This window comes from Dunckerocampus dactyliophorus, chromosome 21 (assembly GCF_027744805.1).
Source record: "Dunckerocampus dactyliophorus isolate RoL2022-P2 chromosome 21, RoL_Ddac_1.1, whole genome shotgun sequence".
NCBI classification, from domain to species: domain Eukaryota; kingdom Metazoa; phylum Chordata; class Actinopteri; order Syngnathiformes; family Syngnathidae; genus Dunckerocampus; species Dunckerocampus dactyliophorus.
This window is the reverse complement of record NC_072839.1, coordinates 3,329,844-3,396,052: the sequence shown is the minus strand read 5'-3', so window position 1 is coordinate 3,396,052 and position 66,209 is coordinate 3,329,844. Positions and strand designations below refer to the sequence as shown.

Genomic DNA, 66,209 nt, shown 5'->3' with positions numbered 1-66,209 from the left:
ACTGAATAAGCTAGCTAACAACTATTTTACATTTACTATTACACATTTGTATCCTTTTTTCACTGTTTGAAAAGGATCACGGGGAACCTGTTAAACACAGGACCTTAACATACTATCAACTATCATACTATCTACTGGTGGTGGTGGTATGATTTACTAAGCTCTGCTTCTTCCTACTCTTTCAGACATGTAGAACTGCAAGCACACACGTGATGTACTTTGATGAAACAAGGTACAGGTACTGTACAGCAGTACCTCGTTTTTATTAATGTGTTCCAAAACGTCAACTGAAAATCAAAAGGTATGAAAACTGAGGCAATTTTTTTTCCATCGGAAAAAGATAATTCTAATTCTAGTTTTACAAGTAAAAACTAAAAACTAATTAGAAATGAGGAATGGATAAAACCCATTATTGATGCAGACTTTCCGTTCATCTTGGCAAGATGGAATTCAATCACGTTTCTCACCATCTTCTATCAAAGTGCTGGCCTATGCAGCTTTCTTTGGCCCCATGGTGGGCTATTTAGCAGACGCACTCGGTAAGTCAACAATGCGTAGGGTGCTTTGTTTGGGGACTAATTTTCATGGAATGATACAGCAACATTTTACGAAAACCGAGCAAAATCTGTGTGAAAATGTCTACTGAAAGCCGAGGAGATGACTGTATGATGCCATTTTGGTAGCTCTTGTATTGGATTTCATTGACCTGATGTTCCTAAACAAAAAGTCCAGTGAATGTCGCAGATTTTACAGTAATTTCACTTTCCACGCGGCTGCTAAATGACGTTAATTACGGCTTGTTCCTTGCGCCAGAGGTTGACTAAGAATGGCACGGCTCCTTCCATTCTGTCAAATGTAATCACAATTCCGTGATGATTTTTTTTGTCTCATACCTGATTAAAAGGCCCCATTATTCTATTTCTCAAGCACTGCCGGGTGACTTGATAGACGTGAGGACAGGCGCCCCGCAGCGCCCTCTGAGGTGAACCTATTCATAAGCTGATTAAACGTTCTCCGCTATTCTGAGGCTTGTACGTCTTTCACGCTGTGGGACTTCACTTGAAATACTCCTACATTCCCACTCCAGCCACTGTCTGAGCCGCATCACGCCTCTCTACACTCTTGCTGACGTTTGGGATCTTCTAGCGCGCACAAAGGGATGAAAGGAGCAGCTTTCGTGCGCCATTACTATCAAACAGGAGAGCAAACGTCGCATGTGTTTCTACAAATGATGAAAAACGATGAGACGACCTCCAGTGGCGAGCTAAACTTTTGATCTGGCTCATTAAGCATTCATTATGCCAACTAAGGTCATCCTCTGGAGTAAAACGTCGTCATGTAGCAAATTAGTTGGAAGCTATTTGACGGTGAAAGGGGTTTATAAAGGTCGAGCATCATCACAACTAAAAGTGTCAGCGCAACTACGACCTGTGCACCTTGATCATAAAGCTGCACATAAATAAAACGCGCTGCAGGTAAGGCACAGGTTGTAAAATAAAAAAAAATCCAACCTTGACAGACACTAATAAAAAGGGTAGGTACTATTTTAATAAAATCAGGGCATATTAGGTACTTTTTTTGTTATTTGTTTTTTTAACTACAAAAAAGGCCAGCTTCCCAAAACTCCCAAAAGTGTAAAAATAATGTTACATTAATATTTTTTTGTACCATAAACCAGTACATTTTCTAAACTACTTCAGCTTGATATATACTGTACATTAAATATGAATTACTATCACACTTTATTGGTTATTTTTTTACCCTTTAAATGCCATTATATTTACATAACTACCCATTTTATTATTGAAAATCCATCATCTAACTTCTACCACTTATCCGAAGTTGGGTCGCGGGGGCAGCAGCCTAAGCAGGGAAGCCCTCTCACCGGCCACTTTGTCCGGCTCCTCCCGGCGGCTCCCGAGGCGTTCTCAGGCCTGGGTCTTCCGAGGCCTGCTCCTGGTCGGATGTGCTCTGAACACATCGCCAGTGAGGCGTCTGCGAGGCATCCCGACCAATGGCCGAGCCACCTCATTTGGCTCCTCTCAATGCAAAGGTGCAGCGGTTCTCCTCCAAGTTCTTCCCTGATGACAGTGCTTCACACCTTATCGCTAAGGAAGAACCCAGCCACCCCACGGAGAAAACTCATTTCGGCCGGTTGGTCACTACCCAAAGCTCATTGCCATAGATGAGGATCGGAACATACTGTAATTGAGAGGTTTGCCTTTCGCCTAAGATCCCTCTTCACCACAACGGACCGATGCAGAGTCCACATCACTGCAGATACCGCACAAATTCGCCCATCGATCTCGCGTTCCATCTTTCCCCCACTCGCGAACATGGTGCCGAGGTCCTTAAACTCCTCCACTTGGGGCAGGACCTCATCCTGCCCTAAATGCATTATAATAATATAGTAATGACATTTCAAAGAGTACAGTCGCCCCCCGTAATTCATGCTTCAACTTCACAGCTTCACTCTAGCACCGTCATACACACGTCTCACTCCACGTCTTACTTTTGCATATTGTAGCTCTACTTAAAACCTCATCAAGATCCAAATGTGCAAAATGCAAATTCTAGCAATTTTTCATACATATATATATATATATATATATACACACACATACATATATAACACACACACACATATTGCAGTTTTTGACTATTTTGCGGTTGACTATTATTAGTCAAAAAATATGCATGTTAAGCAAATTTTTTGCCTAAATTAAGCATTTTAAAGCATAAAAATGGCCAAACAAACTAAAATACAAATGATATTGTACAAGTATGTAATTATGATGACTATATAAGCGTGTTATGTTTTGCTATGATTTGTTGTAGCGCTACCCCAGGATGCCAAGACACGTCAGCTGGTGAAGTCAAAAAAAGGTCTTAATTGTTCAAAACTGAGCTGATGAAGAACGGCACGGTTCACCAAGGCTGACACAACAAAATCTAAAAATACAAAAGTCCAAAGCAATGTAGAAGTAGAGAATGGCATAAACTCACCATTGAAATCACTTCCAATAATCCCACGCAAACGTAAATGGTGCAGCACTGTCCCAGTGACAATGCTGGGCTTAAGAAGCCTGCTGCTTGCGAACGAGGAACAGCTGAGACCAGTAGCTGCCTCAGGACAAGGTCAAGAGAACTCAAAACTGTGCCAAACAGGAAATGGATATACAAAAATAAGAGCACAATAAAAAGGAAATGTCAGTGAACAAAAAAAAAACCAAAACCATAAGTCTAACCTGTCATATGGAAGAAGACAGTAAGCATATCAAATCCAACAAATATGTTTGTGAGTCTATTATGTCTTTATGTGTTATTTTCTGTTATTGTGTCTGCTATATTGGGTAATAGGAGTGTAAAGGTGACTATAGGGGTGTTATTTCATGACTGGAGGGCTCTAATAATGTTTAGACCAGGTTTAGAAAGCCGGAAACAGATTTTCATTGCTCTACCTACAAAAATGTTCCATTTATAAAGAATCCTACATTGCAGATATTCACTTCTCCCAGTCAGGCCTGGAACCGATTAACCGGGATAAACAATTACTATTTGGCTCTGAGGTGGGTCAGCGATTGGCAGCAACACTGATTTTGAAGCATTGTTTCCTACACGGTCAGTTTAAAAAGCAAAACACTCAAGGCGCTAATGATGAAAAATGTCTTATTTGATATACCTATGAAATAAAACATCAGTGGGTCGGACATGCACTCATTTCAGTAGCAAGGCACGCTTGCAGAAAACAAAAAGTGTAACATTTTGCTCCAAGCTTTGAATAAGGAAGAATGAGGAGTCCTAATAGAAATATGAAGATAAAGGATTGCATTAGTTTACATTCAGATAAATGCCGGCTCAAAAAGTCATCCTGCACGTAATTTTTCCTCATTAAGAACAAATGTGTCCCGTTTTTGAATCGCTTTGCCACTTCGGCCAATTTAAGGAATAGAGATGACATTTCTATATTGTTGTAAAAATAAACATGTCATGTAACAACACAAATAGTTTGAAAATGAATAAAAAAAACGAAAATGCCTCGGACCTCTTAAGCTAATTAGAGTCAAGCTTAACAAACTGCAACAAGGACTTTGCTCGATGTGATACAGTGGAATAGCTCAGTGCACTGTCAGTCTAATAACTCATTGGGGCCGTCAGTACACACACTCACCTAGCAGAGTTGTGCAACACTTAGATATGACTCACTGGGACACACAATAGATGCATTGTTATCACTCTCACCAGCTTAACTCTGACTTCTACACAAACTTAACTTTCACACAAGCCCACGTTTTCACTTACTAGAGAACTTCTATACATACTGTGTACTTTCATTCTGGCCTCTTTCCTCCATCTTCCTCGTTGATGCCAAGAGTCCAGCGCTGTACCACTAGGGGTGTCACAAGATCTTGCGAGATTAAAACCTGACAAGATTTTGCATTCAGGAAAAAAAACTGTCTCGTGGCCACTACTAGGCCTGGGGCGGTAATAAACTATAAATAAATTAATCATGCAATAAATTAAAATGAACTCGATAATTTTGCCGGACTGAATATATTACCAAGTGCATGCGTGTCGGCTTTCCTCGTCTCTCGCCTCCAAACAGGCAGGAGGAGGGTTCATAGTTCATAGAATGTAACACAGTAGAAATTAAATTAGTAGCAATATATTGTAATAGATTTTTTTATATTGTTAGATTGTACATTTCTTGAAAGTAGTGTTTAAATCTCATCTCATATCGTCGCGTCTTGTGATGTGAGTGTCTGGTGACACCTCTACTGTACATAGTTATTGCTTCTTAGTTATTGCATTCAGTAACTAAAAATATTGCCTATTTATTTTTCGCATGTCTTCAGTCAGGGGTGTCCAAAGTTTGGCCCAGTGCGCCGATTTTATTGGCCTCTGGCACATTTAAAAAATATAATTTAAGTAAAACAAAAAAAACCCCAGCAAAAACTAAAAAATCAGCAGCAAGATTAAAGTCAAAATATTTGAAAAGTCTAATCTATTGGGAAAAAGTCAATCAGTAATATAAGGAAAAATAATGTAATTTTAGTAGCATCAAGTTTAAAGAAATAAAGAAAAAATAACTTTAAGTCATGAGAAACAAAACTAAACGTGATTTTTGGAAAATTTGGTTGAGAATATTTGGTAATTATGTGACACCTCTCGTAACCACATATATCGCTCTTATTTTTTAATACAATTTAAAGGCCTTTGAAAATGTGTGATCAGTGGCTACTTTTCTACCCACACAACCAAAGACTAAAAGAAGAAATAGTCTTTACAACTTCCTGCTTGTCAAACAGTGAACCCAAATTTGCACTCTTGCTTTGCCTTTATTAATATATAAATATAGTATGTATATTTAGAAATATAAATATAGTACGTATCTTGTACTTATATTATACATTTATATACTTTATTTAATATAGTACATATAAAATATAAATCCTATCTCCTTTTTATGTTAGCCCCATTTAAATTGTAGTAGCTCAAAAAGGTTGCTAGTCTTTAAGTGATTTACAAAAAGTTTATAATCAGTTTAGAGCGCCTATATTTGACGGGAAAGTGGTATTAAAAGTTCAGATCTGCGATGCTGCTCTCAGTTTAACTTAAATGACATTTTCTGCATAACCAAACCATAAATAGCCAACTTGAAAGACTATGAGTTGGTCGTACGGAACGTCAGGCATTACGAGGAGCCATCTAATGAGCATCGATTCCATCGGGGATTTAGAGAACTGTTGGTGCTTTCTTTCTGTTATTGCTACAGGAGATCTTGCCGTGCTTGTGCCTCTCGACCGTGCTTTCACATTAGGCTTAAATCATCCGTTTAATTGCAGTAGACATGATTGGAAATGATTCCAGTAATGTGCTTCCAAGCAGGCAGCAAAGCAAAGCAGAGAGAAAATGATGAGTACAAGAACAAGAAGGGGTTTGGTGTGGTGGAGTGTTGGCAGAGGAGGAGGGGGAGAAGGGTGGGGGGGGTCTTTTCACTGGGCCAGCCAAGCAGCAATTGCTGTGCACAGTTGAGCAGTGGAGATAAGCCACAAAGCAGATGCCTGCATATCAAGTGCTTCGCCTTCGTTGCCACATTTCCAATAGCTGACTCACAGCCCTGATTTGCCCACAGGAGACGTGTGCATGTTTGTGACAGTGGACTGTGTGTGTGTGCAGGTAGGATGAGTGTGTGAGAGACAAAAAACAAAGCGTCTTTGAAAGGGGTCACAAAGTGGTTATTACCTGTGACGGGAAGGGTGCAGGCGGCATCGATCATGAGCGGATCAGCAACCGCAGAAGCCGTTTGTGAGATGCTGGGAGAAGACAAGCCAAGGCTTGGACTGCTAACTTGGTGATCAAGTGCTGATGGAGAACAGAAACAGAGCAAATCCTCCTGGAACAGAAGATGATGGCGACACCGAAACACAGGAAGTGAAGCAACTTTTGCAAATGTAAACACGTCTAATACAAGGCCTAAGCGATGTCATGAATTGACATGGAGCAGAGGTGGGATTAAAGTGTGGAAAGCAGAGCATTGCCACATGTGTGCGACTGATGTCGCACCTGCTGAGTAAGCACATGCAAATGCCGGATGGATGCTGTGCGGTTATCGATCTGAGGACGCCACTCCAATCAATTCTTGGTCCAAGGAGTCATTGCAGGATTTGTGCACGATGTCCAGCCTATTTTCCTGCAATTTTTGTACACTTTTTTTCTGGAGGAATTTTCAAGATGGGTATTTTTCTTTTCAAATGTTTACAAGCGTTTGCCAAGTTGTCCAAGTTGTCTGTTGCTTGTTTGAGTCCAATTTCTAATTTGGTTGACGCCTTCTGTCGTAATAGCTTAACAACTCTCGAGGATATTTTTAGTCATTTGTTGAAAATTTCAATTTCAAGCCATTTTGGAGGTGTTGAAATATAGGTAAAAAAAAAAAAAGTTGCTAATCAAAAACTAGTATGACAAAAAATGTCCCATTAGAAACCATCAAAAATAAAATTTTGAGCAGCTAGCTTACCACTGGTGTTCAATTATATATTTTGTATATTTGTCCACCAAATTTCACACCTTCCTGCGATGTCAAGTCAAAAGTTTATACACTTTCTCATACAACAACCTGAAAATGTGTCTCCAAACTTTTGACTGGTAATGTATGTTGGATAATGGTGTATGTTAAAAACAATTAAGAAAAGTGTTAATATACGTATTTTCTTTCTATGAAAACATATCGGTCTTTCCAAAAGGTTAAAATCCTCAAAACAGCCTTCATATTGTGCATTTCAGGCAGTAGTCATTTTAAATACAAGTACTTGATTTAAATGATTAAAACATTCACTTACTCCATTTCCATGCGGCATAGAAAATGGATGGATGGAATCTAAAGGACTTAAAAAAAAATTAAAACCGTTAAAGCAGTTTTTGGGGTATTGATAGTGTTAATTATGGAAAGAAATGTGTCTTTTTATCTCATCAAAAAATGGATTAGACATGAAAAAAAAGAATTAGAAAATTTAATGGAAACTATAAAATTGTTTTCATTAAACTTTTCATTTTGTTTGCATTTCCTCAAGTTTTATTTGTGTTTTAGTTTTCTGTTTGCATTTCAACTTTTCTTGTGGGCGGGTCCAGCTCTGAAAGCTGTTAAGACGCCTTTTTATTAATTTCCCTCCATAGTTAGTGTTTTATTATGAAATGCTAATTGTTTTTGTGTGTTTTGCACTCACATGAATGCATCTGAAACATATCCACAGATGCACTTTATTTATGTATGCATCAGCACATACAGGCCCATTGAAATAAATTATAAGAATATAAAATAATAAAATATTGTGCAAAAGTTGTTGGATTTCAGGATTTCAGTTAAAACTAAGAGCAATTAAATGCTCAGGCCATTTTGTCATCAATTATTTTTACAATTTTTCACATTTTATAAAACACTGAATTTGAGCTTGTTATCTATAATTATCTAAATGGTGAAGAAATTGAGAGATTGATTAATTAGACAGCCAGACAGCATTAGAGAAACTTGTGAATGATGTGTTCCTTGTGAGTGATGTGTTCCATGCTCATTTTTCTGGCTTTAAGGTGCACTGTGAGTAAATGGGTACAGTTAAAAAGGTGCACTGTGAGTAAATGGGTACAGTTCAACGTCTCTTTCTGCCTTTCAAGGTGGAATCCAACATTGTGGCTTGTCCACGATCAGGTGTTGGAAGTCAAGCTTCAAGGGTACAGAAGCACTACAACCCAAGTGACGATCCATTGGATCTCATTATGAAATAAGAGGTGAGTGTCCTCTTAATGGACAAGCAAAGAAGAGTAATAGTCCAATCCCTTTGAATAATACAGGTAATGCCTGTCCAGCAGCGTCGTAGCGTTTGTCATCACTCATAGAAATATGAAGCATGTTCAGCGAAGGAGCAGCTTTGGATTGTTGATGTTGTCCTGAGAGAAAGTAGTTGATTGTTATTGAAAAGGAAAGAGTTTATATTTGAAGGTATAAGTTGTCCCTCGGGGAAGACCCAGGACATGTTAGAGAGATTATGACTAAACCGGGCTGGGAACACCTCAGGAGCCAAGCTGGATGAAGCAGATGGGGAGAGGGAAGTCTGGGCTTCTTGTCTTAGGCTGCAGTCTGCGCAACACAACCCCAGATAAGCAGAAGACTGATGGGTGGATGGATGAAAGACCCAGGAAACAGAGACTATGTCTCTCCTGGCATTTCCTGTCTTAGGCTTCTGCCCTTGCGACCCAACCTCGGATAAGCTGAACCTCGGATCCAACCTCGGATAAGCAGAAGATGATGGATGGATGGATGGATGGATGGATGGATGGTATGTGTTTTTCGCTCCATAATGTTTTTGCAGCAGGACAACACGTCTTCATGGAATGGATGATTATTAGCAGAGGTGATGTATCAGAAGCTCTTTATGACGCAGCATGACGGTTGAGATCATTCCCTACTCCTTGGACCACCTCAACAAAGGCCATTATTGCATCTTGCTCTGCGTTCAACTGATCCTCCAAAGCTTTCAGGCTGTTTTGGTCCTTACAGGCCTCGTGCGTCAAATTGTGGCGCTGGGACGTCTCACCATTCTTTGTCACTAGACAGGAGACTTCATTCTGCAGTTTTGCGATCAGGCAGTTCTTTTCCTGGACGACCCGCCGCATGTGCTGATGGAGACGCTCCATTTCAATTTTGAAGTAGGCAATAATTTCAAAATTGTGCCTCTGCATGCCCTCCAGCTCCATTTGAAACTGGGTGGCCATGTCGTTCATGTGCCACTGCATGCTCTCCCACTGTGTCTGGAACTGGTCGGCGGTCTCCTGCTCCCTAAAGGCCCACCACTGCTGCCACTCTGCGTTTATGGCTGTCACCAAGTTGTTGGAGTCGTCCTCCCAGGCCTTTTTCAGCTGGTCGTACGCTTCCATCCAGGACTTGTTGACAAACACGGTGACCATCTCAGCGTCAGCTACAGCATTTACGAGGAAGGTCACCTCTTCCTCTTTTTCTTTTAGCTTTTTTTCCATCTCCCGTATACTCTCCCTGGTTGGAGCATCTCCCACAGCTTTGGGGTGGCTGTGGTCGCCTCCATTCGCCTGAGCAGAGTTTTCACTAAAGAGCAAGGCACCTTTAAGGCCATTTTCTTGAGGTGTGTTGCAAACGTCCTCTGTGGCCTGTCCCTGATGACATTGCTGAGGCTGGAAGGCAAAGATATATGCAACAGGTTAAACTGCATCTCAGCTTTGTGATATAGGTGAAATAGCATATTCTTTTTAATTATTGCGTTTTAAATTTCCATAACAATATTAATATTTCGATATTCAATATATTAAAATAATATCAATATGAAAATTTTAATTCTTAATATTCATATTTGGACTTTATTCCCTTTATATTATAACGTTTCCCAAATATAATTTTCCAAAAATTACAACTTTAATGTTTTTTTTCCTCATAATATTACAAACTATTACAAATTACTACTTTTCTTTAGTTTTTAATCTCTATGGTACTAAAATGATATTTTTCTTCATAATACTAGTTTATTCTTGTTAAATTGCGACTTTTTTTCTTGTTAGAAAATGTTTTTTTCTCTCAATATATTGACTTTATTCTTTATTCTTGCATAATATTGCCACTTAAAAAAAAGCCTTTAATATTTCAACTTTATGCTACTAAAATGTCATGATTTTTCCTCATATTACGTTATTCTTTTAAAATTACAACTTCTTCTCATGAGATTACAACTTTTTTTTCCATTCTAATAAATTCAACTTTAACACTGTAAGTACATAACTATAAATTATCAATAAGTAAAAAGGAACTCACCAATAGCTCCACATTTTTCAAGTTCTCTGTGTTTGCAGGGCTTATTATTTCCTCCATTGCCGTTTCCCGTCTTTTATCGTTGCAGAAAACTCTTGCAAGTTGACGCACTTTTTTAGCAAATGGTGATGGATGGCATGCTTGTGTTTCGGAGTGCCTTCCCTGTGAAACCTCCTCCTCCTCGCAACTAATAGACATTTCAACTAAAGCTGACGATGGAAGACACTGAAGTCATAAAAGCGCAAAGTCGCAGTCACAAAGGACTAAAGACAGAAAAAGATGAAAGGCGCCATGGCACGTTCCGAATATTTGAACATCCTGTGCTGACACTTCTATGACTCAGCAAATCAAAACCAAGCATTATTATCTTTCAAAAGCACAACAGTACTGTGCATAATGCTGTGTCTGTATTTGTGCGATGCAGTAATTCCTTGTTCATCGCGGATAAATGTGACCGTGACAAGTGAATTTCCATGACGTAGTGTTCCTTATTTATAAATGGAATATTTCTGCAGTTAGAGAATAGAAATATTTGAAAAACCGTGAGAGCAAAGCCACAGAATTCAGTGGCAAGGGATTACTGTATAGTAACATTGAACTATACAGGTACGCAATCCATTCATGAAATATTGTGTACGTGGTGTTTTCATCTACCACACAAAGAACAGGGACACTCATCTTTTCTCCTTATGAAGATTCCAAAGCAGCTTGGGAATTCAAGTATGTCCAAGGAAATGCAGATGACCCCTCTTCCCAAAAACATGAGAAAAATGGAGACATATATGGTTATTTACCACTATCATGCTGAACACCGCTCCCCGAATTCACCCTTTCCCCTCTTGGCCTTTCCTCTCCTTCCTGGAAGCACACAGCAACATTTTGTCTTTCAACTTCCACCAAGTTTTCTTCATCCTATCAGATCATGAGTCGACGGTTCAACGGTGCCGAGCGGTGTCATTTCACAGTGTGACACGGCCTGTGTGAGTGACAGTGGCAGGATTTCGGAGATTAGCTCTCTTTAATGTCTTCACCCTTCATGCAGAGGAGATGCTTGTCAGATGTCTTGCATCCCTTAAAACTTGCATTGTGATATATATTAGTTAAAAATATGTATATAACATTTAAGCAAATGTAACATATTTCTTGTCTAAATTAAGCATTCTCAAGCATAAAAATGGCTAAATGAACTAAAATACAAATATAAGACATTCAGACGATGCATTCCAAGATCTTGTGATATGTAGTATTCCACACTGGTCACTAGGTCTCAGTAATGTTACATTGATGAGACAATAGCCACTGCAGGAAATACTGTACAGAACAGGAAGTAAAAAAAAAAAAAAAGAACAATGAACTCTCCCATTGCTGATGTGTGACTCTATATTATGTCTTATTTTCTCTCATTATGTCTCCTAAATTTGGTAATAGGAGTGTAAAGGTTACTGTTAGTTCATGTCTAGAGAGCGCCGATAATGTTAAAAACTGTAATTAGAAGGTCTTAAACAGGTTTTCTGTGCTCTAACTACCAAAATATTCCATTTGTACAGAAGGAATCCTACTTTATTTACTACTTATTAAAAAGTCTCGAGATGCAAACCAACCAACCCAGGTGGCGCCTCACGATTTGTCCCCGAGCACGTCAGAGCTTTTCATCTGCTTTTTTTTGAAAATGTCATCTACTTACCTTCACTTCCAACCTCTGCCTCACATTGGTTTCCAAGGAAACGCTGCACAGCTACTCACAGCGTCCTCATGTAGACTTCTCATCCACATCCAAATCAAATGAAATCCTGATGAATAGCATTCACTGGAATGATCAGTAGGAATAATATTTGGGCAAGGCAATGGTTAAAATCTTGTAATAATTGCTTATCAGTGATGCAAAGGCCGTGTCTTGATGAACCATGTCAAGGCAGCGAGGTCACATGATTAAACAAGGAGCCTAGTGATCAATACCAGTTGCACCAGGAGGAGAGAACAGATTAATTCTGCAAAGGCTGCTAATGTTTTAAACTGCAAACCCCCTCCCCAGGTGTTCAAGGCTATGGCTTAGTCCGTCAGGCAGCAAAAGTGGCAAATTTGTCAGAATGTTTGTGTGTTTTGTTATCTAAAGTCCTGACGTGCAGGACGACACTGCATTAAACATCTGTCAAATCTAGTACGCCTCCTGAGATAGCGCGGGACTCTTTCGCACATCTGCACACTGTAACGCCTCGGGGGGGATTGGCTGACAGTAATTTTCACACGTTTACCAGTCACGGTAAAAGGTGTCTGCAAAACATTGACATTTTATTCACAAGTGTTCAATTCTCTGCAGACGTATAGAGTCGCATTGTTGTTTCGGGAAACATTTTTATTGCAATTTATCTCCTCTAGGAACCTGGCTATACTTTAGGGTAGTCAGTGTACAGCTTGTATGGCAGTACTATCCATCAGCCGTTACTGTCTAAAACAGTCAGCAACGCAAATGTGTAACAAGATTACTTAATCTTGCCAACAAGCAGGGGTTGCATTCAAAGACACCACGTAACTAAGTTTAATTCACATGTTTTGAGTTAATTTTCTGGGATATCCGAGCATACTACTGTAAATGCAACAAATTGTACTTCCGCATTGAGAGTTGTAAAAGGAGCGATAAGATTATCCACTTATTGTTTTTCTTTGTCTTTCTGTTTATTTAGACCACACATACACACATAATAAAGATGTTACTGTGATGTTCGGAGTGTCCGTGAATGCATCTCGTGGTAGAAGAGTGACAATGAGGAAGTGCCATTCCGGACTAGAGAAGTGTTTGTGATACTGCTGTTCATGTGTTCAGGCAGCCTCTGTGTGACTCTGTGGGGAGCTACAATGTGCCGCCGTCTGTCGTCGTAACAGAGAGGCGTGGCTTGCCATGATGCGTGTGCATTGATTACGCACGTTTACGCACTATTTTTGACAGCCCTAGTGTGCTGCCTTGCTTACCTGTGAGTTGTTTTCCCCATGTGTGGGATGTTGTATGACCTTATTTTACTTTTTTTCCCCCACATTTTTCTGTGCCTTCTATTGCTATCCCCTGGCCTACCTCAGTCTACGCCATTTTTGTGCCTGTTGGCTTTTCCCTGTTGCACTCAATATTAAAGTGTCTCTGCATCTGGGATACACTCCTGATTAGATGTCACAACATCCAAGTTTCATTTTTACAACATTGTCCCTTGAGAAGATCTAATCATGCTTTATGGCCCATTATTGTTTTTACATATATTTGTGCCCAAATGAAGTATTTTAACCAACATAAATGGCAAAAAGTGTAAATATAAGGCATTCATAAGACACATTCAAAGATGCTTTGGTGATAGATAGTATTCTAGACTGGTCACTAGGTGTCAGTGATGCATCAGGCTTGAATGCTGTTATTGCAGGTATGAATGATCTCACAACAGGCACAGCAAGCTCTAACAAGGCTACTGTTGCTAAGATAAAAGTCAAATCTGAACCCCTGACATTACTTCCGGTCCGCCGCCACTAATCTCCCCTAGCACCGGAACACAGTTACAGCAACACACATGAGTATGAGACTTAGTTATGTCTCAAATATCTTATTTTCTCCTATTATGTCTACTATATTGGGTAATGGGAGTGTAAAGGTGACTATCGGGGTGTTATTTCATGTGTAGAGGGCTCTGATGATGTTAAAAACTGCATTTAGAAGGTCGTAAACAGGATTTCGATGCTCTATGAAAATATTACATTTTTAAATAAGAAATCCTACTTTCACATTGGGTTCAGGAACCAATCAACCGCAATAAACAAAGGATTACTGTACTAAATATTGTGTGATAGTGTTTTTATGTTTTTTTTTAATGGTTTCAATACACAGTATGGACAAATATCTAAATAGACACACCCCTTTATTCAATTAGGGAACCAATGATGGATAAACCTGGACCTGTCGCTCTGCCTGACTCTTACAAATTTTGGATGCAACAGTTTTTTCTCTTGTGGCATGACATAAGGCGTGCTTGGATGAGTTTGGTGTGGAACAATTGGACTAGACAGCCCCATCAAACACCTTTTGGGCGCTTTCGTCCAACATCAGGGCCCTCCAATGTGCTTGAGGAACACTACAAAATATGCAGTAAAGCAGCAAAGCTTTAAAAAAGATGACTCCTCAGTACAGTATTTCTTTTTTTCCAAGTCATCTAATCACCAGCAAGCTATCGTGAGGCACGCTCATTATCAGAACTCAGATACAGGTTAGCCTGAAGGTTAAACAAGGAATGAAAAAGAAGTAAAAGAGATTGTATTGTGAGTTTGAAACCAAATGACCTGCGTGTCCTCTGTGTCTTGATGGAACTGCAGTGAAGTACTTAAAAAAAAAAGACATTTATTTACCAACGTAGCAGTTTTTTTTTTTTTTTTTTTGCTTTACTTCCTCAGGGAGATTAACTAAAGGTTCAAGTGTAGGACGCTTGCTAAAGCTATGGAGGAACACTTGAACAGCTGCTTGTCATCCTGCCAGAAACAACCAGCACACAGCAGTTTCTCCTTTACTTTCTACCACCTTTACTTGTGCACTTCATTTTCATATTCATGTCATGTCTTGTCCTCCTGTGTGTGTGTGTGTGTTTTTTAAGAGGCGCCTACGGTTTTGTGGCGATCCAGTGTAAATCTCTGATGAGATCCCATGATCCTCGCTGGCTTCCTTCCCTTGTTAAGACTTATAAGATCAGATGTGAGACTTCCAAACAAATCCCATGAGACATGTTGAAGCTGCTGTTAATCATTTCATGTAAAAACCTCGGCCCGTGTGCCATTTTTTTCGTTACTGACGGCACCAACCAATCACTGATTAGCAGTGAGGGATATATTGTATATTGTGCAATATGTCCTTGGTCCCCACAAAATCACTAGGGTTCTTGCTGTGACCGTCCTGAACCAATCTTCCTTAAAAAAAATGTACAGTAACCCCTCGTTTATCGGGGTTAATTGGTTCCAGACCCGACTGTGATAAGTGAATTTACTTCTAAATCACATATTTTCATAGTTAGAGCATAGAAAGCCTGTTTATGACCTTATAAATACAGTTTTTAACATAATTAGAACCCTCTAGACATGAAATAACACCCCTATAGTCACCTTTACACTTGTATTACCCAATATAATGGACATAATAAGGCATAAATAAGACTTGTACTCGCATGTGTTGTTTTAAATGTGTTCCGGTGCTAAGGGACCTGAGTGGGGGTGGACAAGAAGTAACATCGGGGGTTCAGAGTTGAGTTTTAGCTTGGTGTGCGTTACAGCCACAAGAGTATGAGAGATGACTTCAGTATCGGCAAATGTTAAAGGCGCAGTGGCCTGCAGGGGGTGCCACAAATTGTAAAAATTACTCTCCTTCAATTGAATTATATTCAAACTAGCTAATATTATTCACTTAAAGCAATGTCCATTACTCACAATGATAATAACAAATTAAGTCGCCCCGTGGCCATTTCTTTTGTAAGCATATGTAAATTGTCAATGGAGGGGGGTGTCATATAAAACATTGGGTAGGGCCACTCCTGCTGAACATGCACACCATTTGTGTTCATGCAGAATTCAAAATCAACAAAGTTCTTGCATTATCACACGGCAAATCTTCTATGAGTTCTGATGGAAGCTGGAGGAAGCGCCTCCAGAACAGCGGCTAAAATAAAATACCTTGAATAAAGTGTATTAATAATTCAACCGTGGAGGAAAGCTGAGTCCCAATCAGCTCCACAATTCAAAGTGAGAAACTTTAAAGGATTCAATTAACGGGTTGCAATGAAGAGGCTTTGTAACGGCGGGAGATAAGGCGCTGCATTTGTAATATTTCGTGTAAAATGACAAAGTGAGCACTGCTGATAGAAGAGGCAGTTTGTCAAGTTTTTGTCATCCTTTCTGTTTTTTTTTCTTCCTGTGCATTCACTGGGAACCAAGGTGCTGACAGAGGAGAATAAATGCTACGCGGATGCCAACTTCAGAGAGGTGATACAAGCCTGGGAAGGAAATGCTTTAAAATAGGGCTCTCAAACTCGCAGCGAGCTTGGCACACAATGTAATGAACAGGGAGGGGTCACTAGACGGAACACTAACTACAATCACGACATGTAACAGGTAAGTAAACACACATAAGGCAACTACTACTACTATGAGGAATAATAAACAACAATTATGTTCACTCTAAACACGTAACTTTAGCAACATTCTACAAAACAAGTACCGCAAAGCATGCTGGGACGTCAGAAGCAATCCCAGCGTTGGGAATGTGACATGGGGCACCACTACCACAAATGGAAACAACAAACAACAACTTACACCACAATAAACACATACTCTTAGTAGCTATGAACAAAAATGTCACAATGCATGCTGGGAAGCCCTCAATGCTACAATACAAACATAGTAGAAACTAAATGCGTAGATTGCAATATACTGTCATATATTTTTTCATTGTACTTTTCTTAAAAGTCATGTTAAAATCTCGCCTTGTCCTGTACACCGATCTCGTGTCTCTCGTGACACCGCTACAATATACTAGTACGGTGTATACAGTATATTGTTAGTGATGCTTTGTGTTTCATGTCCATTCACAGCTCCCCTCCCTCCTAGTAGTGTTTTACATTTTCCCATTTTCGTATTTTCAACAGTGGTCAACGTCTTTTTACACTTGTATGACAGTTAAGAATGTTAAAATTCTCTCTGACCAGTTAAAGGTTTTTTGAAGCAACCAAAGCGGGAAAAGAACACTGAATTAATCGACTGCTGTGTCTGTTTACATATTATTATGCAGAAAACAAACTTTCTCTGCTGATCAATCAAGCGTCCTCAGGTCCCTTGGCGCTACATACTGTACCAGTCAAAGGTTTGGACAAAATTTCTCATTGGACACACTTTCAATGCTGCTCTATACTGCATTTATAATTGGTGCTGTATAAATTCAAGTGATTATTATTATTAGAATGAATATTTCCGTAACATGGATGTAGCTGAACTTCCCATGTGCTGATGTCACGTTGTGCCTTGTTTAGAATGAAGTAACAGCACCCCAATATCAGCAATTAATCAATCCACTGTGTCATTATGCCCACTATTTCCTACCAAAATAACTGTTTCGAACCAGCATCCAGTACATTCTAACCTTCAGGGGGGGAAAAAAAAAGATAGAATATCCAACCGCATACTGTACATTGCATTTGTCTTGACAAAACTTCATGCTGATTATTATTATTTTTTCAGAGTAAGTGTTGCATGTCACGCTAGTTATGAAGTGTTTACTGAATCTTCTTGAAGGGGGCCTGGACAGGTTGGTACACTGTGACCATCCAAGGCTTTGCAAAGTGCCCCCGGGAGCGACTGCATACCATTGATTTCTTTAATCACTTTAAGGTAATTATGCAGGAATACGCTGAATGAGCTCCTGTGGGGTGGAACGCTTTCTGTCGTTAAGACCGCAGCTCCCCCGCGATACCATCCGCGCTCTGCGGGAACATTCTGTTAGAGAAAGCTTCCACTAGACACATTAGAGATGGGCACTGAGGGTTGGGTTTTAATGCAACAGAACAGAGAACCTGCATACATTAGCACAAGCTTTTATATTCTACGTTTTTGCTCCTCTTCAAACCTTATTCTTTCAAGTTTGGAGGCTATTTCAGTGCAGATAGGATACGGTCCAACTGGGATCTAGGGAAGTGATGCCCAACACTTCCAAAGTTGATCTCAATGATATTGAAACATGCAAACTGTATCTACTGTATATTTACCAACAGAGTGAGCATCATTGGAATGTAATACTGGTCATGTGTCCCTCAATGAACCGCGTCTCCCCGGTGCCAGAAGCACACATGCAGCCAAGCAGCTACACATCATCATGGTCAAGGACAAAGGTCCCAATTTATGCAGGCAAGACACAATTACCTCTGTACTCACTAGTGTTGCCAAACGGAGGCCGTCTCTAGTAAATCTATACTGTTATGCAAGATGTACACTGACTATTCTAAAAGCACTGTAAACTGTTAGAAAAAATGACAGCTGACATGTTAGAGGTCCAACTAATAGCAGGGAAATCTGCAAGCAATAATACGTATTATTATCATTATTAATAATTTATATTATCAGGGTTAATACGTATGAAATCATTTTTTACAGCCTGGTCAGATAATAATAATAATAATAATAATAATAATAATAATAATAATAATAATAATAATAAAAATAATAACACATGCACTCATATTTTTATATTAATCATAATGTAAAAAAATGCAAAAATATAAATTATTACAATATTTATATATTTAATATTTTTATACAAAATAATATGTTTCTTTTTATCTTTATTTTAATTTAGTTGCATGTTATTATTAACAACATTATAGAATAGTGTAATGATTACGCAAATATGTAATAATAATAATAATAATAATAATAATAATAATAATAATAATAAAATCAGTAATATTATTAATAGTAATAACAAAAATATATAACACATCAATTATTACATTATTCATCATCATAAAAATATGAACAGTTATATATAAAATGGTAATTTATTATTATTATTAAATAACTTGTGTTAACTCATATTTAATAATTGTAATATTACATAACACATGCAATATTAATAATAATAATAAGAATTAATAATAGTAATGACAATAATAATAATATTGTTTAACATACATTATTCCATTATTAATTGAATGTAAATATTAAGTATACTGTATGTAAATATAAAAGTAATATATAATATAGTCATTTATTTCTATTATTACTTTTATTAAATAATAAGAATATGATGATGAGAATGCTGCATTTCCAACATAAGCGGCTCCACTCAGTAGGCAAAAGGTGATTTAGAAATGAGGCTGCTCCACTCCAACTGTCACAAGAGGCGAGCAGCATCACTTCCACTGACACATCTGAAATTGGTTTCAGACTGCCCGTGTGTACACAAAGGTCCAGGCTGACATTTTGCTGAGCGCACGCCACAAAGAAGGGCAACAAGACGTAAAGGACACACACAAGGAGATGATGAGCGCTGGCGGATAAATAAAACAACAAACTTGGTCTTTTTGAGTTTGAGAGGGAGCAACCAGGAGTTACGTCACATGCTAACATGTGGCAAGTAAGACTGGACACCCAGGATTTACAGCTATGGATCATGATGGTCAAGGACAAAGCTCCCAATTTATGTTTGAGACAACAAGTGAGATGGCATCATTTGCATATGATGCACATCTATTTTGGTAGGACGTACGTGTTTGTGCTTCGTAAGCTTTTCTTGAAGATTTATTTGCTTTTCCTACGTTGGTGTTGACTGGGGCTCCAAATGACCCATGAGAGTCTTGTAGCTTGTCCATTAAAAATCTCCAAAAAATGTGGAATGAAAGTAATGCATAACATGTGAGTGGCAGGAGTGCAAGCCTGGCCTATGCTTACATCGTTGATATGGAAATGTTTTCATGAGGTATACGCATGCACGCACTCAAACAACACCCACAGTCAGGAAAAAAAGCATCCATGCTATTGGTCTAAACTATCGTGAAAGACTGTTATAGATGGTCTAAAGCACAGCTTCTCAACTGGTGGGTCGGGACCCGAAAGAGGGGCATGGATCCATTCTGGATGGGTCGCAGACAGCAAGTCAAAAATGACATTAAAATATGTAATATACAAGTATAAAAAGGTAAAGGATTAATAATAATCACTGAACTAAAAGTGTAAAACAATAAAAATAAAAATCACTTCAATCAAAGTGGGTCATGACTGAATGAGCATTGGAAAATGTGGGTCTGAGGTTGAGACCATTTGAGAATCCCTGGTTTAAACGTTGTATTTTGTACCTAACATTTTATTTAAGAATATTCTTTTTTTCTCAACAAAAATGATGGATCACCTTGCACGCCTAATTACAATTTTAAGACCAGTTGAAAAATTGCAAAAATTATATTTTGCACTGTTGGATCTTAAGGAGGTTTTGAGTAGAGCTCCAAAATGCAAAAAGAAGAAATGGGAGCAGAACAATTTTTATAGATTCTTTTGAGTAAGTGCTGGAAGAAGCCCTTTGTCAGGCGGGCATTGTGAATTGCAACGTTGTCCTGTTACAAAAGCCAGTCATTACCACACAGATGAGCACCTTCAGTCATGTGGGATGCGCCCTGCAACATCTCCATATAGCCGGCTACCGTTTGACGCCCCTGCACAACCTGAAGCTCCATTGTTCCACTGAAGAACCATGACGGCGCCTCCTTCACTGTGCCGTGTGGAAAACATCTCAGGTGGGATCTCCTTGTCATGCCAGGAACGTTGGAAGCCATCAGGACCATCAAGGGAGAATAAAACTTTCTTCCATCTTTAAGTAACCCACGTTTGGTGCTCTCCTGCAAATTCCCCCTTCTCCGGCAGATGCCGTGAAGAAGTTTCAACAGCAATGGCGCGCTGCGAGAGACCTTGCTTATGCAGTTCAACAATCCCGCCGCGTTCAAAGAGTGAAAGCTCTTTTGCCTTTGCCGTCAAGAGCTCATGACAGTGTGGATACCTGACAGAAAATGAGGTTCAATCCACATTTTTGCTTTTAAAGGCTGTGCTCTTCAATTTTTGATCAGCTGATGAACAGCCTGTTTCTTTCATTCCAACAGTGCAATTCTTGCAATTTTTCAACTGGTCTTTAAAGTTGTCATCAGGAGTGTTTTAATAAACCAGTCCAAAGTGTGGCGTGGAGGCCATTTGGCGCCTGCTGCTCGTTTTCTATGAGCCCAAGGAACATAAATGTAAATAAAGAATATAATTCCACCAAAAAATATTAAAAGGAAAAAAAGAAAAAGCTGAAATGTTAATACTTATAACAAATAAATAAACATTTAATCATAAAATGTCAAAAATAGGTCAAACAGGTTTGTGTGCTTGTGTGTGTGTCATTTATATAAATGCAGTAAAAACGGCCCATGCATCTTTTGACTTTTCAGTATTCGGCCCTCGGTGGACAAAGTTTGGACACCCTTGTATTAAACCAACAGACGACGGCAAATAACTTCTCTTCCTGTCACGCTCACACACAACAGGGAACTGGAGGGATGCAGTGCACACCATAGAGACCAGCTTGAAAAAAAAAAAAAAAAAAGAGTTTCAAAAATGTCTCGAAAACAGATCTTGAGAAAGAGATGTGGTATATTTGGATCAATTCGGTAATATCCACGTATACATATTAGCACTTTAGATGTGTTTTGGGTGTAAATGTAAACGCAATAACAGCAGATGTAGCTCACTTAAAAAGCTGCGTAAATAGACCTGTCCAAAAATCAATACAGGCATTAAACACTGCAGCGTTCTATCCAAACACTTTACTTTACAGAGCTCTAGAAAGCGCTTATTTCTTTCCTTGTGAGCAAACAAAACAGGCGGCTTCAGCAAATTGATTGGTTTAGGTTTAACAAACACCAGATTTCGTCCCTTGACACTTTCTGGGAAATTATTTTGTATAGTTGTGTTGAAAACGGCCCCATAAAGACTTGCTCGGTTTACAAAGTCAAAGCTAACAAGGACATTGGCATGTAACAGAAAATAGCGTGTCTTACGCATGTTCTATAGTAGCATCTTCACGAGTCACTGAAGACCCCTGACCGAGTATAGCGTGCTCTGCTGAGGTGGCAAAGGTCACGCAGGGTGGAATGGGTATACGGTGCCCAACGAAAGACAGAAAAATGCACCACTGGCAAAAACGCGGTGACGTTGATGAATGCTGTCCTCTACGTGTTAGCTAAAATGATCTGATGAGACGCAGTGCGCGTTCCGTTTCACAAGGTTGATGTGACGACGGTGGGAGGGACACGCATGAGGATATGGTAGACATGACATTGGAAGCTTTACAGATAACAAAGCCTGGATCATCTTGCAACCAGGCCAACACAGCATCGCTTTTTCACTCTTCCTCACAAGCACAGGACAAAAAAAAAAAAAACACAAAAAGAGCTCAAATTAACCACGTATGTTTTTAAAGAATTAAATAAATATATGATGGCTGTGATTAAAATAAAACACTAAGTACAATTTGCTTGAAGCGTTTCAAAAGGGGTGCTCCCTAGAAGGCGCTTCGCTGCCCTCTTGTGGCCATTTCTCGCCTCTACCGCTACAAAAGTCACTGTCAAAACATATGCAATATCAATCATGTGTTTTTTTCTCTACCGTGTCTGTAATTTACTGTGATGGACGATCAAGCTTCTTTCTCAGTGAGTGATCATGTACGTTTTACAGGGTGACAAATCATCCTTGGCACTTGCAGCAATTACTACCCGTCGTTATTATTCACGTTTGGCTTTTATTTGATTTCCTATGTTCTTCCTGAGACCGCTTTCACAAGCGCAGGACAAACAATTTCTCAAGGAAAGAAGGATTATTTGTCGCACTAATAGCAGAAATGAGTGATTGGGTGGAAATTCAAGTTAAAAAAAAAGGGGGTGGTGATGATATCCATCAACACTGCAAATGGAGACATCCTATTACACACGCTTTCAATGACAAATGTTATTGAAAATAAATAAATTGAAATGAACCAATTAAAAATAAATAAATTCAAATAAGAGCATTAAACAGTGCTAACATATCTGGGGTGCAAAATGACAAAAATGAAATAATGAAAGTGACTGCGCTGCATTCAACACAGTGCAACCCTGAGCACTACATTGAATGAAAGGATGAATGCATGAAAAGCAGCTGCCAAGAGCAGCACATGCGGTGCTTTCAAGGTTTTTGAATAGTTAATACGCAGCTATTGATTTTTGGAAGATGCACGCTGTTTATTTATGAGTCTGAAGCAAAGGCTTGCACACATTTTGTGTTTGGTTCTTGGCAGATGCATCACTATCCCAGTGTCCTTGGTCGCGTGCTTTTCTAATAAAATGAGCATGAAGAGCGGCGGTGTGCAGGAATTGATGTGACGGGAAATCTAAAATATGAAAGGTAGTGTGATGGAAAGGAGCTGAATTGGCAATAGAATTTTTATAGTGTATGGCGTTCCAGATGAATATTCTGATGCAGGACGTGGGCAGTTTCTCACAAAAGTCAATACACCCCAAACACCGACGTTCTCCAGAGACAATACTATAGAAATGAAACTTGAATGCACCTTTTTGAGTAGTCAGTGTGCAGCTCGTAGAGCAGAATAGATTGATAATCCACCGAAAATGACTGACCACATAGCCAATATTGTCTCAATAGCTGGAAATGCAACAGGCTAGACTTGTCATGTTCTGAGGACAGTTAATCTATAATCTATACTGCTATACAAGCTGCACACGGCTACTCTCGCTACTCCAGGGGTGTCCAAACTTTTTCCAGCTGCGGGGGCCACAAAGTGAAAAATGAAAGGACGCAAGGGCCACTTTGATGTTTTGTAAAGCAACACATGTATAGTACGACGTTGTATGCAACGCCGCTCTTTGCGACGCTCTTCGCTCTTTCTTCCCCATTTTTGCTGGCTTTTTTTTAAACTTTCCAAATATTTGAACTTTCTTCTCAAATAACCTTTGTAAATTTTTGTCTCTTAATATTATGACTTTATTCCCATCATGTTTTGACTTTATTCCTGTAACATAATCTTTTCCACAACCTAATTTTGTTTTTTCTTTAGTTTCTCATAATATTACGACTTTTTAAAACATCTTTTGAAAAGTCTTTTTTCTTTCATATTTCCTCTTTATGCTACTAAAATGTAAATGTAAATTATTTTTGTCATATTATTATGAGTTTACTGTTGTAAAACTGTTTTTTCCATTTCTGCTGTTTTTTGTTTTTAAAATTTCCACCTGATTCAGTTTGCCTTTTTTTCAATTTTCTTCTTGTAATTCTGACTTTATTCTCATATTACAAGTTTATTCTCATAAAATTGCAACTTTTTTTACTGTATTCTTTTAATATTGTGACTTTATTCTGGTGATATTACAGATGCCTTTTTCCATTTCTGCTGTTTTTTTTTTTTCTTTTTCAACGGTTTAAGTGACCTAAAGTTAGATTTTTGCAGAAAATCCACTAAAATGGTGGCTGCTATGTTGAGTATTCTTTCCTGAAGTACTTACTGACTTTGCCAGTGGTCACATAGACTGCCAGGTTGACAATGAATAATTGCTTTTGCTGCTCTACCTGCACAATGTTCATCATGACTTGACCGTCGAGGTCCTGATAGTGAATGACGAACTGCTCGGCGGCGTAGAAAAGCGAACACGGCCTCTCCTGGTACTTCATGGAGACTGGAGAGCTGATACACCAAAAGGGTTTGTTGAACTCGTCAAGAAGCGTGAGAGTCATGAAACAGCGGCCCTGAAGAAAAGTAGAAATAAGCTACATGTTCAGGTTCAAGTCAACTCAAAAACCCCTGCACAAGATGTGTGTGGCACCTGTGCAAACTTCTTTTACGTATTTTTCTACAAATATATAACTGATTGAGAAGGATGGCAAGATACATTTTTTTCAGCTTTGCTGGAGGGTTTTGCACACGAGTGAAGATCTAGTAAGACTCAACACCAGTGGTCCCCAGTAGGTGGTATGAGGTACGTGGCCATTTGGCCCCACCCAACGTCACATAAATAATGTACATTATTCAGTCTAACTCAGGGGTGTCCAAACTTTGACAACCGAGGGCCGAATACTGAAAAGTCAAAGGATGCAGGGGTCATTTTGACATGGATGTACAATCGACCCTCGTTTATCGACGTTAATTGGTTCCAGACCCGACTGCGATAAGTGCATTGCGTACGCGTTAATTAGGCAACAAAAAAAAGTAATTAATTAAATAAATGAGGTAACACACTATTTTTGACAGCCCTACTATTTACCAATAATGCAGTGGGGAAGCTGATGTGTTTACTTTGTAACAAAGTAAAAGCTATTTTGAACAAGTATACATTTTAATTGAGGGCCCCTGCTCTAGTCTAGACCTTAGACTGTAAATCATCAAGGTGGACCTCCATCAAGCCTTTTTGACCTACCATATAATTCATAGTGAATGTCTTTCTGGCATCTTGTATTTGTAGCAGTGGACATGCAAGTGTTACAGCAGGTAGTAAGTGGTACCTTGACTTCACCCTGCAGGGCCTCACATCTCCAGGGCAGAGCGACATCGCCTGACAGAGACGTGTGCTGCGAAAAGGAGGTCTCATCAATAGCAGTAAGCTTGACAAGGCCATCGCGGATCTGATCTGGAGGGAGATGTTTTGCATCAGATACATTTGTAGCTGCGATGATTCCGATATAAGCTCATATTTTAAGACGTATCAAGACACATGTACTACCTCTCCGGCAAAATAGCTGCAAGAAACTTCCCGACATGAGCTCACATTGACTGCTGTGGAGAACTATGTGAAGCTGGTAACCATGGAGACCATAATCAGGGTCAATGTCATCAAATGGGGCTTTGGCCACCGGCTCCATGTAGGGGCTTTTGAAAGGCAATGAAGAAAAAATAAGGAAAAAGACGTGATCTTACATGTGACCAGTAGAGGGTGCTATGTGCACACTATGTTGATTTAGTAGACATGCTACAAGGACTGTAATGACACCTCTTACATTCTCTTTAACAAGCCATTGGATCACATCTAAATACAAAATACATTCTGACCTGTGCCTTTAAATTACAGATTGAAACGTATTGTCTTCTCAAAACCTTATCCAAACACAATGCCGAGCTGTAGCAGATGCTGATGACAAAAGGGGAAAAAAAATGTCAGAATGTTGACAATATAACAAGCACCGCTGTAGCGGAAGTGCTTGTGACACATCAGCAAGCAGTGCATCAGAGATAGGTCACCTCGGGAATGAGTGCTGTCACTTCAATCTGCCGCTGACACACTTTATGCCGCTTAAACGCGTGAATAAGAGGTACATCCTACCAAACAGAGGACCCCTGGGTGCTTCTTTCCAGTAGGCAATGGAAGTGGAGGGTGAATATGACAAAAGCGATGCTACGCTGGTCCTGCCAACAAAGACATGAAGTCACTTTCTCGACAGGAATTATTGAAAAGATTGCCTTAAATCACGGGTGTACAAAGTGTGGCCCGGGGGCCATTTGCGGCCAAGCAGCTGTTTTTATTGGCCAGTGGCACATTGAAAAAATATAATTTAACCAAAAACAAAACAACAAAATGTAAAAATCTGCAGTAATTTTACAAAATTTTAGTAATTTCTGCAGTCACAGCCTGGAGATCGGGATGACCTGGGTTCAATTCTCCCTTGGGCATTTTCTGTGTGGAGTTTGCATGTTCTCCCCGTGTGTGCGTGGGTTTTCTCCGGGTACTCCGATTCCTCCCACATTCCAAAAACATGCATGTTAGGTTAATTGGTGACTCTAAATTGTCCATAGGTATGAATGTGAGTGTGAATGGTTGTTTGTCTATATGTGCCCTGCCATTGGCTGGCGACCAGTCCAGGGTGTACCCCGCCTGTCGCCCGAAGTCAGCTGGGACAGGCTCCGGCATGCCCCCGTGACCCTAATGAGGAGAAGCGGTATAGAAAATGGATGGATGGATAGTAATTTCCAAATAATTTAATAATAACAATTAAGTCAAAATATTAAGACAAAAAAGTTGCAATCTAACGAGAAGAGGTAATTTTATGAGAGTAACAACGTATTATTATGAGGAAACATTTAAATATTGAAAAAAAACCATAATTTTTTAAATATATGGATATATTCATATAGATGAAATATTAAATAAAAATACATTTTTGTTTTAAAGTTGTAATATTATGAAAACAAATAAAACAACAAATAAATTTGTCATTTTAGGAAAAATTTGGTTGGGGAAAAAGTCATAGTATTTTCGGAATAAAGTCAAAATATTACGAGAAGAAAAATTACATTGATTATTTAAGAAAAAGTTTAAATATCTGGAAATTAAGAAAAAAACAAACAGCAAAAATGGGGGGAAAAAGAGCAAAGACCGAAGTTCATATTAATAATTTTCTCCTTTTTCACCTAAGTGTATATAATAAAGCTGAGATGCAGTGTTTCTTTTAAATATATAAAACTTTGCATCCTTTAATTTTTCACTATGTGGCCCTCACTGGAAAAACTTTTGACACCCCTGCCTGAAAGTAACACATTTGATTTCTTCTCTGCACATTCGTTGCTCTAAGCTTTGTCAGATGGACGGTTACAGGTTATATTGTGACATGTTTTTGCTGTGGCTTCAACATTTTTATATGCAGACATGGTCAAAAGTGTTGGTACCCGTCTGCGAAAGAAAGAAAAACCCACAATGGCCACTGAAATAACTTTAAACTGACAAAAAAGTAAATATTTAAAGAAAATATATTGGAATCTGCCGAAATGCATATTGACACACTACAAAGCTTCTGGGAGACAAATCTGGAACTATGTTTACGGACGCAAAAATGAAGCAAACAGAGAAAAGAACACCATACCTGCTGTGAAACATGGAGGAAACTCGGTTATGTTCTAAAGTTGCTTTGCTGCATCCGACAAAGGGTGTGCAGCATAAAAGGAAACCAAAAGATTGTCACGGCATTCTGGAACCAAATGTGTTGCCCAGTGTCAGAAAGCTTGATCTCAGTTGCAGGTCATGGGTCCTCCAAAAGGACAATGACCAAAAACACACAAGAATGATGAAGAACCAAACACTGGAGTATTCTGAAGTTGTCTGGGGAAGGCAGTCATTGTGGGTTTTTCCATCTTTGGCGTGAAGGTACCAACAATTTCCACCACGTGTTTGCAGTATGTTTGATAATTACCTTCCAAAGCCCCATGACTATGTGAGGCTTTAGTAGCTTCAGTTCAATCACATGGTCCTGACCATAGTCTTGCATGCTTTTGGTTGCACTCTCCATGTCTATCACCTCCATGAGGGACCTCCAGCCTGGTCTGACACAACAAAGAAAAACAATACATCAAATGAGCTGGAGCTGGCTGGGGACGGATGATGACTGTCTTACGCCTTTAGTCCGGGGCAGTCGAGGGCTACTCTCCTGACGCCGTGGAGCTGAAGGGTAGAAATGTGATGGTAGTCTTGCCAGAGGTTTCCATTCCAGCACAGCACCACGGAGGTCTCAAAGAACTGGAACCAGCTGAGATCATACGCGGCTTCATTCCTTGATTTGTCGGTGACCGTGAGCTCCCAGGTAATGCCTCTGGGGTGCAAAAACAACATGCATGAATAAACAATGCCATGAGAGACGTGGCTTTTGGTCACACTGACAAGAAAAGTGTGCAATTTCAAGAATAAAGTTCTAGTAGTACGATGATTTAGTTGAAATGTTAATAGGTAAATGTCACATCTCCCACACAGATACAAACCCAACAGTCAGAGATCTGTAGAAACATAATAGTACCATAAGAATATGTGTTAAAAACAGTTCTTGTTGACACTGGAACAAAGCTAACAAAGGAGGTGATTTCAGCATGTGTCGTTATTTTTCAGGAAGATTGATGTGACAAAACAAATTTAAATCCCTCAGCAGTTCTCGCTCATCTTAAAGCAAGTACACATTTATGCTGATGAATTCATGGATTTATTGTAACTTTCTTCGTATTTTGACCGTAATGTCTGCACTCACTACTTCGCACTTCAAATTTGACGGCTTAACTCGTTCACAATTTTTCCTAAATATAATCATCATTGTTCTGTGGTTGTACAGAATATGGCTTTGATCGCCGTAAAAACAGGCGTTTATTGCAGCTTTGAGTGATCTCACAACGGGCACAACAATCCCTAACTTGGGCTTTTGTTGCGGCCATAACCCACACCAATAACTTACTGCTTCTCAAGACGGATATGATACCGATGACCGATATTATCTACTTCTTAAAATTAAGATTTAACTGTAGTTTGTGCACGCCTAGAGTTAAGATGGACTGGAACAAATTAGGATTTGACCAACTGTACCTGTTGATTTGCCCTACTCCAATATCATGACATTACTACTACCACATCACTACTATCAGGAGAACCAGAGTATAGAGCGGAGGGACCAACCTGCTCTGGCCCAGCAAAGTGCACTGTATTCGGGCACCCGCTCCGAGCAGCCAGTGTGCCGCCACGGAGGCCTCTGGCAAACCTTTTGCACGTTGCGGCACAAATAGCCCCAGGTGCCTTGGCTTTGCTGGCGCTTCAGGTGGCTGGTAAGGTTTTTTTTGTGCTCGATGGGTTTTTGTTCCCCTCATTGCGGCACATTTCGTACACCTAGCATGCAAAATGTCTTTCTCTTAAGGTGAATGTTTGTTTACACGTGAGCTCAGGGGAAGTGATGACAGGCCGTTAACGTCACAGGCAGGAGAAAAAAGGAGAGCTTGATTTGCTCACCCGCACAGTACTGGTAATCTCGCCTCAATGGTGCTTTTTTAAATGATCGGTTATCTGAGCTATTTTTTATGTTATCAGATTTATCGTTATGACATCGTAACGCCCTCATATCGCAATATAAATATCATGCACCCCTTTTGACAAAACAAATTGAAGTTTAAGCAGGTACACGTTTATGCTGATAAATTCATGAATTTATTGTAACTTTTGTCTTTTTTTTTGCAGTGTGGTCTAATAATCATTTGTAATTTTGCAATAAAAGCAGGTTCATGCAGATTGCAATCAAAACAATAGATGTGTAAATTAACAGACCGGTTATTTTGTTGGCTTTATTACACTTTAAACTCGCCCAACTAGAGTTTAATGGCGATTCCGTTTGCTTTATCAGCAGGCGAGGGACTTTAGTGAAGCTGCTAATGGATTTAAAATGCAATAATGACATAAATCTGCAGCTGCTCTGGCGGATTTCTTGATCTAATTCAGTCTAAACTGGGATTCAGGACTGTCCCTATTGTGATTCAGCATGAGGTGCCATCCAGTATCAATTAAAGGGAGGAACAAAAGCAAAAACTGGAGCAGCCCAAGAGAACTAAGGCGACCTGGGGGATTTGGCCCGCCATTGTCTGTGTATGTGATGTCTTGTGAAATGATTATTAGCAAGGTAAATCGCATGCGCCTGAGTGTCTTGAACAGACAAACCCCCACGGGATAGTGTCTGAGTTGGCGGGGAAGGAGGAGAAAGTGTGTGTTTTGTAGATGAGAGGTCGGATGGGGCGTGGGTAAGTAATTTATTTCAACAATTCACACAGCCTCTGCAAGGAACACAATTATTTCTACTCCCCCTTCTTCACCAAAGCGATGGCCATGGAACTCAAAATGGAGTGTCGCACAGTGTCTAATCAGAGGTTATAAAAACCCTGCAGAAAGTAGCAGGAAGGCAGTGGGGGAGCCCCACCTCCCATCTTGGACGCTGGCATCCCCCTGAGCAGATGTTGCGAGACCTCTTTTTTCACCTTTAATAAGACTGTGTCATTAAATGTGATATATATATATATAATAAAAAAAAACGCTTTGTGTTTGCTTGCCGGCAGCTTTAACTGGCTTGTGGCTCTCACTTGTTAGTAAGGTTAGAGCCCTGAAGTTCTACTGTGCACACAGTAAGTACGTAAGAGTTCCCATGATGCTTTGGTCAAACAGAATAAGGTTGGAAAATAACACAACTTTGCAGCAATCACAGACTGGCAGAATGGAAAAGCACTGAACTACCTCAAACATCTTGTGCTGGATAACATTTAAAATCAATAGTGACTTCAACATAGCTATAAATGCATCATTTAATAATAGATGACACACCTGTCAACATTTGCATTTGAAAATATGGTATATTTTCACAAACATTTGGGAAATAATATTTTTTTTCAAAGGGGATAGCTGGCATTACCATCATCACTGGGAGTGCTTCCGGCTTCCCAGCATGCTTTGCAACATTTGTTGTGTAAAAAGTCTCTTCTGTTGTTGTTGCTTAATTTATTGGTATATATGTTTCTTATGTTCTTATTCTTCCTTGTGTTTTCTTTCTTTTCTTGGGAGAATGAACAGAATAAGAATTTCATTGCATAGTATAACTGCCTGTTTTACTATGCATATGACAATAAAACTCTTGTATCTTGAATCTTGAAAAGTTGCTATTATTCCTCCTCTCTTGTGGTGTAAGTTGTTGTTCCTTGTTTCCTGTAGTGGTGGTGGCCAACCTGTGTGCTGGGAGCTGGAGTGCTTTCGACTTCCCAGCATGCTTTGCGGCACTTGTTGTGTAAAACGTTGAAGTGTAGTTGTTGTTTATTATTACCCATAGTAGTATTAATTGGCCTTGGTGTTTTTACTTACCTGTTCTATGTTGTGTTGTTCATTTTTGTGATTGTAGTCAGTGTTCTGTTGCGTAAACCCTGATTTAAGCAAGCTAAAGTGCCTCGGGCCAGCTCTCCAGATATTTGCGAGCTGCATTTACACTAAATGTTGATGTCAGGTAAATTTATAAGTTTACGTTCATTACAGTTATAAAACAGGAAAAATACGGGAAACTTCAAACGAGAGGGCGCTAGGAAGAGCATGCTTCAGAGGAAAATTATACAAAAAAGGTACTTGAATACTATGAACTAATAAGCAATAATTGAACAAATTGTGCACAATTGATCGCTTTTTATCTTACCGGAGCATCTGAACTGTGCGACTAGGCAACCCCGTGTGACGGCTGATGACTCCGAGGTGTGTCTTCCACTTCCTCCTGGCCCACGCGTCCCGAGTCTTGAAGTAATGCAACTTCCAGTAGCCTTCGGACCGAGCCTGAGCCTCCAGCGTGGTGGTCTCCAGCATCTTCCCGACCATGCTGATAGACTTCTTGTTCAACAGCCTCTTGTAGATATTCCTCCACAGAGCTCTGCATTAATGTCAAAGGTAGTGAGAGAAATGACAGAACCAGCAAATATTTCACCTCATCTTCTCAAGGGACAATACTACAGAAATGAAATTAGAAACAACTTAACAGTAGTCAGTGTACAACACAAGTGAGTCCACGTCTGGGGACGTGCTTGGTCACTCATCACCTTCAGCTTCCTCAACAACAGCTGCTATTTTGGAGGTGTGTTTGCATTCCGTTTGCAACTTTTTACAAAACAAGTGCCGCAAGGCATGCTGGGAAGCGGAAAGCACGGGCAGCTATGCTGTGTAAAAGGAACATTGGATCCTCCCATCCATCCATCGTCTATGCTGCTTATCCTTACTAGGGTCACGGGTATGCTGGAGTCTATCCCAGCTGACTTCAGGTGAGAGGTGGGGTACACCCTGGACTGGTCGCCAGCCAATCGCAGGGCACATATAGACAAACAACCACTCACATTCATACCTATGAACAATTTAGTCTCCAATTAACCCAACATGCATGTTTTTGGAATGTGGGAGGAAACCGGAGTAACCTGAATAAGCCCACGGACGCACGTAGAGAACATGCAAACTACACACAGAGATGCCCAACGGAGAGTCGAACAAGATTGGATCAGTTATCTTCTTTTTTTTTTTTACGCTTGAAACACTTTTTTGTGGAATATTTGATGCAGCCCAGACTCAAACCTCCAGTGGCCTCCAGGTAAGTTGAGTTTGAAAACCCTGATCTGATCATCTGATCATGTCCAAGTACCTATCACCATTTGGCCCATATACTGTACAGTGGAACAAGTTATTTTGTATTTCCATTGTTTTCTATGGGAAAAGCTGTTGCCAAATTGGAGCAAATCAGACCATGACGAGCATCTAAATTTTTTTGGGCACAATCGCAACCAACTGTTAATCCCCACTCGGTATGTGCATTATGAGAGACATATTTACTGTCTTTTTGTTTTGGTTTCCGCCTTGAGCATCTAAATGTTCAACTGATGCCAAGAAAACAGCTGGCTTCAGTGCATCAAAATTTATAAAGTAGCAGCAATGAGCAATGAAATTATGATTTGACAGAAGCTGCAGACCGGAATCCTAATTATCTTCTTTGACCGCGGCTTTTTGCTTGGCAGGCATGTACGATTGCATTTGAATCCGTAAATCCTTTTCAGAGTAGATTTGCAATATCGATGTCTTTAACGCACCGTGTGTGAATGTGTAATAATACCCACTCATCACTGGCGAGTTGATAGAAGGTCTTACTGACGTGACCAATGCAGACAAGTGTGCCGGCATCCAGGTAGGACAGGATTTTATTCAGGATCTCTGATGGAAGTCTACACAAAAGATAATATTGGGCATCAGAAGCAGGAGAAAATGATTATTTTGGTATATTCTGCCAAAATTATGTCACTGGCAGTGTTACCTGAATGTAAAATATTGTAAATAGACAGCAAATCATCAATAAAAGAAATATCACGTGTACTGTACACTACATTATACTGCAATAATACAAAAGCTATGTACTTGGTACATGAAGCTGTGGCAAAAGCTAGTTTGGAAGAGGAAAATAAAGGTGGAAATAAGCAAACGTGTTACCTTTCCATAAAATTTTGCGGGGATAATCGAGAGAGTTTGTTACCTCCTTGAGACGTCTTTTCTTTTACTGCTAACATTGTCAGTACGCGTTGACACAGTGGATTTTATGCTAGCAAGGACGGAGCTGGTTATATCGACTTTTAAAACTCAAGTATGTCGGGAACTGTCATTAAAGCTGTCGGTGAGCGTCTGTTATATACTTCGACATGGAATGAACTTCCTAAACTAACGGTTGGGTTGACATTACCGGCGTCCGGTCGCCGTAGCAACCCCCGTGGACAATTCTCATTTAAGTAGCATTAGCTCAATACGCTTCCGGCGACTGGAGCGTTCACTTTCGTCTTCAAAATAAAAGGCGACTAACAAACTGTAAATGAACAATTGAAGAAGTTAAAATACTTTATATAAAAGCTAAATTGTGATATAGGTTGGAAAACATAGTAATATGAACTTCAGCCTTTGCCCCCCCCACCCCTATTTTTGCTGTTAATATTTAAACTTTTTTCTGAAATAATCTAAATGATTTTTTTCGCAATATTATGACTCTGTTCCCATGTTACTGTACAACTTTTCCACCAAACTAATTTTCCAAAAATTCCAACTTTTTTTTTTGTTTCTCATAATCTTACAACTTTTAAAAATAACATTTTTTTTCTTGAATATTTCAACTCTATGCTATTAAAATTACATTATTGGTCCTCATAATATTAAAAGTTAATTCTCTTGTGACTTATTTTCCCATTAGAATACAACTTTTTTCTCTTAATATTTTGATTTTATTCTCCTAAAATGACAGCTGTTTTTTTCATTTCTGCTGTTTTTTCCAAACAATTCAAACTTTCTTCTTGTAAATTTTCTTCCCATAATTATGACTTTATTTCCATAATATTTTCACTTCATTCTCATAACGGAACTTTTCCAAAAATTACAACCTAATTCATTGTTTTGTTTTTTTCTGATATTATGCCCTCCAAAAAGAAATGTCTTTTTAATATTTCAACTTTATGCTTCTAAAATGATTATTATTTTTATTTTCTCTGATACTATTACAGCAATATTCCTTGAAAATTACAACTTTTTTGTTAGAGTACAACTTTTTTCTCTTACTGCAGATTAATTTTATTTTTTTAAAGTTTTCTTGTTAAGAGTGTGCAGTGGGCCAAAAAATGCCCCCCGGGTGTGCTATGGACACTCCTGCACAACACAAAAGCCACTGACAAAGGCAATATTGATATTTTGATTAGTGAGAATGCGTGACTCACTGATTTTGAGTGTCACATGATCAACAGAGACAATTTGAATTTTGAAGACCTGGCCCTGGAGGAAGCAGTCACACTGATCTCATTAAGAAGCTCACACGTCTTAGTGATGTCAGCCACAATACACAATCAGCCCTCGTGTCACTCAAAGGTTTCTTTCAGGGCAGAATGGCAATCTGGGCTAATTGAAAACGTGAATATGGAGTCATTCATATCTGCACTCAGACAGATGGACGGGGAGGACAGATGGATGGAGATGGGTGTGCCAGCATTGAAGTGAATGCGCCGTTTAAAATGAATGTCGCTTGTTTATGCATGATGTTTTGATTGCATGTATTTAACACACGCCAGACAATGTGTGCCGACTACCAGAGGGAGCAATGAGTCATCGATCACGTTTGACCTCTGTGCGGACTCGCAGGATTGCACTATGAGAAATAATTTGCAGTGAAACACACAAAAGCCAATCAGGATGAAGCTGAGTCATTTCCCACACAAAAAGCAGATGGCTCACATTAAGACCCGTCACATCATCGACCTCCCCGTTCCTGGAAGCCAGCAGGCACTGCTGGCTGTCAGGGAAAATAAGCATAACGCCGTCTTGGGTCTGGCCAATCAGCTTTCCTGAAGGACGTGCGGCCTCTTTTAGGGCAATGGCAGCCCCTGGTATGTTAATGCCATGTAGGCCACATCCCGTTTGCTTGCATGTCCCCCTGCACTTGACATTTGATGTTTCCCCGTCGCTACGTGTCCTTCCTGAGGTCAGTTGTGGCTCTCGGATACCTGATGTCACTCTTCCGCATGGTTTGGCAGTCGGCTCTGACAGTGCAATGTTTGTCAAATCGGGTTGAGAAAGGAGGAAGGATCAGTGTGATTAAGCCTTGAAATATTTGCTTTTCTTTCAGGCCAAGCTTACGCAGGAACACCGTGCACAATGTTTACCTGTATCAAGACACCCCTAAATAACCTTCAAGTGCAATGAGTAGTTCTGTTCTTTTCCCTCTGTCCATTTGCACGCACTAAAGAACCAAACCCATTGATTTAAGCTCCATCTCTTTCCATTGTAATGACACATTAAGATTTCCTTTTTTCCTCCATTGATGCCTGAAAATGGCTCAGACGTTACTCCATATTGGTCTTCATCTGGTATGTGCTGTTCTATAAATATTCAAGTAGTCCTCGCCACTCTGCAGCTCCATGCTTACCTGAGCCCCTTTGAGTCAAGGTATACATGGAACGCGATGATACCCGAAATCATACAAAAACACACAAAACAGAGAAATTACACGGTGTCCTCGTCTTCTGTACATTGCACTGTATTGCCGTCTATGCTTTATGGATGCAGCTCAATCTCTTTAGATTTTTTGAACATCTATTGTTGCTATTCCTATATTATTACCCTTGCAAAGGTGGACATTTTGTTAGATTGTAACTACTCCTGAAAGTTTGCACGCAAAAGACTGAAAATTGGTCAAAACATGTACCCCCACTGTGCTTCCTGTGTAATTATTGTTGGTGGCGCTGTTATAAAACCACAGCCTTTTAGCACCATAAATTGTAATGACTCCGCATTTCTCACACAATGCATTTCTCAATGCACTATCTACATAAAACCTGCAGTAACTTTAGGGTGTTCTGCTGTCTCGCCACAAAATTTGGTACACACCTGCAGGGGACTTACACACACTTAAAATTTGAGAAAAATTCGAGGAAAAGGCTTCTTGAGACGTCATCTGTACTTCTGTGTAGAAGGTGTCGGACGTTTCGCTCCTCATCCGAAGAGCTTCGTCAGCAAACTAATAAGTGCTGGTAGCTTAGGCCTTAAATACAGTAAGAGTGGGCGGAATTGGTGTGCCAACACCCTCCTCCTATTGGTTCGTTACACTAAGCCTGGGCGGAGCAGTGGTATAATCCTATCCTGTTATTCACACCTACGATAAAAGGGAAGTGTCGCTCCCTGAATTGGGTATGAACGACTCTGATACTGGCTTGTTAGCATCTATTGTTCTGGCTCGGCCCTGCCTTCACCTCATTTGCAAGACTAAGAGCTGTGGGTTTTGGTCTCAGTAACCTGCTGAACACAGGGTCCAAATTAAACCTCAAACCACCATTCCGGTTCAATGATGGGTTCTGTTGTTTGACAAAAATAGCTTCCTTTACTCCTCTTTCAAACCATCTGTTTTCTTTGGCCAAAATCTTTACCTCGCTGTCCTGAAAAGAGTGATTGGTAGCTTTCAGGTGTAGATGTACTGCTGATTGAGGACCACTAGCATTGTCCCTGCGATGTTGATAAAGCCTTTTTTGGAGCATTTGCTTAGTTTCCCCAATGTAGTGCTCTTTGCATTCCTCATCTTTACAGTGGATGGAATAGACCACATTGCTCTGTTTCTGGTTTGGAGCCTTGTCTTTAGGATGCACTAATTTTTGTCTCAGGGTATTTACTGGTTTGAAATAGGTAGGAATTTTGTGTTGCCATAAGATCCTCTGGAGTTTTTCGGAGACCCCCGCTACATAAGGGACTACCACTCCTCTCCTTTTTGCTTCTGTGGGCTTTTGGGTTTCTTTCCCTACTCTCTTCTTTTGACATTTGTTAAAAGCCCACCGTGGGTACCCACAGGTTGAGAGCGCTCTCTGGACATGTTGTGTCTCCTTTTTCTTTCCCTCAGCACTAGTTGGTATTTGTTCCGCTCTATGTTGGAGGGTCCTAATAACCCCTAGTTTATGTTGTAGTGGATGGTTTGATTCAAAAAGCAGGTATTGGTCAGTGTGTGTGGCCTTTCTAAAGACCTCTGTAAGTAGCTGTCTGTCCTTTCCTATAATTACCTTGCAGTCTAAGAAGGCTAGTTGGTTTTCTTTAGTGTCCTCGCGAGTAAATTTGATATTGGTGTCCACCGCATTGATGTGATCTGTGAAAGACAGAATTTCTTGTTTTTTGATTATGACAAAGGTGTCATCCACGTATCTAAACCAGTGCCTTGGTTTTGTCCCTGAGAAGGATGTGAGAGCCTGTTTCTCCATCTCTTCCATGTACAGATTCGCCACTATGGGTGAGACTGGTGAGCCCATAGCACAACCATGAATTTGTCTGTAGAATTTCCCTCTAAACTGAAAATATGTGGTGTTAAGGCAAATTTCCAGTAATTGGCAGATGTGGTCAGCACTAAGTTTTGTTCTCCGATGCAGAGTTGAGTCCTCGAGCAGTCTCTTCCTCACCACCGAGACTGCTGCTGAGGTGGGGACAGATGTGAAAAGTGAAGTCACATCATAAGACACCAAAGTTTCCTCTGGCTCCAATCTGAGGTCTTTGATGCTCGCCACAAACCCTTTTGTGTTCTCTATATGATGATCAGTGTTGCCTACCAAAGGGGATAAGACTGTTTTTACATATTTCGCTACATTGTACGTGGTAGAGTCAATGCTACAGACAATGGGTCTGAGGGGAAACCCTTCCTTGTGGATTTTTGGAAGGCCATAGATACATGGTGTAGCCTCCCCAGGGTATAACCTATGATACATCTGTCTGTCAATTAGTTCTTCCTTCTCTAACTTTTGGAGACAGTGTATGATTTCTTTCTTATACCTACTGGATGGGTCCCTTTTAAGTTGCTCATATGTGTTGGCATCACTAATTAGACTTGTTATTTTTTCTTCGTAGTCCAATGTGTTGAGAACCACTGTGCATCTGCCCTTATCAGCTGGTAAGATGGTGATGCTCTCATCTTTCTGCAGAGCCGCTAATGCTTTCCTCTCCCCTAACGTGATATTGGACGGTGGTGGTTTGGCACTACTGAGAAGGGCCGATATTCTCAGACGAAGGTCCCCTGCCTCTGTTCTAGAAAGGTTATTGTTCCTGATGGCCGATTCAGCTGCTGTGATATAGTCTACTGTGGGTATCGTTTTAGGAGTCACTGAGAAGTTGAGACCCTTGGTTAATACTGCCTTCTCTGTCTCCGAGAGGCTTCTGTCTGACAGATTTTTGATCCAATTTTCTTTAGTATTGGTCTGATTCCCCCCATCCTTAGTGTTTACGACAAGCTGTGGTCGATTTTCCAATAGAAGTTTCTGGAATTTTCCCTTATGCCTTTCTTTGGTTTTGCTATGGTGCTTCATATAACCTGATTTGGTAAATTCACAAACCTCCTGATAGGTTTCGTGCGTAAGCTTGGTTTGCAATCTCTGATAGAAGGTTTCTACTTCAGACTGTTTATTTTTTATCTCTATGTTAAGTCTCCTAATTCTCAAATTCTGTATTTTTCTGATGTAGTTTTGTTGCATTTTCCTTGCCAAGTGTCCTTGCTCAAGGGACGCTTGCCTCATGCATTTGGGGATTAACCTACTCTGCCTGCATCTAAGATTAAATCTGAGGTGGTTCCTTAAATCTGCTAATTTAAGAGTGGACTTTTCTAAGCTACGTACCAGCAGAAGGATGTCTCTCCCAAAGTTGGTCGCAATGCGTCTGTGTAGGCTCTCAGTCGTACAGGAGTTGTCCATCGAGGAAAAGGCTTCTTGAGACGTCATCTGTACTTCTGTGTAGAAGGTGTCGGACGTTTCGCTCCTCATCCGAAGAGCTTCGTCAGCAAACTAATAAGTGCTGGTAGCTTAGGCCTTAAATACAGTAAGAGTGGGCGGAATTGGTGTGCCAACACCCTCCTCCTATTGGTTCGTTACACTAAGCCTGGGCGGAGCAGTGGTATAATCCTATCCTGTTATTCACACCTACGATAAAAGGGAAGTGTCGCTCCCTGAATTGGGTATGAACGACTCTGATACTGGCTTGTTAGCATCTATTGTTCTGGCTCGGCCCTGCCTTCACCTCATTTGCAAGACTAAGAGCTGTGGGTTTTGGTCTCAGTAACCTGCTGAACACAGGGTCCAAATTAAACCTCAAACCACCATTCCGGTTCAATGATGGGTTCTGTTGTTTGACAAAAATAGCTTCCTTTACTCCTCTTTCAAACCATCTGTTTTCTTTGGCCAAAATCTTTACCTCGCTGTCCTGAAAAGAGTGATTGGTAGCTTTCAGGTGTAGATGTACTGCTGATTGAGGACCACTAGCATTGTCCCTGCGATGTTGATAAAGCCTTTTTTGGAGCATTTGCTTAGTTTCCCCAATGTAGTGCTCTTTGCATTCCTCATCTTTACAGTGGATGGAATAGACCACATTGCTCTGTTTCTGGTTTGGAGCCTTGTCTTTAGGATGCACTAATTTTTGTCTCAGGGTATTTACTGGTTTGAAATAGGTAGGAATTTTGTGTTGCCATAAGATCCTCTGGAGTTTTTCGGAGACCCCCGCTACATAAGGGACTACCACTCCTCTCCTTTTTGCTTCTGTGGGCTTTTGGGTTTCTTTCCCTACTCTCTTCTTTTGACATTTGTTAAAAGCCCACCGTGGGTACCCACAGGTTGAGAGCGCTCTCTGGACATGTTGTGTCTCCTTTTTCTTTCCCTCAGCACTAGTTGGTATTTGTTCCGCTCTATGTTGGAGGGTCCTAATAACCCCTAGTTTATGTTGTAGTGGATGGTTTGATTCAAAAAGCAGGTATTGGTCAGTGTGTGTGGCCTTTCTAAAGACCTCTGTAAGTAGCTGTCTGTCCTTTCCTATAATTACCTTGCAGTCTAAGAAGGCTAGTTGGTTTTCTTTAGTGTCCTCGCGAGTAAATTTGATATTGGTGTCCACCGCATTGATGTGATCTGTGAAAGACAGAATTTCTTGTTTTTTGATTATGACAAAGGTGTCATCCACGTATCTAAACCAGTGCCTTGGTTTTGTCCCTGAGAAGGATGTGAGAGCCTGTTTCTCCATCTCTTCCATGTACAGATTCGCCACTATGGGTGAGACTGGTGAGCCCATAGCACAACCATGAATTTGTCTGTAGAATTTCCCTCTAAACTGAAAATATGTGGTGTTAAGGCAAATTTCCAGTAATTGGCAGATGTGGTCAGCACTAAGTTTTGTTCTCCGATGCAGAGTTGAGTCCTCGAGCAGTCTCTTCCTCACCACCGAGACTGCTGCTGAGGTGGGGACAGATGTGAAAAGTGAAGTCACATCATAAGACACCAAAGTTTCCTCTGGCTCCAATCTGAGGTCTTTGATGCTCGCCACAAACCCTTTTGTGTTCTCTATATGATGATCAGTGTTGCCTACCAAAGGGGATAAGACTGTTTTTACATATTTCGCTACATTGTACGTGGTAGAGTCAATGCTACAGACAATGGGTCTGAGGGGAAACCCTTCCTTGTGGATTTTTGGAAGGCCATAGATACATGGTGTAGCCTCCCCAGGGTATAACCTATGATACATCTGTCTGTCAATTAGTTCTTCCTTCTCTAACTTTTGGAGACAGTGTATGATTTCTTTCTTATACCTACTGGATGGGTCCCTTTTAAGTTGCTCATATGTGTTGGCATCACTAATTGAGAAAAATTGGTTGCAAAACATGGCTGCCATCAAGAAAAACATCTTGGACTTATCAAGTCATTTCTCCTAGGTCACTGACCATTTGCATAAGCAGTTCTTGGGCACCGTGAGGTGTCAGGGGAGAACGGGGGACTATACTATATACTATACTAAACCATATACTCTTATCATGGTTAATTGGTGCCAGACCTGACTGTGATAAGTGAATTTCCACAAAGTCAAACTGCTTATTTATAAATAGAATATTTTCACAGTTTATGCATAGAAAACCTGTTTACAACCTTCTAAATACGTGTTTTAACATTGTTAGAGCCCTCTAGACATGAAATAACACCGCCATAGTCACCGTTACACTCCTATTACATAATAAAGTAGACATAATAAAAGAAAATAAGCCAAGACTCATGCTCATGGGAGCTGAGTGGGGGCGCAAACAGGAAGTGACTTCAGGGGGTTCAGAGTTGAGTTTTAGCTTGGCGTGGGTTACGGCCGCAACGGTACCCCATGTTAGAGATTCTTGTACCTGTGCTTGTACCTGTAATAAAAGCCTGTTGTTCCGGCAATCAAGTCTGGTGCTTGTGTGTCTCATCCAACATTACAGTAACATTACTGCCACCTAATGAGCAGTGTAGAATACTACATACCATCACATCACAATGTTTAAATGAGTCTTCTGAATACCTCATTTATTATTATTATTATTATTTTTGCTTAAAAATGCTTGATTTAAAAAATAGGTAAAAACATTGAAAAATAAAAAAATAAGTACAATCTGCTGAAATATGCATATATTTGATTACTGATAGGCCATATTCAACCACAAAACAGCATGATTTGTTATATTTTGGAAAAACCGTGATAGAGTGAAATGGTGAAATTGGAAGCACAAAGTGGCAAGGAAGTACAACAAGTCTGAGCCCTTTCAAAGGTAATTGTGCTTAGTTTCACGCTGTCAGATGATTTAATTGAACAATGTGCTGTGCAATGCAGTGCAAACAAACACACAATAATAAACACATGCGGTGATATTGTTATATAAATAACAACTAAACTGATAAAAAAAAGACGCATTGATGGTGCACTGCATTCCCACAGTACTGTAACTACAAAAATAGCAAACACGCCGTTAACTTGATCAATATTGAGCATTATTGTCTTTGTAAAGGAGAAGAACCATGTGGACAGGTAAAAGCTACCACTGGGTGGCGCAAAAGCATTTCTATTTGGCGCTTTGAGTGCCTGGAGTGTCAAATTGTTAACATATACGCGTACATGAGTGCTGAATGTGCCGTACATCTGCAAGGTTATTCCGTGCACGCCACCCTTCGTTTTTGGATGCATCAGAAGCAGACATGAGAAAGCAGAAGCAGCAGTAGCTGTGTATAAATGACACACACACACACACATACACACACACACTGTCTCCCTTGTTTAAACAAAAACAAACACATAAACTCCTTCGGTCGAAGTGTGTGCTCCTAATTGCGAGGAGTTACACAAAGAATGGGCGTGGATTATCCATCGAAAGAGAGCCCAGAGACCTTGGCTTTTTTTTTTTTGGACAAGCATCTGAGCGCTCAGCTCAGTCGGTGAGCGGCAGAGGAGGAACCAGCAGCATGGAGTGCGCAGGTAGGTCACAAACTACATTTACAAGCTCAATAAAGTAATTATTATACTCCAGTTATGTGAAAATGGCTCCGATTTCATAAAAACAGTAGTTTGCGTATTTTACGCACGGATAACACGCGTGAATTGAATACGTAGCTGGTGAAAATGATGACAAAATGACTTTTCCCTAAAATAAAACATTTGCTTTGAATTCTCAGGGTGTGCAGCAATCTTTGTGTGAATCCTTCCCCCCAAAAGCCCCAACTAAAGGCGCACAGGAAGGAGGGGAGCCGGCAAGTCAGAGGGTTGTTTAAGAGTGAGATATAGGGAGAGAGGGAGGAGAGCAGGGTAGGAAAGTCTGGACCAGGTGATTGAGTGCTAACAAACCTCCAAGGGGGCTGCCGGGTTCGAACACAGGATCAGCGACCATGGTGCCAGCGCGCTGCCCGGGACTGGCCCTCCTGCTCCTCCTCCTCCTCCTCCTGGGGTGCGCCGTGGTTGTGTGCCTCGGCCAGAACGACACGGAGCCCATCGTGCTGGAGGGGAAGTGTCTCGTCGTGTGTGATTCGAACCCTTCCTCGGACGGAGCGGTCACGTCCTCACTCGGCATCTCGGTGCGCTCTGCCGGGGCAAAGGTGGCTTTTTCGGCCGTGCGTGGCACCAACCACGAGCCGTCGGAGATGAGCAACACCTCCATGACCATCTACTTTGACCAGGTGGGCGGAAAAAAGCACAGGGGAACTAATTTATCCTTAAGGTGCCTTGCCTGTTTTTAAATGCTGTGCGTAAAACCAATCCCTTAACGCGTAATTTTGCACGTGCAATATGTCGAAAAAAGACTTGTTTAATGTTCTTTTTATTAATTCGAAGCAGATGCAGCTACATTATAACGATAACGTTGCTAATATCGTGCGTAAATGGCGTTTTGTTTTTATGGATGCATGCGCAACCACAAATCAACCCTTTTATGCGTCCGTTTAGCTTGTTCACAGTGCTGCTCCACTGATTTAATGTTGGACTTAACCCGAACCTTAAGAAGCAGCCCCCTTGACAAGACCTCTACTTATTTCAAGTTGTGCGTAATGTTTTTTTTTTTCAGATCCAGGGCTAAGAAAATCAGCAATTTTAGTGCTGTACATATTTAAACATGTTTAAAAATGATGTTCCACTGATGAACTGTCAGTATTCAGCCACCTTAAGAAGATTTAGCAGTTAATGAAGTGCGTAATGGGTGTTTCTGTATCCTGCACAAGCAAAAATCCACCATTTTAAGGGAGGGTGTACATGATTTAAGGTGACTTTATATTAACTACGAGAAACAGACACTTTAGGAAGATGAAACTGGTTTCCTTTTAATTGTGGTTGGATTTTTTTTGTTGTTTCCTATTGGGTGCTTCTACCACGTAACCAATTTGGAACCAAACCAAACTCTGACGCACAGCCTGAAGCATTTGGCACAGGCACCAAAGACAGCCTCATAGTATATTCTATGACTGTAAAAATGTGAATAAAATGCTTGGATTTGCAGGTTTTAGTCAACATCGGCAACCATTTCGACCTGAAGGCGAGTGTTTTCCAGGCTCCGAGGAGGGGGATTTATAGTTTCAGCTTCCACGTAGTGAAGGTCTACAACAGACAAACCATTCAGGTGAGCACCTGTTATCCGTCCGTGGAATTTCACTTGTAAAAGACGAAAAAAAACCAAAAAAAAACATCCTCACGTTCTGCAGGTAAACCTGATGCAGAACGACTACCCAGTGATATCAGCCTTTGCCGGGGATCAGGACGTCACACGGGAGGCGGCCAGTAATGGAGTACTGCTGATGGTGGAGCGGGAGGACCGCGTTTACCTGAAGCTGGAGCGAGGCACCCTCATGGGCGGATGGAAATACTCCACCTTCTCAGGCTTTCTGGTCTTTCCTCTATAATCTGACCCGGGATGGGACTCTGCTTGGATCAACAACAACATGCAATTTATTTTCAACAAGAACAGCCAAGGAAGCCGACGAATATCCTGATGATTCACACGCCCCAACCTCCCTCCTCCTCCTCCTCTTCCTCCTCACATTCGTCTATCTAGTCTAATATGAACCTTGGAGATTCAAAAATTCATCAACTTTTACGCAGGCAGGACGTCGTGGTGGTGTGTTGGGGATTTTTTTTCTGGCTTGGGAAACCAAAAGGGACAAAAACAACAAAGGAGAGGACATGAAGTGGAAGAAGCGACGAGTGTGTTATGCTCTATTTTAAGTTTTGTATAGCCTTAACGAATATATGGTTTCCGTCCAAGTGAAGTATATGGAATTATTGGACAACCAGAGAAAGAAGTGCTTTTTTTTTTTGCTCGAATGGATGTTTTTGTGCCGTCAATCGTTTTACGTTTGGATGCTGAAAATAAGCCAAATCAGGGCTACAAGAAGAGTTATTTATAAAAAGAAGAAGCCGCCGGAAACGACGTGACTTAGAGAGCCCTTTTCCTGAAAAAAATGAAGAATGAATCTATCATTTATAAAGTACATATTCACATTTAGTGTGTGTTCGACATTGCGGAATCTGCTTATAGCTTTTGATTGATTTCAATGTTCAGTGACGTTGCTCACCAAATGTACAATGTGGAAACAATAGAAGAATCCCTATATATGTCCCGCTTAATAAAATATATTGTATTGTATAGACTAAGCGCATAGTTTTTATTGAAAAGGAGCTGGAAACGTGGAAGAGGTCGTGTCATGTCAATGAGGCCTGGTGGTCGCTGTCCGTGGTGCTGAAACCACACAGGCTCAAATTACAGTCCTGTTGTAGATTTGGTTTCAATGGAAGGATACAAGATGATGAAAGGGAATTTGGTCGTTGCTTAATGGCAGCTACCGTGTTGCCCTTTGAAGTATCAACAGCAAAGCTGCAACAATGAATCAGTGATTAATCAATTATGCACTTCATCGACAACCATTTTTGGATTCGAGTAATCGTTGCTAGATTTAAAAATGTACATATCCTCTGATTTCAGCCTCTCAAATGTGAATATTTTTTTATTTCCTTAGTCATCCATAAAAACAGACCTGCTATCTTTGTGTTTTAGGAAAAATGAGATATTCGCACACATCAGTTTGAACTTTGGAAAACAATTCCAATCATTGTTGTCTCTTTTCTGATATGTTGCGGACAAAACCATGAACTGCTTGTGTTTGGTCCATAATGATTTGGCCATTTTGTGCAGAGGTGTCCAAAGTGCGGCCCGGGGGCCATTTCAGGCCCACAAATGTTTTTTTATTGGCCCGCGGTACATTCTAAAAATGTAATTTAACAAAAAAAAAAAAAACAATAACAGCAAAAATTAAAAAATCAGCAGTCATTTTACTATAAAGTAAAAATTTTAAAGAAAAAAGTTATAATTTAACAAGAAAAAGTTTTTTTTTATTTTACAAGAATAACATCGTAGTATTATGAGAAAAAATAATCATTTTGGCAGGATAAAGTTGAATTTTTTTTTAAGTCGTAATATTCTGAAAAACAAAACAACAAATACTGTTAAGTTGTAATTTTCTTCGCAAATTAGTTTGTGGAAAAAGTTGTGTGACGAGCATTAAGTGAAAATATTAAGAAAAAAATATCATCTTGATTTCATATTGATTTGTTCTGTTTAGGGCAGGGGTGTCCAAAGTGCAGCCTGAGGGCCATTTCCGGCCCTTGGCACATTGTAAAAATATAATTTAACAAGAAAATAAAACATTTTAGTAGCATAGGGTTGAAATATTAAAGAAAACATGTTTTTTTTAAGTTGCAATATTATGAAAACAAAACAATAAAGTCAAAATATTATGAAAATAATGTCATGATATTACGAGAAGATTATTAAAATATATGAAGATCATTTAAGAAAACAGTTGAAATACTTGGAAAAGTATTTAAAAAAACAGAAAAAATCAGGACAAATACGAGCAAAGAGCGAAGTTGATAGTAATCATAGGATTTTTCATATCTACATTTTACAAAACATGAAACTGGCCCTTGCATCCTATGATTTTTCACGATGTGGTCCCTTGGCGGAAAGAGTTTGGACACCCCTGGTTTAGGGCCTAACCGACTACTCGATTAATCGAAACAACAAGCTTCAGATTAATTGACTAAGAAAATAATCGTTAATTGCAGCCCTAATCAACAGGATATCATTTTAGTTCCACAGCACACACAAAGAGAAAACTGATGTAAATGCAGCCTAAAAGCTAAAAATAAAAGCAGTTACAGTTTTATGGAAGGTTTAATCGGCAGACATTTAGCTTGGTGTGAATGAATGGGACAGAATTACCTTAACTGACACACCCACACACATATCCAGTATACGTAATACGGCTTGCCAGGATAATGTCAACGTTTAATAAATATCAGGTATCGACTCTGTGCCCTTGCTCTGGGGAGACTCCAGGTGAAATTCTCCTGACATTATGAAACGTGTTTGAGGCAGTCATTCAGAGGATGTGAACACAAATAGGAAGTTGCAATGTTGTTGGTCATTGATCTGTTAATCTCTTCTTAATGTGAGCCCTTTGGGTCAAAAAGGACACCATCATTCATCTTATGGAGTGGTAATCTTATTAGTCTCTGACCTTTTTAGTGTTGTGATTACACTTAAACCCATTTTATGCCCAGGATTTAGTCAGGGAATAAACACCGACGCTCCGACCCGAGACTCACCTCATGTCAGTGTAATATTATCGCTGGCAAAGAAAACTGTGTACAGTAATCCCTCGTTTATTACTATTACTATTATTTATTCCGCGAAGTAGGATTTCTTATTCATAAATCAAATATAATGTAATATTTTGGTAGTTAGAGCATAGGAAACCTGTTTACCACCTTCTAAATACGGTTTTAAACATTATTAGAGCCCTCTAGACATGAAATAACATGCCTTCGAATTTGGTGACTTCACTCTATCAACTATTTTTTCAAAATATATGAATTAATAAATCAAGCAGCTTCACTGAATATGGCCTATTTTTCCAATAATGTTAAATAATGTTAATATGCGTATTGAAGCAAATTTTATGTATTTTTTTTTGCCTAAATGAAGCATTCTCAAGCATAAAAATTGCTAAATGAAGTAAAATACAAATATAAGGCATTCAGAAGACACATTCAAAAATGTTGCGATGATATGTATTCTACATTGGTCACTAGGTGTCAGCAATGTTAGCACCAGCACCAGACTTGAGCACCACAGGAACGACAGGCTTTTATTGCAGGTTTGAGAATGATAAAACTAAACTCTGAACACTGACGTCACTTCCTGTCCACCCCTCCACTAAAGTCCCCCAGCACATTTACAGCAACACAAACAAGCATGAGTGTTATTTATGTCTTAGATGGCTTATTTGTCATATTATGTGTACTATATTGGGTAACAGGAGTGTCAAGGTGACTATAAAGGTGTTATTTAATGTCTATAGGGCATATAATAATGTTTTAAAAAAACGTATTTATAAGGTCCTAAACAGGTTTTTTTATGCTCTAACTACAAAAATATCAAATTTATAATTAAGAAATCCTATTTATTTCTAAGGAATTATGATAAACAACCACTCATATTACTCAATATAGAAGACATAATAAGACAAAATAAGACATGTAAGACATAAAATAGACTCACATGTGTTAGCATTGGGAGAGTTCCTTGTTGTTAGTTTTTTTAAGTTCCTGTTCTGTACAGCACTTCCTGTGGTGGCTGTTGTCTCATTAATGTAACATTACTGACATCAAGTGACCAGTGTAGAATACTACATCACGTCTTTGAATGCATCTTCTGAGTGCCTTATATTTGTATTTACATTCATTTAGCCATTTTTATGCTTGAAAATGCCACTTTTAGGCAAAAAAAATACACATATTTATGACTAATAGGCCATATTCAACCACAAAACAGCGTTGATTTATTAATCATGCATTTTTGAGAAACCGTGACAGTGTGAAGTGGCGAGGGATTACTGTATAGTGGGTACGTAAAGTGAACACAGCAGGTTTTTCTGATGTAAACCAATGACTGGCATGGTGACACCTGGGGGTGGTAGTGTCATGCTTTTAAGTTGGGGCTTTAGAACTTAAAAACAATTCCAAATTGCGACTCTGTTTGACCCGATATCTAAAAAATTCCACATTTCAGCAACAAAAGAAAGGCCTAGCAAGAACCCAGACCTAAATCCAATTGGGGTGGCCTGAAGGGATCCGCTTTTTTTTTTTGCTTTTTGGAGCTCTTCTGTATGGAAGAGAGGGGACAATATTGCCAAATCCTCATTTTAATTCCCTCCCAAAAGATTTGTATCGGCTGTAGGTCACATGTTCACTTTCTATTCTCCATTGTACTGTATGAAATATCATCAATGTCATTTTCAGCTTGTATCAGGCTTTAACGCATCACTAATCTGCTACCTTTGACGCTTATCCTACACAGGGACGTTAACACTCAGTTAGTCACCTGCTCAAGCATGGAATACCATGCTTGAGCAGGTGACTAACTGAGTTTTAGAAACGCTTAATAAAAATGCAAGCATCCATATGGTTGGGTAAAATTCAAAAGGTTACGGTCATTTAGGTGAAGAATGACAGCTTGGAGGGACGCAAAAATGATAAATGAAGAAATGTGAGCATCTGTCGCCACCTTGTTTTCATTTAAAAAGACTTCTCGATATTTTTCTATCAACCCCCACCACCCCCTACATAAAAATTGTATAAAGCGAAGAGAGAAGTGAGAACAAAAGATCTGCTGACGCCTGAAAGAGGCAGAGTTTACTAAATTGGCCTTTTAAAGTGTTAACTGCGCAAATACCGGGAAAAAAACCCAATAGTTCATTCAATTATTGGGAACTTTTCAGCACTGATTTACCGTACTTTGCATCCATACATGGGGGGTTATTAAAGGTACTGTAATGGCTATTGCTTCTTGTAAAAGGTTTTCAAACTGTATTAACAAATAAGAGCAATATATTGGACTCTTATCCAGAGTCGAGAATAAAAGTGTCCAGAGTCTACAGGGCCCTCTCGAAAATGAAAGTTACATTTGCGTAGAAGTGAGAGTTAAGCTTGTGTGAGTAAGAATAATGCATCTATTGTGCGTCTCCCTGTAGTTTTCCATCAGTCATGTGTAAGTGTTGTGCAACTCTGATTGTGCTATGTGAGTGTGTGTGTCAAGAAGGCCTTCTCTGAGAAGCTATTCGACCAGGGGTGCCCAAACCTTTTCTAGCAAGAGCCAGCAAGGATGCAATTGAGCTACTTTGATATTTTGTAAAGCAACAACTTTCAAGAAAAAACTGCATCTCAGCTTTGGTTGTCGGTGAAAAAGTGCATTATTAGTGTGCGCTTTGGTTTTTGCTCTTTTTTCCCCATTGTTTAAGGGTTTTTTTTTCCAAATATTTCAACATTTCTTCTTAAATCATCTTTGTAAATTTCCTTTTTGTAATATGACAATTCCCATAATATTAGACTTTATTCCTATAACCATATAACTCCCATATAACTTTTTCCCCCAACCTGATTTTCCCAAAATTACAACTTTACTTTTTTCTCAAAATATTAAGACTTAAAAAACAAATATATATATATATATATATATATATATATATATATATGCTACAAAGCTACTAAGTTTATTCTCGTAAAATTGCACGTTTTTTCTTGTGAGAATGACTTTTTTCTTTCAATATTTCAACTTTATGCCCTATGCCGTTATTTTTCCTCGTAATATTACTATAATTATTCTTGTAAAAAATGACAACCTTTTCTTGTTTTTTCTCGTTACATTTTCACTTTATTCCTGTAAAATTACTGCAGATTTTTCCATTTTTGCTGCTAGCTTGTTGTTTTTTTTTGAAAAAAGGTTTTTCTGTTAAATAATATTTTCAGAATGTGCTGCGGGCCACAAAAAAAACAACGGTAAACGGCCCCCGGGCCGCACTTTGGACCCCCTTGTATTAGACTGAATCTCTCATAGTAATAATGATAATATCTAACATTACAGAAAGGGTTAAGATGCAGGACTTTGTCTTCCCCAATGGTGTAGCAATTACGCCCCAGTGCCATTATTAGGGTTTATAATAGGCAGGCTGAATTGTACTTTTTATTTCCATTTGCAATGAATGCAGAGTCATCCGCATTATCTGCATGATACACTCATTCTTTAAGTATAGGGTGACTTTTCACTGAAGCCCAGATGGCGTTTTATTCTTTGCAGGCTGTGCAAAGATAATTATAAAATTGTAGAAGTCTGTTAAAAAGCATGGGCTTTTTTAAAACTATTTTTAAAGGGTGTTATTTGTCCATGCTAGGTCTCTTCAAAGACCTCATGAACTCCCCCCCACCTCCTCCCCTTTGAGGACTGGTGCTTTAAAGTGCTGTGTGGCTGTAGGACACGATGGAAGAAGAAGAAGAAGATCACAGACTAAAGCTGCGGTGCTTGATGCATTTGAATGTAAATGACGTAATGGACTCATCAGACGAATGTCATCGCTCAAGCAGGATGCCACTTAGTCATTAGTGAGCTTGTTTTAGTGTGTAAACACCCACGCAGTCTGCAAGTGTGCGCATCCCCCCACCACCCCCCCGCCCGGCCGTGCGTACGAGTGGGTGCACGGCACGCTCATCGCGCCTGGCGCACACGGCTATTAGCACATCTGAAAACAAAACAACACTGAAGTGCTTGAGAGGCGAAGAGTTGCGTCGTCTGAACATCAAGACGGCTTTAATTGACACGCGCTGCTGCTCCTCTTAGCCGTCTTGAAACACTAAACATTTAATTAAGGACGCTGCCTCACCAGAGGAAGGATAGTTGGCAGGTAAAGTGTCATCTGTTTGTAAAAATGTTTCACAGGAAGAGGAGGGTTTCTCAGATGACTGCCGTCTTTACAAAACTTTCTTCTTTGTGTGTCAATGAGGACCTACCACACTGGCAAGATGCTTTAGTGGGGTTATACGTGTTGGGCAACATTTGTTTGGAGCTGCTTAGCAGGATTGTGCCGAAACTACTGACGCAAAAAAACCAAACATTTGTTCTCTTAACTGTTTATTGAGGTTCATTGCTTCCGAACCGTCTGCCGTGATTAGTGAATTAGTGAAGTGGTGTTCCTTATTTATAAATGGAATAATTTCATAGCTACAACATCAAAAAACCTGCTTACAACCCTCTAAATAATTTTTTAAACATTATTAGAGCCGTCTAGACATGAAATAACACCCCTATAGTCACCTTTACACTTGTATTACCCAAAATAGTAGACATAATAACAGAAAAAAAGACATACATAAGACTGTAAATGTGTTCTGGGACTAGGGCAGCCGAGTGTGGGGGCGCACAGGAAGTGACGTTGGGGGTTCAGCGTAGAGTTTTATCTTGGGGTGGGTTACGACTGCAACAGTAGCAACTGTGGCATTAAGGATTATTCTGCCCATAGTGAGACCATTCAAACCTGCAATAAAAGCCTGTTGATCAAGTCTGGTGGGCGGGGCGGACGCTAACTGAGGTTCCACTGTATTTCCTATGGTAAAAATGTAGTCTAATAATAAAGTGCAGTCTATTAACCATTAGACGGCATCTGCGAGAGAAGGGTTTTAAGAACAAAAAATGTCTTCAAAGGCCTCATCTCCTTCTACACCACAAAATTGTCCGTTTGCAATTTGCAAGAGAGCACCAAACATGGGACATTGAAAGGTGGAAAAAAGGTTTACTCTCTGATGAGGAAAAAATGGAACCTTGACGGTTCTGATGGCTTCCAACGTTACTGACATGACAAGAAGATCCCACCTGAGATGTTTTCTACCCGGCAGAGTGGAGGAGGTGCCATCATGATCCTTCAATGGAACAATGGCGCTTCAGGTTGTGTAGGGGTGTCAAACGGTAGCTGGCTATGTGGAGATGACTGAAGGCCCTCGTCTGTGTGGTAATGACTGCCTTTTTCAACAGGACAACGCTGCAATTTACAATGCCCGTCTGACAAGGACTTCTTCCAGAGGAATAAACTCACTCTTTTGGACCATCCTGCGTGTTCCCCTGACATAAATCCAATTGAGAACATTTGGGGATGGATGGCAAGTGAAGTGCATAAAAATGGACATCAGCTCCAGACAGTGGAGGGCCTCCGTGAAGCCATCTTCACCACCTGGAGCAACAGTCCCACTAGCGTCCTGGAAACGCTGGCATCAAGCATGCCCAAACCCTTTTTTCAGATGATTAACAAGAATGGTGCAGATACTCATTAGTGAATTCTTTTTTGAACATTTTACTTCTATTTTAGGAGGGATTTGGGGCTTTTTTAGCAATGGCCTTAAACTTTTAATGCTTGTTTACAATAAACTGCTTTGTCAAAAATGTTTTGTCTTACTCCCATTTCTTATTTTTGTATTTGGAAGCTCTACTTAGAACCTCCTTAAGATCCAACAGTTCTTGCAATTTTTCAACCAGTCTTACCATTTTGATAAGCAGTGTATAAAGTAACAATCCGAATGTTCATCTCCATCACAGTCTGGTCATATTTAGGTGAAGTTCTCATCGAAATGACCCTTTTGCTTAGCTGACCTTGCCATTTCTAGTCAAGTGTGTGTGTTTTTTTTAATGAACGGCAGCCAGTTGGGTGTAAAAAGACATTTCTCTTGCTCTACAGTGACAAGCTGCACCCTTCACAGCCAGCATCCAGGAAGCAAAGGTCACGCAAAGATGCCAAAGCTGTTGACACACACTAAGCCCTTTTAAAAGACACGTGGCTGACACATATCGAATGCCAACCTGTGGTTTAGTAGGAGGGGAAGCGATGTTAAGCACTATGCCTTGCTCTATTATTACTAAGTGTGAAAAATAGTTGCAATATATACTGTACATCACAGATTCAACCTTGATTGGATAATCACCTCTAAATGCTCATCTCACTGGTTAGTCAGCTGGAGAAAAAGTATTGTGTAAGTGAGAGTATATATTTCAATGAACACCTTATACAAATTGCAGTATTTCCTGTTGATTGCAGATGAGCTGTCTAGTATATTTAAAAAAAAAAAAACCTTTAGAAAAGGTGTCAGTTGCCCAGATTCATTTTCTCCGGCTGCTGGTCTGTGCAATGGCTGAATTGCCTCAAGTGCGATTGTGCACAAGAATAAGCCTTTCACAGCATTATTTTTATTCCAGCTACTCCCAGGCAAAGCTACAGGCACTTCCTTTTGGGGCGAGAATGATGCTGAGGGGGGCCCACTCAGCCGACGATCTAAGTTAAAAGGAAAAGGCATAGTGAATGTCATGATTTATCGGCCCACTTTTATCATTTTTAAAAGCCATTTTCAGGGTGTTTCCTTCCAAATGAGCTCTGCTAATTTCATGGGCTGGAGTAATGGAGGCATTTTGTCTGGGGAGTAAGGAGGCAGAACCTGCAGGAGACATCAAATCTGCAAAGTAAAGCCTAAAGGGGTCATTTATTGCTCCTGTGCTGTTATGAAGCGGAATTCAATTTTTAGCCACAAGCTGACTGATGTGATGTTTTTTTGTTTTTTTTTTAACTGAAGCTGAAGTCAAGCCAATTAATGTATCATCCTTCTTTATATCGTATAGTGTTCATTCATTGAATTATTCAAGGTACCAGGCATCTATCATAACTTCTTAAATGATTAAAGAACAGTTTTTATGTGTTCCCCCCACAAAAATAATAATGCGGCTTAATTAGAATGATATAAATTTGTTTCCAAACACCCCAGATTTGGTTTCCGACAAATTTTGGCTGAGTTTTTGTACACCGTCTAGGTTACTGTACAACATTGCACATAACAAACTACAGTCGGCCCAATTGGTTCCACACCCCAACGTAGTAAGTGAATGTCCGCCAAGTAGGATTCCTTATTTAAAAATGCAATATTTTCATAGTTAGAGCATAGAAAACCTGTTTATCACCTTCTAAATATGTTTTTTAACATTAGAGCCCTCTAGACATGAAATAACACTCCTATAGTCACCTTTACACTTGCATTACCTTATATAGTAGACATAATAACAGAAAATAAGCCATCTTAGTCGTAAATGAGATAAGATAGGCTCACATGTTAGCAGTGACACCATACTTCCTGGTAATGTAACATTACTGACACCTAGAGACCAGTGTAGAATACGACTATACTGTTGCTGTCTGTAGTTGTGGAGAGACTCATGATGGACTTCAATCGCTTTATTAACCAGCAGAGAACCCATGCAGTGAACATTCACACAGGAGCTGCTGTCAGCCACTCTCTACACTGCTAACCTGCTGCGAGCGCTCAGCTAACAGGCAACTCTACTACCTGACATCACACACACGTCACACAAGTCACAGATATTATATTTAACTTCACATCATGTCTTTTGAATACCTTATACTTGTATTGTTATTCATTTAGCCATTTTTATGCTTGAAAATGCTGAATTTAGGCCATAAATACATACAATTTGCTTAAATATTAATTTTTAAAACTAATAATAGACCATATTCAACCACAAAACAGCGATCGTGTATTAATTGATTTTTGAAAAAAAGCAAGTGAGAGCGCGATGTTTGAACCACGATGTCGTCAGTTAGCCCTGTACTGCATCATTCCGAGGAATCGGACTTGCGCGTTCAGCGAAAGTAGCTCTCTTTTAAAGCAGCTGTATCGCCGTGGTAACTTAGGCTAAACTCGTAGCCTGGTCGAAACCAGGTTATGTCCAGGCTTTCAGCTTAAAATCAACTCTGAAAGTGCCACTGTTTCACTGTTTAACTCATTCGGAGATGGCGTCACCATTTATTCAGAACCTACGAGGTTTCCGAGGGCACATGGATTTTTTTTTTTTAAAGAGCATTCCCTGATGAAATTATCCATCTATAAGTGAGATAGATTTTCAGCCGTGGGAATACGGTAGATATGCTCACGCGAGCTCCAGATATAAAATGCAATATAAATGTCGAGTCTTTGCGTGAGTACTGATCCTGTTAGGCTTCTCATATTACAATATTTGCTGGAGGAATAAACACGCCGAGGCATCAATGACGGTGTTGCTTTTAGCAGTCATAATCTTTTGGGAACTCCCATAACGCCCCATAATAATTACGTACTCATTTTTTGTAAAATACACTTGCTGGGATCGCTTTACCTTTCAGCGGAAGTTGAATAATATGACATCAAACCCCCCCTTTCATGTGAACGCCCACTTAGCACGAAGCCGAAAACCAGACAAAGTAAGTTGATAACCGCCGTCGCGGGACCAATTAAGTCTGATTGCGGATGTGAGGTTTTGTCGAATTGCATCTTGAGCACAAAGCCTGGGTTTGTGGAGCCACTTTCGCCGTATACTCCCTAAAACCGGTTCTAAGTATGCTGATAGAGTCTCAGTACTTTTCCATGTGTCATCTGAATGCTGTCAACTAGTGCAACACTAGTTGTGCTATGTGAGTGGCCGTGTCATGAAAGCATTGCTATGGGAAGCTATTCGACTGAATCTAAAAGTGAAATAGTAATATCGAACACTGCCATGAAAAGAAAACATTGAGGTAATACATACTGTATCCTGTGGCAGGTAAAAAAGCCATTCCCTAACTTTCTTGAGAAATTTCCCATATTTTCAAACGTAAATGCCGACAGGTATGGCCGCAGGCCAATAAAAAACGAGCTGCAGGCTGCAAATTGCCCCGAGGCCACACTTTGGACACCCCTAGCTGATTGTTGGTCGCCATGGTAACAACTGAGCCGCTATTCTCCACATGACAGGCGTCAAACTTCTCCAGTACATACTGTATTGTTGCGCTGCTTTGTTCATTTAGCTCAGGGGTGTCCACTTTTTCCAGCGAGGGTCACATAGTGAAAAATGAAAGGATGCAACTTTGCCACTTTGTTATTTTGTAAAGCAACACATTTAGATCTGCTGAGAAGTTAAATATATTTCAAGAAAAAAATGTATCTCAACTTTGTCATATAGGAAAAAAATTGCATTATCCGTTTGCTTTTTTCCCCAATTTTTTTTATTTTCCAAATATTTTTACTTTCTTCCTAAATAATCTTCATAAATTTTCTTCTCGTAATCGTATGCCTTTAATATTAGAACTTTTTCCTCAACCTAATGTTCCAAAAATTCCAACTTTATTTTGTTTTATTTTGTTTGTAATAATATTCCGACTTAAAAAAATAAAAATTTCTTCTTTAATATTTCAACTCAACATGCTCCTGAAATCACATTATTTTTCCTCATAATATTACAAGTTTCTTCTCGTAAAATTGACTTTTAATATTTTAATATTAATATTTTGATTTAATTCTCATATTACAACTTTTTCCCCAACCTAATTTTCCAAAAATTACAACTTTATTTTGTTTTGTTTCTCATAAAATTACAACTTTGAAAAAAATCATATTTTTTTTATATTCCAACTGTATGGTACATTCAAGTAAATTCAAGTTAAATATACGGCTTTTTCTCATTAGAATAAGTTTTTCTAGTTGGACTTGTAAAATTCTTGTAAAATTCCAGCTGTTTTTTCCATTTTTGCTTTTTTTATTCAAACTATTTCAACATTCTTCTGGTAAATTTTCTTTGTGTAATTATGACGTTATTCCCATAATATGACTATTTCCCCAGACTGATTTTCCAAAAATTACAACTTTATTTTGTTTTGTTCATTTCTCATACGATTATGACTTTTTGCTTTAATATTTCAACTTTAACAATGTAACTTTTATCATTTTAGTATTTGTAATATTACAACATTATTGCCGTAAAATTATGACTTTTTAAAATTCTTAATATTTTTCCTTTATTCTTGTAAAATTACTGCTGATTTCAGTTTTTGCTGCTGTTTTTTTTTTTTTTTTTTTTTTTTTAGTTTTCTTATTAAATTATAATTATAGAAGATTTTGCAGGCCAATAACAAAAAAAAAAACACACCTGGGGGACGCAAATAGCCCCCGGGATGCACTTTAGACACCCCTGATTTTGCTTCTCTTTAGCCGAATCTCATCTCATATTTTATTTTGCCACTTTTACCATTCCCGAGGTGGTCCGGCCACCCTGCTCATTCATGCCGGCATGGAAAAAGACAGCGACGCAAACAAAGAAAGCCCAGCAAGGACAGCATGTGGCAGTGGTTTGTTAATAATACATTTGTTTGCCAAACAAATAAATAGACACAGACAAACATCAGTCACCGAACCGCTTCTGTGAACAGGCCCATCCCCTGTGTTAGACAAAGTCTGTTTATTCTTTCTGCCACAGCTTGCAATATCCATACAGAAACACACAATTCCCTCAAGGAAATGCAATTCCTTCCAAGCCCCGCACCCCCACTTCTCCCGCGCCGCTCCACCACCACCACCACCACCAGCGCGTAGACGATGCAAGGCAACAGAGGTTCATATGCACAACTCCTTGATGTGATGGATCCAGAACGTCATGTGCCTGTGCATCGGATTCAGCCACCGGAGGCCCGAGAGAGACAAGCGTGGACGTGGCTGAGGCCCAGCCGGCTTTAACGACATTCATTAGGATTGGGACACAAGACTGCGTGCATGACCAACGCATGCACAGTGCAACATGCAGCATCTGGTTATGGTCATGTGAATCCATCATTTGGAAGGAATACAACAACGCTGGGTTTATTTCAGCCCTGGCCCTGCGACGGGAAACACAACATCGCCAGCCACAGTGTGGGGAAATAAACAACATTATCTATTGAACATAACTCAATATGGGGGGAAGAAAATGTGCAGTTGTGTAAGCGGATCAATCAAAAGTTATGTTACAAACAATGCTGTTCCAACATAAAAATAAACCTCTTAAATCTATTTTGTATTTTGGAACCTCTAGGTGATATGATCGTTTTCAACAATACACAGTAGACTTATGTAGAAAGGTGGAGTCGATATTGATTTATCGTCACGACCAAAGCAGTCTTTCTTTAAAAGGTGTTTTGGGCTTGAGTTGTCACCACATTATTGGAAATGGCGCAGCTTATTTTGAGACAAAACAGGGGGTGAAAACCTTGATCTACACTTGCACAATCTCATGTCAAACATCAAAAACCCAAGATAATCATGCTTGGTTTTGAGGGAGAGGCAATAATGTAACATGAATCGAATGCGTATTACTGTTTATAAGTTCTTATTTGAAGATAAGTTAGGTATTGTATATTTCATTATTTTAGTATTTTACCTTACCTAATTTGTCTAAAAAGTTATAAATGGAATATTTTCGTAGTTAAAGCATAGAAAACCTGTTTACTACCTTCTAAATACAGTTTTTAACATTATTAGAAGCCTCTAAACATGAAATAACACCCCCATAGTCACCTTTATACTTGTACTTGTATTACCCAATCATGCTTCAAATTTCGTGGCTTCAGTCTATCACGGCTTTTCAAAACTATGTTAATTCATAAATTATGCTGTGTTGTGGTAAATATGATCAGCTGGTAAAAAAAAGCATATTTATCCATATCCATATCTATATCCATATTTATTGCATGCCTTTTCAAGGATAAAAGTGGCAAAATGAAGTAAAACGCAAATATAAGGCATTCAGAAGACGCATTCCAAGATGTTGTGTGGTATTCTACACTGGTCACTAGGTGTCAGTAATGTTACGATAATGTTCAGTGAGACACACAAGCACCAGACTTGATTTTTTGTACAATCTCCTCTTGAAACACGTTTGGTAACAGCAATGGTGGTGGTCTTCTTTACTGTTTTTGGTTTAAAAAAATGTCATTTGGAGCTAGTTGCATTCAGTTCCTTGTAACACCTTGTTCTTCTGAAATAAGCGTTAAGCCAACAAGTCATTAAAAACAGCAAGGTAATGATTTAATTGCTTGCTGAATGGGGGTCTTGTCAGGTAAGTTGAAATCTACTCCTACAAGTGAAGTTCTGTTTTAAGCTCTACGTTTTTTTCCCGACAGAAATCTACGGCAACGAATGGGCCCTAAAATGCCTCTTCATCCAACGCTGCATTTTAATAAAGACACCTTCATGTTTATTATTCACCCACACCTTGCTTTGGACACATTGTCTCACACACTGTATATTTTAGACAATAGGCAATGAGGCATAAAAGGTTTTCGGATCTCGTTAACACATGCAAGTTCCATTTATTGGCACGTTGGAGAGCGTCACCTACAGTGCTTCAGCTTCTCTGCGCCCAAAGGAGCTAGGACTGGGATGGCTTTATTAACGAGATTTCACAGCAAGGGGTTGGTGCCATATTCTTTTTATGGCACATTGAGTTCATGTCATTCTTTAGCCACCGTCTCCCACAATTAAAAATGCCAGTATGGATTGAACGCACGTCGCTGCAGGTTAAATCAATGTATCTACGGAAAAGGCGCTAAAAGCCTGAGCATATGTCAGGCTCATCTCATCATAAACATCTGGACCGAATGGCTCGATGAGCAACTCAGCGCCTCAGGCATCACACGGAACCTTGAGGAACGCCACGGGCATGTTTTGAGGGCGAGGAGAGTAGTAGCCTTTCAGTGGGCGAGGCTCTGCCTACGCATCACTAGAGTGAGCTGAGATACAGTATTCATTTCACTGTCAATAATCACCTTCATCCCCCTCTCCGTCTGACTGAGGAGGGAAGATACAGTAAGGAAGGTCATTTTTGCTGCATGGAATGGAACTCACGCATTGATTGCTTCGACAAAGGCCGAAGAATCTTAATTTGGATAAGAACCTAATTACAGAGGAACGTCAGGAAGGTCGTAGAATCCATGAAATGACCAAAATTGCCTCTAAAATCGAAGAAAAGGTGCTTTCAAACATGTTTAAGGGGCTCCTTTTCTTCTACGTGATTATTCTTTCCCTGAGTTGTGTTGCTCCATGCTATGTTATATGTTACGTTATATGTTACATGTTATGTTGTGCTATGCTGTTGTGCTATGCTAAATTGTTTTGTTATGTTATGTGTTATGCTATGCTATGTTATGTTATACTATGGTACGTTATGCAATGTTATGTTGTGCTATGTTATATTGTTTTATGTTATGCTATGTTATGTTGTTATGTTATGCTATGCTATGTTATGCAGTATGTTGTGTTATGCTATGGTATGTTATGTTATATTGTTATGTTATACTATGGTACGTGATGCGATGTTACATGATTTTATGTGATGCTGTTATGTTATAATGTGATGGTATGTTATGTTATATTGTTATGTCATATTGTTATGAGATGTAGACATGTTATGTTGTGCCATGTTGTGTTACACACTACTGTGTTACGCTATGCTATGTCATATTGTTATGTCACGCTATGTTATGCAATGTTATGTTGTGCTATGTTATATTGTTTTATGTTATGCTATGTTATGTGTTATGTTATATCATTATGTTATGCTATGTTATCCCATGTTACGTTATGCTATGTTGTGTTGTTATACTGTTTTGTTATGTTATGCTATGTTATATCATTATGTTATGCTATGTTATCCCATGTTATGTTATGCTATGTTGTGTGTTATGTTATACCATTATGTTGTGTTATGTTACATGTTATATCATTATGCTATGTAATGTTATGCCGTGATATGTTTTGTTATGCTATGTTGTTTTATGTTATGTTAATGTATGTCATGTGTTGTGTTATATTGTTTTGTTATGTTACATTGTTATATTGCGTGATATGTTCTATGTTGTTATAGTGTTTTGTTATGTTATGCTACATTGTGTTATGCTATGCTATGCTGCACTATATTATGTTACGCTCTGTAGCAACGCGTAGCATTACGTTACACTATGCTATGTTCCGCTATTAAACAATTGAGCTGAGATGTTGACGAAGGATAAGGGACAAATCCTGTTCAACAAGAGTCTTGTTTCAATGTCAACATGTGAATACGCCTCAAACAGGACTTGCGACATGAACAAGAGTGACAGTCTGAGCTTTTAGACAGCCAGTCTAGAAACACTTGGGGTTCATGAAGAAATGAAAGCAGTGACATCATGCATAAAAAGTAAAACGTCAGAGACCTTTATTTTTACCCTAACTGAGCGTTATTATTTTGCATTATATTATTTCCGAGGTATTTGTATGTCAAATACAAACTTGAAACAGAATTATTTAGGAGCATTTACAACTACATGGCACATCAGCACCATGACGCTTAGAACGGCCGTTTAGTTGTGACGCTACTGTGCTGCTGGTGCGCATGCTGAAATTTGCCCAATCACAGTCCTGCTCCCCATCCATCCTGCCCCGGTTCCGGCATAGTCCCCATCTGCTTTGACAATGTGTTTTGAGGGAAATCAGTTGTTTTTTCCACTGTCTCATCCGAGCTCTGCGCCCTTGTGTGTGAGTTTTTTTTGTGTTTTTGCTTGAAGTCATGTCTGCGACTGCGACTCAGACACTTCACATGAAACGCGGGGATGATCACAGCCTCTCCACCATGGCTACCCGAGCATCACAGCCATACAGTGATCGCCCACCCAGGGGAGTGGGTGCGATACCGTGCCTGAGTATTATTGGAATGGAAAACTAAAACACTTGCTTGATGTCTTTAAAACAATTACTCCAACTTTTAGGAGGCTCTCTTCATTTTAAAAATCTTGAAACATACATGAAGTAGAATTCCTTATTTATAAATTGGATTTTTATAGTTCGAGTATAGAAAACCTGTTTAAGATGTTCTAGAGCAACCCGAATAGTCACCCTTACACTCCTATTACCAAAAATGGTTCACATAATAAGACAGAATAAGACATATAAATCATAAATAAGGCACAATATACACTCACACACACATACCCAAAAATGTATTTCATTTAATATGCTTACTATGCTTATATAGTAATAATACTTGCGCACTTGTGCCACTCTGCAATCTTTTTTTTGTCGACAAGCCTGTACACCTCTCTTATGTTAAGCAATAACAACAACAATAACAATGTCTTTGCGTTAGTCTTACATTGTGTTGGAACGGATGTACCTTAGCCTTCTTCATGAGTCCTCAGATCGCTGTGTTTTGCTTTTTCTTTGGCTTTTTACGGCCTCAGCCTCAACATGAGGTGAGAGAAAAGTCTAAATATGTAATTTAAGAAGAAAACTACAAAAATATACAACAGCAAAAATGGAAAAATCAGCAGTAATTTTACAGTAATGGAGTCAAAATGTATTTTGAAAAAAGTTGTAATCGAAAGAGAAAAAGTGGTAATTTAGCAAGAATATTGCAATACTATAAAGAAAAATAACATCATTTTATTAGCATAAAGTGGAAATATTTAAGAAAGAATTTTTTAAAGTCATAATATGAGAAACAAATATATTTAAAATAATAAAATTGTCATTTTTGGAAGGTTAGGTTGTGGGAAAAGTTACACAAAAAAAGTAAAAATATGAAGAAACAAAAAAGGTGCAGAAAAAAAGTAAATATTTTATGAAAATCAACACGTAAAAGTATGAGGAAAAATAACATCATTTTCTTAGCACAGAGTTGAAATAATAAAGAAAAAATGCTTTCTTTTTTTGAAGTTGTAATATTATGAGAAATAAACAAAATAAAGTTGTAATTTTGGGGAAATTAGGTTGGGGGGAAGCTATAATATGGGAATGAAGTCAAAGGAAAATTTACAAAGATTATTGAAGAAGAAATATTTTGGAAAAAAAACAGCAAGTTGAATGAAAAAATGGAAAAAAAGCAAAGAATGAAGTTGATAATAATATGTTTTTTTCACCTATGTCACAAAGCATAACTACATGCGTTGCTTTACAAATATCAAAGTGGCAAAGTTGCACCCTTTCATTCACCATGTGGCCCTACGTTCCGGTTAGTGTCGGACCTTCCGGAACGGATTAACGATGCTCATCAAGGATCCGCTTTTGACCCTTTCTATTCCAATTATTACATATTTGACAAATATATTCATATTTTGGACAAATCAGAGGTCGACCAGCTTTGAGTGGGTCCCCTGTATGGCATATACAGAACGTGCTTTAAAGGAAAACTGCACTTTCGGGGGGAATTTTGCCCATCATCCACAATCTTAATGTGAGGCATGAACATGTCTTTCTCTTTTCTGTGCGTTCTAAAGATATAAAAACAGATAAAAAAAGAGGCAGCTAAGAATGCCGCCTATAAAACGCTCCATTTACATAATGTGACCTACATATTAACCAAGCTACAGCGACATTATTACAGTATTGTGATTAACATTGTTACGCTGAAGAACAACGTAAGTGGCGTAGTGACACCTCGCCACACCACACTGGTAAGCTACTAGCCGACTAGCAGCTAGCTTTATCACACACTCGCGCTCACAGTGCCCCAGGCCACTAGCGAAAGGTAACGCTACATATTGGAGCTGCCGCCACTGCTGGCGTGTTTTTGAGTTTGGAGACGTTAACGCTAGGTGGAGTGTTCATTTCTATGTTGCCATGTGAAATCAATGCACCCGGGAAGGAAGTTCCACTAAAGGACCAAAATACTATAAGCATTACATGTTATCATGAATGTGACTGTTACTACATGCTCACAGCACGGATATAAAACCTGTTACGTGCATTCGTTAGCTGCCTCTTTTCAGCCGTTTTTATATCTTTAGAACGCACATGTTCACGTCTTCCATAAGCATTGCGGATGATGGATAAAATTCCCCCCCAAAAAGTGCAGTTTTCCTTTAAAGGGTAATATTTGTTCAGGAACCACACCTTGGAAAAACGGTGAAGGGGAAGGTAAGGTGAGTTATTGTTAAAATTGCGCTGGCAGCAGACTTTTCTCCACATCTGTGGGTGTCAGTGTTGAAAGAATAAACACAGTTAAGAGAGTCGGCGAGGAACCCACGAAGGGGGGGAGGGTACGACGGACGCACATCTCACTGTGACGAGCATCACAAACTCTGTTTGTGTCAACACCTGCCAATTCATCTTCACATGGTAAACTGTCAGCGACGTGGTGAGACTCTACCCTACCCAGGCAGCCAAGCCAGGAAGCAGAAGAGAAAATGTCTTCTTTTTTTGCTCTTCCTGCTCAGGCATTGTGATTATTCTTTTGTGTCCCGTCTCCCTACTCCCTGACTTTTATACTGCAAAGTTTTTCAGGTTGTTTTCAAAAGCAAGAGGTAGTGTGCTTTTTCTACTCCCAAAGTGCATTCCCAGCCCAAATCACGTCTTCTGTTTTTGCATCTCCCAGCTGATGCTCATGCCCCCCCCACCTATGCTTACACAAATATTACATTTCTCGCTAGGTTTTAAGGGAGTAGCATCCCTGTGTACAGGGGGAGGACACAGCCGACTTCTGTACCAGGGACAGGGCTATGACACCCCCCCTCCGACCCCCCAGCCCTTGAGTCACTGGTAGGCTCCTTTAAAAGATGCATATGCGGGAGAACAGAGGGATGATGAACCTTAAAAAACACATCCTACATCAAACAACCCGCTTGGTTTGCGGCGAATACCTCAGATTCTTCGAGCTGAGAAAATCTGCTCGGTTAGCAGTGGGCAGGGGGGGGGAGGAAAAAGAAAAAAAAAGAATAAAAAGAGTGCTTGATCCATCCTCGACAGCGTGGGCTGCAGTTAATCCTTGCCGCAGACTATACAAGCATCCTCTTACATCCAGATAAGTCGGCAAAATAGCAAGATATTCAAAGGAGGGTGGACCTTCCCTGCCCGTGTCCCTCCTTCACGTCTTTAAGCCGTTTCAATAAAGTACCAACGAAGAAGAACTCCTCGGAACCTTCCCCCAACTGCTCCTGATATCCCTGGCTCCACAATGTGTCTAATTCCATTCATGCTTCTTGTGTGTACTGGATGTACAACAATCCCCACCAGTGAATCAAAACGCCAGATTATCCGAGCATTCAAACCGATCAAACGGTCTCAATTGGCTTTCAGGAGATCTAAACTTCAAATTGCGCGGGGGGGGGGGATAAGCCGTGGGATATTTTGAGGTACGCGAGAGCTATGAGAAAGTAAGTCAAGGAGGTTTTTGGGTCACGCGAGTGTGAAACGCCGCTGCATCGATCGGCGCATGATTTACGGCAAGGGTGTCCAAACTTTTTCACGCCCTCGAGAGCCACATGGTGAAAAAGGAAAAGATGCAACTTTGCCAATTTGATATTTTGTACGAAGAAGTTGTATACATTTCGAGAAAAAAACACATCACAGCTTTGTGACTTACAGCAGGTGAAAAAGCACATTAAAATGCAGCACAATATGAATAAAATATCATAACATACAAAGACAGGTGAGGTATTGTAGGGAATGAATGAAGTCCTGTAGCGTTCACTGTGGGAACAGAACTGGAGGAT

At 39.6% G+C, this 66,209-nt stretch overlaps 2 protein-coding genes across 4 annotated transcripts; one reads left to right on the top strand and one right to left on the bottom strand.

Moving 5' to 3' along the window:
• Positions 1-6,422: 6,422 nt before the first annotated feature.
• Positions 6,423-33,976, bottom strand: fbxo15 (F-box protein 15). 3 transcript variants are annotated; one of them, XM_054765542.1, is made up of 11 exons: positions 33,673-33,976; positions 33,306-33,410; positions 31,853-32,080; positions 28,280-28,474; positions 28,079-28,208; positions 26,218-26,300; positions 25,621-25,766; positions 25,403-25,527; positions 24,473-24,649; positions 11,122-11,185; positions 9,493-9,699 (listed from the first exon to the last, which is right to left on the bottom strand). In XM_054765542.1, exons 1-11 carry the CDS (start codon positions 33,747-33,749, stop codon positions 9,632-9,634), a joined length of 1,398 nt encoding a protein of 465 aa, XP_054621517.1. In that variant the 5' UTR covers positions 33,750-33,976; the 3' UTR covers positions 9,493-9,631. The 3 variants fall into 3 exon arrangements, with proteins under 3 accessions (XP_054621515.1, XP_054621516.1, XP_054621517.1); XM_054765540.1 differs by lacking the exon at positions 11,122-11,185 and having other exon boundaries at positions 6,423-9,699; XM_054765541.1 differs by lacking the exons at positions 11,122-11,185; positions 25,403-25,527; positions 25,621-25,766; positions 26,218-26,300 and having other exon boundaries at positions 6,423-9,699.
• Positions 33,977-42,679: 8,703 nt separating this feature from the next.
• On the top strand, positions 42,680-46,213 carry cbln2b (cerebellin 2b precursor). Its single transcript, XM_054765543.1, has 4 exons — positions 42,680-42,978; positions 43,176-43,673; positions 44,486-44,605; positions 44,688-46,213. Exons 2-4 carry the CDS (start codon positions 43,386-43,388, stop codon positions 44,883-44,885), a joined length of 606 nt encoding a protein of 201 aa, XP_054621518.1. The 5' UTR covers positions 42,680-42,978; positions 43,176-43,385; the 3' UTR covers positions 44,886-46,213.
• The last annotated feature ends 19,996 nt before the right edge of the window (positions 46,214-66,209 follow it).

Excerpts from the sequence above, each read along its gene's own strand:
- fbxo15 (XM_054765540.1), bottom strand. The coding sequence starts at position 33,749 with ATGTTAGCAGTAAAAGAAAAGACGTCTCAAGGAGGTAACAAACTCTCT. Across the intron at positions 26,301-28,078 it reads TAGTCATGGGGCTTTGGAAG|GACCAGCGTAGCATCGCTTT; the intron begins GTAATTATCAAA and ends CTTTGTTGGCAG. Across the intron at positions 25,528-25,620 it reads GCAGCTATTTTGCCGGAGAG|ATCAGATCCGCGATGGCCTT; the intron begins GTAGTACATGTG and ends ATCTCCCTCCAG.
- cbln2b (XM_054765543.1), top strand. The coding sequence starts at position 43,386 with ATGGTGCCAGCGCGCTGCCCGGGACTGGCCCTCCTGCTCCTCCTCCTC. Across the intron at positions 43,674-44,485 it reads TGACCATCTACTTTGACCAG|GTTTTAGTCAACATCGGCAA; the intron begins GTGGGCGGAAAA and ends TTGGATTTGCAG. Across the intron at positions 44,606-44,687 it reads ACAACAGACAAACCATTCAG|GTAAACCTGATGCAGAACGA; the intron begins GTGAGCACCTGT and ends CACGTTCTGCAG.